Below are 70,631 nucleotides of genomic sequence, written 5' to 3'. Positions count from 1 at the left end.
AGAGAAACAGAGATAGAGAATGGAGGCAAAGGGAGAATAGAGTCAGAGAAATAGAGGAAAAGAGAGACAGAGAGAGAAAGAGAGAGAAGAAAGAGGAGAGAAGAGAGATAAGAAAGAGGAGGAGAGAGACAGACAGACAGAGTGACAGAGAGAGAGACTGAGAGAGACAGAGAGAGATAGAGACAGAGACAGACAGACAGAGACAGAGAGAGAAAGAGAGAGACAAAAAAGAGGAGAGAGGAAAGGAGAGAGAGAGAGAGAGAGAAGAAAGAGAGAAGTATCAAAAGACCTGAGTTCAGATCCTGCCTCAAACACTTAGTAACTGTGCTACCCTGGGCAAGTCACTGAACTTTCTCAGCCTCAATTTCTCCATGTGTAAAAATGAGAATAATAATAGCACCTACCTCCCATGGCTATCATGAGGATTCATGAGATGATATATGTAAAGTGCTTTGCAAACTATAAAGTATTATATAAATGCTACCTGATGACGATGATGATGATGATGAGGATGGGGATGGGGATGGTGGGGGTGGGGGTGGGGGTGGGGGTGGTAGAGCACCCATCAACTCAGGAATAGCTGAAAAAAAATTATGATATATAGATGTAATGGACCTTAACTGCATAGTAAGAAATGATAAAAGGGATGATTTCAGACAAGAAAAAACTAGCCTAACTGCAAGGGAATAGGTGTTGGGGTATTGCTCCTACCACACTCATCTTATATCATATTGTTAAGTTCAGGATTTTTTAAAGATTTTTAATAAATTAAGTGAAAGATTTGCATAAGATGAACTCCACAGTCTCTTTTAAGACTGTGATTCTGTTACATCTTATAGAAGGAAGACACTCTCTCTACACAAAAATCTCAGGACAGTGGCTTGCCTGAAAAGATTTTGATATGTGCCAGATGAGTCACTGAAAATAGAACTTTTTGTGTGCAGTTCCTCATTGGACTACCTAGAACCACCATATCACAGATTTCAAGTTTAAGGGAGCCTTAGAGGTCGTCTCTATTCCAACCTCACCATTTTACACATGCAGCCAAGAAAAATGAAATGACTTTCCCCAACTCGCGCAGATAGCAGATGGCAGAAATGAGATTGGGGTCTTTCCACTGTTCTGCCTTTAGTCAGATTGTCATCATCAAAACGACACATTAGTATCAATAGCAAGGGATAGGCTTTCAACATCACTATATTCTATACCTAGAAAAACAGAATAGAATAGAAACACACAGCAGTTTTCAATGACAACAGTTTGAAGGCATTCTGTGGAAGTCTTATACCACACCCCAATACCCTCTTTGGTTGCCGATATCACAGAATTTAGGAGTATCAACATCTCTATTCCCCTTCCCCCACCAAAACATTCAACAAATAATTTTTAAGTAATTACCAAATAAGTTAAAAAAGTTGTTATTCTTGCACTCTCTCAACTAGTGACTGTGGGATCCCAAGGGTTTAATTAACATCTCTCTGCAGAAGATAATAACTAAAATGCCCATACCCCTTGACCCGGAGAGCTCAATGCTAATCTTATACCCCAAGGAGGTCGATAACAAACAGAAAGATCTCATTTACTCAACAATATCTATAGCGAGAATTTTGAGGGTAGGAAAAAACTGGCAACAAAATTGATGCCCATGAATCGGACAATGAATAAACAAGATATTTCACACGAATGTAATGGAATATTACTGTTCTGTAAGAAATGAACTTGAAAAACACAGAGAAACATGAAAAGACTTGTGTGAACTGTTGCAAAGTTAAGTAAGTGTAGCCAAGGAAACAATAGACCCCATGATTACAAACACATAAATGGAATAAGCAACAATAACAAAACAACTAAAACTAAATGGTGTGAGATTATAACGCCCAAGCATGGCCCTAAGAGAAGAGCTATGAGAAAGCATTTCCCCACTTCCCTCCCTCACCCCACTTCTTTGTAAAAATGGAAGACTACAAGGATGGAGCACTGCATAAAATGTCAGATTTTTTTTTTTCCAACATGTTGGTTAGTTTTACTGAACTAGGTTTTTTTTTTCCTTTTTTTATCTTTATTATAAGGGATGTCTCTTTGGGAGTAGGAAGAGAGATACATTGGGAAATGTAAGTGATGTAAAAACAAAAGATAAGAGTAGAAAAAAATTTCAAGTGTTAGGCAAGGTGGCATCTGTGAACTATTTTTTAAATATACTAACAATTGTATTTCAACATAATGAACTTTGTTTAGCAGGTAATCCTATGCATTTTATCTGATTCATTTAAATATATTATTCTGAGAAAGGATCCACAGGCTTTACCAGAGTTCCCAAGAGGTCTATAACACACAGAAAAGTTGAAGGATCTCTGGGGTAGGGCAAGAAGAAAGTAGCTGCTCCTGGAATGGTCAAGGAAAGCTTTTTCCTGGAGATGAGACTTAAGCTGGACCTTGAAGGGTGGGGAAGACTTGGATGGACAGAGTGAAAGAGGGAGATCATGCCAGGCAGACATCAGATGGAGAAGAGACAATGAGGATGACACTCTAGCTGAAGGGAGTGTCCTTGTTGGGGGTTAACGAAAAAAAAGAGTAAGGAAGAGGAACTGAGGCAGCAGAGTGGAATGGAAAATGTCCTGAACTTGGTCAGCTGTTTGCTTTCTGTGGAAACTCAGACTAGAGCCTTCCCCTCTCTGATCTGCTTTCTTTGGATACTTCCTTGGATACTTGTTAGTTGTGGGACTCTGGAAAAATCATTTCCTTCTGAACCTCAGTTTCTTAAGAAGTCCAAGGTCAAGGGCAAGACTAACATCAAGCCCAAGGCTGAGTCTCCTCATTTAAAAAAATAAAGGCATAGGGCTAGATTATAAGGAACCTTCCTCCTGGAACAATCTATGATTCTCCGACCTCCCAACAGATGGAAGAGGAATTGGAAGAAGGTGTGTCTACAAAGCTGACAATTATTCAGTGGGGGGCTGGCAAGGAGGGAAGGAGTTAAGGGTAGGCTGGCTCGCCTTTGGGCTGACGCTGATAAATTATAGTGTGTATTTGGGTATTAAGAGCAGAGCAGCTTCCTCCGCCTTTCCTTTGCTGGCTATATCTCCCACCGATCAATACTAAGAAACTCTCATTAAAATTCCTCTGCCAACTCCTTGTGAGTCTTGGTCATTTATTCAAGGCTTTCTCTGATCCCCTCTCCTCCAGCCTGCTCCAGGCACATCCCCTCTCCCTATTCAACGATTTTCTTTCCTCTCCAAATATGTACAAAATAAGGCAACCTGCCCACTTGGTCCTCCCAGAATGCTAAGCCTAGACTACCATCAGTTCCCAAAATCCCTGCTCCTGCTCAAGAGGAGCGGCAGCACCAAACTTGTAGTCAGGAAGACCAAGCTTGGTTACTTCCTTGGATAGTTGTTAGTTGTAGGACTCTGGGCAAATCACTTCCTTCTAAACCTGTTTCTTAAGAAGTCCAAGGTCAAGGGCAAGACTAACATCAAGCCCAAAGCTGAGTCTCCAGGCTCTTGCTGCCTTCCTCCAGGGGCAGGTCCAGCACCAAAGGCAAGCCCCAAGTACCAAAAATCAGCCTCCCCAGCAGACCCAGGGCAACTAAGGGGCCAGACTTCTCGATTTTATCTTTGTGTGCTCAGAACTTGGCACCATGCTTGGCACATAGTAAGCTGCCAATAGATGCTTTTCATTCCTTCATTCAGTCAAAATATCTGGAGGATACTTGATGAGGGATTCGATTTATTCTGTTTGACACCAAAAGTCAAAACCATAAGCAATGGATAGGAACCACCAACTCAGGCTTGATGTTTAGCTGAAACTTTTGAGCTCTTAGGGCCATCCCCAAATGGAACCCAAAGCCTGGGGAGAAGACAGAGTCCCCTTTGTTGGAGGTCTTCAGGAAAAAGTCACCCACTTGCTGGGTGGCCTATAGTCAGGATACTTTTGGGGGGGTAAGTTGGACTTGAAGGTGGCTAAGGTCCCTTCCAAATCAGAAGGTTGGTGAAATCTGTCACTTGATGGTCCCCTCAGATGCATTTTGTCCCCAAAACCAGGCCAACTTAGCTTAACATTTACCATACCATCTTAGACCCAGCGAATGGCTTTACTTGGGGGAGGCAGGGAAGAAAGACCCCACAAGAGCATTCTACCCTTGACCTGAAAATAGCACCATGCACAAGCCCTGCACTCTTTTGAATTGTTTCTTCACTAGTGAGAATAGGTTGGCACTGGACCATCCACACTCCCTTGACTCCATCCCATTAGGATAATTAATTAATTAATAGCTATCATTTATATAGCACCTACTATGTGCCAGGCACCATGCTAAGCACTTTAGAAATATCTCATTTGTTTCTTCTTTCTCATGATTCATTGCATTGGTTATAATTCTTCTTTACAACTTGACTGTTGTGTAAATAAGTTTAATGTGAAGGTATATGTAGAACTTATATAGGATTACATACCATGGAGGGGAGGGGGGAGGAGAGGGAGGGGAAAAAAATTTGGAACTCAAGAACTTGTGAAACTGAATGTTGTAAACTAAAAATACAAAATAAATTTCAAAAAAAAAAACAAATATCATCTCAATTGTTGTTTGTCTTTTGTTCTCAAAGAAGACCATGACATCTTTTTTTTCTTTCTTTTTCTTTCTTTCTTTCTATCATCTCATTTGAGCTTTACAACAACCCTATTCCTGAAATGTCCTCCTTATCCCACCTTCACTTGCTGAATTTTTACCCATCCTATGTGGAATGTTACACATGCTCACAGATACAATTGATGCATTCAATTACTTTGCTGATCTGTTTTTTTTCTTCTCTTTTTAAACAATTTTTTTATTACAAGGGATATTGCGCTGAAGAGGGAAGGGGGAGGGCATATTTGGAAGTGAAGATATTATTTTAAATGAAATTAATGAATGTTTTTAAAAGAAATCCTAGCCCTCCTTTAAAACAAAATTTACCTCCTTCTGAAAGCAGTCTCTGTTTTCCTATCACTACAGAATTCAGAATTCCTACCCCTCCCCCTCAGACTTGTTCCCTCTCTAAGGCATTTAGTATGTAATACTGGGTGTTAGTTACCTCTATTGCTATCCTCCTCGTGCTAAGACTTCAAGCCCTATGAGGGGCAGGGACTGGATTTAAGATGGTATGGTAAATATTAATATCCTAGCACCTCGGACAGAGAGGGTTTTTCAATATATTTTACATATTTTGAACTTATTTCTCCTAAACATATTGCTCCTCTCTGTCCCCACCATAGAATGTAGGCTCCATGAGGGCAGGGACGGTTTTATCTTTAGTCCCAGTACCTAGCACAGTGACTGGCTTATTGATTACTTGATCATTTGCATGAATAGATGCATAAGTGTTTGATGAGTGAGCAAATGAATGCTAGCTAGGGTGACTTCCTAGATGTTGACTGATGAATAAGAACCCTCCATTTTCTGCAGGTAGTGTGGGCCTGGATGAAGGAAAGAAATGTACTCTATGTAACCTATGATGGAAAGAAAATGTACCCTAAAGTCACAGAACCTGGATTCAAATCCTGTCCCTGATTCTTCCTATGTATGTGACCTTGGGCAAGTCACAGCCTTCATTTCCTTATCAGCAAAATGAGGGACTTATACTATTGGCCTTCAGGATCCCCACCCCCACCCCCCACCCCTCCCACCCCACCCCCATCTAAATCTCTGCTTCTGTGATTGGGGGGAGGAGAGACTCCAAAGGCATCCTCTTGTCCCTGACCTGAAGCATAGTCACTTCCTACAATCCGTCCCTAATGGCTCTTCACTCCCAAAAGAGTGTCTGTGCTTTATGCAAACCGGAAGATGTTGTCGGCCCCTCCCAGCCTGCTGGTCATTTGTTAGCAATGTTCCAGAGGACCAGGTCTCAACCAGGCCATTGCTGAAAGAAGGAACGCAGCCTCTCCCGCTGCCTCATCCCCAAAAGCAGCCATTTACCCTGAACTTTTGTTTCTTCTCTCTAAATCAATCCCATGCCCTAATTTTGTAGCTTCCCCAATTTCCCTGGGCGTTTCTATCTCAGTCTCACCATCCAGGTCAGATAGTCAAGAGAACATTCCTGCTGTTCACTGTCCATGCAGGGATCAAGCCCAGAGCCTCAGGGGCACAGGGCTAACAAGTGAGCTAACCAGCCCCAGATTTAATGGGGGAGGGGGGAAGGAACATGTCACACCAGGGAGGCTGTGATGTGAGCTTTACTCAGCGAATGCTCCCATTTTTCTAGTATGAAGCTATACTCAGACTCCTCTTGGGGGCTGGGAAATCACTTCTCCCCTCTGTCCTTGTCTTGTCCTTTTTAGGCAGTCTCCACTCTCCACTCCGATATCTCCAGCTCTGCTTCCCCTCCCATCTTTCTAGTGGTCTTTGCCTCAGCCTTTGTATTCATATTCTAACTGGGCTAAAAGACCCTGAGCAGAAATGGAATCAGGTCTAGGGCCTACATAAACCCCACTGGAGTTTTTCTTTCCTTTTCTATTCTATACTAGTCTTTCCTGGCTGTCATCCCCAAAGCTACTGAGAGATTCCTTCAGCCATCTCTGTCTCTTCTGGTAGACTGCACCTGGTGTTAGGGGCCCACCACCTCTCATTGCCAGGGACCTGTGATATCTGATACCAGTTTGCTCAAGAGAAGAAAGAGGGCTCAGCAGACATGGTCAATGATACAATGATCATGAACCTTGCACCACAGGGTCACTATTATCCAGAATAGAGATTCTTTACCACTTTGGGGGTACATGAATAGAGTAGAATATTACAGACACACACAAACAGGAAAAAACCATGGGAAGATCTAAATACACAAAACTCAAAGTGCCCCACCACCAAGAGCTCTTACCTGTCTCTCCATCTCTCTTCCCTGGTACAATGGACCATCCCAGAGTTTCAGACTCCTCCTGCTCTCATATATTGCCCTCAGGAGGCCTGTCATAGTAAAACAGAACCTAGTGGTCTCCTTGACACTACTGACAGCAGCAGCTGCTGCCCTCATTCCTCCCCAAAGTTCAACTGTCCTGCCTGCCTGATTGGGCTAATACCTGGTCTCCCCATGGATGCCTTCCTTTCCTTTTCTCAACCACCTACGACAGAGCGTGGGGTTTTCAGAGGGATCTTTACTAGCATTTAAGGGGAAGAAGGTAAAATGAAATACATTTACAGATCCCAGAATCAATAGGTTCTATGGCCTAGAACCATCAGTCTAGCATAGCCCTGATTTGGCCATAAAGGCCAACATATCTTCCTGGGCTAACCAGGCCCCATCTCACCTCACTGATCCCTTCCCTTAGCCACAGACAGGTGAAATAGAGAGACTCTGTTCATATATTTTGTGGGCTTTATGTCTGAAACATATTATCAAGAACATTTTACAGGCACCTAAACCCAGACCAGAGAGGAAAGAAAAACCAGTTATTTTATTAACTTTATGATATAATTTTGGAAAGATCAATTATACTGTGCCACTTGAGGCCAGAAAAGTAATTTCTAATCCAGGCATATCCTGCTAAATGTCTTTAATTGCTCTTGTTAAAACAGGGCTTTAGATGAAGCAGTAGCACCAAGGGTTGTTTAGCTTCTATTCTCACTGACCATCTGATTGACATTTGGTCGCCCATTTGCTTGCTGTGTGACTATTGGCCAATCTGAGCCACATCATAGAGAAAATGAACAACATCGGCATCGGGGCATTTTCTACCTCAAGGAGTTATTATGAGGAAGGTGCTTCATAAACTTGGGAAGTGAAACATAAATCTGGGCTCTATTGGTCTGGACCTGTGATTTCAATGGTGTGGGGAGTAAATACAGACAGGCAACTCAGTAAGCCTTTAAAAATTGCATCATTTAATGAGTATTTATTAAGCACCTATCATGTGTCAGAGACTATAAGAGGATACGGTGGGACATTAGAGAGATTTTGAAACAGTTGGTATCCAAAATGACAAAAAAATGACAAATGGAGGAGCTATGGGGAAATGGCCACATTAATATACTGTTGGTGGAGCTGTGAACTGGCCCATCCATTCTGGAAAACAATTTTGAGTTATGGACCAAAAGTTACTAATCTGCGCATGCCCTGTGTCACAGAAATACCACTATTAGATCTATCTATATTTCAAAGAGTTCAAAGAAAAAGGAAATGGACCTATATATACCAAAATATGCAAAGCACCTCTTTTTTTGTGGCTGTAATGGGGCCACTAAGTGGCACAATGGATAGAGTGCTGGGCTTGGAATCAGGAAGACTCATCTTCCTGAGTTCAAATCTGCCCTCAGACACTAGCTTTGTGACCTTAGGCAAGTCACTTAACCCAAATTGCTTCAGTTTCCTCATCGTAAAATGAGTTAGAGAAAGAAATGACAAAGAAACAGCCAAGAAAATCCCAAACGGGATCACGAAGAGTTGAACGTGACTGAAATGACTGAACAACAAAAAAGAATTGAAAACTGAGGTGTCCATCCATTGTGGCAACCGTGGGCAACTGTAACAGAAAACTATAGCGCTATTTTTGTTATTATTCAGTCATTCCGGTTGTGTCTGAGTTTCCACGACCCCATTTTGGGGTTTTCTTAGCAAAGATACTGGAGTAGATAAGAAACGATCCAAAAGAGGGTTTCAGAGAAATTTGAGAAGACTAGTATTAACTGATGCAGTGGGAAGTGAGCAGGACCAAGAAAACACAACTCACACAATCACATCGCAATCAAGAGGGACGAGTTTGAAAGAGAACTCTGGTCAATACACAATGACCAATCTCACTTTCAGAGGACTGAAGATGAAGCTTCTTGCTCCTCCTCCGTTCCCTCGACCTTCATCTTGATAAATAATCACTGTTGTTGTGGTTGGTTTTCTGGACCGGTGATTTCATTGATCTGGGGAACTCCCAAAGGAGAAACTTCCTCTCCTGAGGCAGGCAACTCTATTCTGCAACTTTAGAGCTTGCAAGGGTTACCCAAGGCACTGACAAGGGAAGTGACTTGCCCAGGGTCACCCAGCCAACACACAATGGGATTTGAACCCAGGTCTTTCTCACTTCAGGCCAGTTTTGATTGTATACTGTCTTTTGCCCTTTGGCAAGTTTTTCCTAGGTGCTTTGTCTTCCTACCCAGATTGCAAACCTCTGGGATTGTAGTAAGTGTTACACTTCGAGATTATGAAGAAATTTTGTATATATGATCTAGCCTCTAAAGGCTACAGTTTCCCAGGTTCAAACCTGGCTCTGTCACTCACCAACTGTCTGATCTTGGCCTAGCACTTTGCCTCTAAAGGCTACAGTTTCCCCATGAATATCATGAGGATCCTGGGACCACAGACTTGTGGCTGGAAGGGATCTTGGAGGCCATCTAAACCAACCCCGTCACTGTACAGATGAGGGAACTGAGGCTCTAGAAAGTCGATCAACCTGTGCAAAGTCACATGAGCAGTAAGTGGAAGAATCAAAATTTGAACCCAGGTCGTCTGTCTCCAAATCCAGAACCTGCACCCCTGCACTTTCATTAAACATTTCCTAACCCCTGAGGGCTGTCCACAGAGCCCTCACAGAGATTAGAAAGAGGAGGGAAAGATACCAGCATGGACGTGGAAACCCTGCTGATTTCCGAGTCCAAGGGGCTGGGTTCTGACTCGGGCTCTGCCACTCCGTACCTGAGGGATGGGGGCAAATCACTTCACTTTTTAAAGACTTGGTTCCCTCAACTAGAAATGAAGGGATTGGATTACAGGACCTGAGATCCTTCCAGCTCCAGATCGAGGATCCTGTGAGTGATAAGATCAGTAAGCTGCCCAAGATTACATGGTAAATTCATTGGAGTTAGGTAAATATAGGGGTGTGTAGGGACCTGAGGAATCACAGCAGGCTTCCTGGAGGAGGTGGCATGTGTTTTAAAGGATGGGGGGGGGGGGGGATTGAACGGGGAATAGGGAATAGAGGACATTGCATTCAAAGAAATCAACCCAAGCAAAGGGGCTTGGGAGGGAAGAGAGGGAGAGAGTCACGTTATTCAGTGTGACCTGAGCTGAGTGTGTGTGTGTGTGTGTCTATGTCTGTGTGTGTGTCTGCGTGTGCGCTCGTGTATGTGTGTGCGTGTGGAATAGGAGAGATGGGACATAAGCAAGGCTAGAAAGGCAAGCTAGAACCACATTGCGGAAAGCCTTGAATGTCAATGAAGGAGCGCTCTGCGGCACGTGGGTCCTGCTATGCGGTGGATGTCTAGGAGGGGGTGGGAAGGGGGCCCTGGGGGCTCATCCTGGAAGGCTTCGGCCACGGGAACTCTGGATGCCTGTCCCTGGCCCTGACCCACGGAGACCCCAGCTGGCAGCCCCAGAGGGCTGGGAGGACGGCGGGGCCAGGGGGACTTGCCGCAGTCCAGCCCCCAACCTGCGGCACATTTCAGCAGAGGAGGGAGGGGGAGTCTTGAGGTCCCAGTCCCAAGCCGCTGTCCACCCATGACTTAGGAAACATCGCCACCCTGTGGTGGTCGAGCAGCGCTGGGCAGGCGAGTCCCGGTGGGAGGGGGGGGCAACCTGTCCAGCTTCCCCAAAGTGCGGTGTGGTAAAAGCGACCCGCCTCCCAGAGAGGAGGTAGAAAAATTATGGCATTCAATGCCCCCATGCTCTCTCTACTCTCAAAGTGGCTAGCATGGGATTTGGAGTCCAAGGACCTAAGTGTGGAGCCCCAGCTCAGCCACCTGCCTGACCTGGAACAAGCCAATTAACCATTTCTGCCTCACTCTCCTCTGTAAAACAAGGCAGCTGGACTAGGTCAGTGGTCTCAGGATCCCTTCACTTCCAAAAGAGGGCTGAGGACCCCAACGGGCTTTTGTTCACATGAGTTATATCCAATGATATTTACCATTAGAAATAAAACTATCTTCATATTTTTATGAAAATAGTTGGAAGCTCTCAGATCCACCAAAAAGGTCTCTGATGCCCCCAGGGGTCCCTGGTCCCCTGGACTGGGAATTTGGAATCAAAGGAACTGGATTTGTCTGCTTTCTGACTGTGCTCCCTTACATTCATGACCTTGAGCAATCAACCAGTGAGCATTTATTAAGGGCCTACTATGTGCCAGACACTGTTCTAAGCACTGGAGATACAAAGACAAAAGCAAGTCACTTTGTCCCCCTGGGCCTCAGTTTACCTTTCTGTTAAAGGAGAGGATTGGGCTAAGTGATCTTTAGAATTCTCTCAGGCTTGAAATCTACAGTGCTATGAATAGTGATGCCTTCTGGTTCTCAACCTGTGGCCAGCCCATGTGGTATTCAGCCAGGAGGACACATGATACCTGTGATGAGGGGCACAATGTCAATCAGCCAGCTGCATTTATTAAGTGACTACTAGATGCTTGGTACTGAGCTGCGGATAGAAGTGCATACAAAGAAAACCAAAGCTAGTTCCTGCCCTCAAGGAGCTTACAGTCTAACGATGGCAGAGACAGCTTGCAAACACATATGTTCAAAGAAGCTCTAGACAAGGTCGATCGGAGATGATGTGAGAGGGAAGGCATTAGAATTAAGGGGGAATCAGGAAAGGCTTCTTGCCAAAAGGTAGGGCTTTAGCTGAGACTTAAGGAAGCCACAGAAGCCAGGAAGTAGAGATTATGGGGACGAGAAAGAACAAACCAATCCTGGCTCCCAGGGAGCAGCCGCCCTAATGAGGGAGACAACAAGCACACATGTAAGTACAGAGAGCATAAATATTGAATTAATCGATACAAATAGAATATACAGAGTAGGTAAATCCAAGATAACATGGGAGGGAGGTCGCTGGCACTTGGGGGGACCAGGGAAGGCTTATTCTGGTCTAAGGCCCCTCCAGCTTTGACATTTCCTATTGTAAAAACCCTCCTAGTTCTGACATCCTCTGGTCTAAGGGCCCTCTCAGCTCTGAAATAACCTATACTAAGGTTCCTTGGTGAATGCTCTGGCATTCAACGTTCTAAGTCTCTTTTCATTCTAATATTCTATATTCTAAAGGGCCTCCCAGCTCTGACCTTCCCTGCTCTAAGACCCCCTCCCAGCTCTCACATTCCCTTGTTCTAAGGCCCCTCCCAGCTCTGACCTTCCCTGTTCTAGGATCCCTCTCAATCTGATGTTCTGTGTTCTAAGGACTTTCCTACCTCTAATAATCTAAAGTTTCCTTTACTTTCAACAGTCTGTTCTAAGGCCCCTCCCAGCTCTGACCTTCCCTGTTCTAAGGCCCCTTCCACCTCTGACCTTCCCTGTTCTAGGATCCCTCTCAACCTGACGTTCCATGTTCTAAGGACTTTCCTACCTCTAATAATCTATGTTTTAAAGTTTCCTTCACTTTCAACTGTCTATGTTCTAAGGTTTCTCCCTCGCTCTGACATTCTATGAGTCATCAATCAACCAGTACAGTGCCTAGCACAGTGCTAGGTAATAGGAAGAGTACAAGAAAGATGTTGAAGGCAAAGCTCCTCTTGTCTGTGCCTTCCTCCTGACTCTCTTGTTGTCTCCAAGGAGATTCATCTGTCTCGTACCCCATGTTGATGGCTTCCTTTCACCTCCAGCATCAATTTTGACCTTGGGAGCAACCCAGGCTGGAAGCTGACTACAAGCAAAGGCAGGATGTCTACTTCTCAGGGATGGTTTAGCTCCAGGGGTAAATGGCCTCCAGGGTCCCTCCCAAGCCTGAGAGCCTATGACTCTATGGTTCCAGGTCTAGCTAGGCAGCAGCCTAAGTACCACTGCTCAGCTGAGCCTGCCCTCAGGCATCTTCTCTGTCCAGAAACCTCATGGGCAGGAGTAGCAAGGGACAAGAAGCTTCTCAGATGCCTTCTACATGTGAGAGACACAGCCCCCGTTCCCCATCAGCCCAAGGTGACATCTCCAAGGTCAGAGCTGAGCAGATGGTCCTGAAATCTGTCAGTGGAGGGAAAGAACAGCCCCAAGGCCCCAGAGCTGTGGGGCCCTTCTCCAAGCCTTGCAAGGCTCCATAAGGGCATGGAAAGAGCCCTTGGCCAACAATCCAGAACTCAGGTTCAAATCTCAGCTCAGATGCTCATCAGTTCTGTGATCACAAGCACGTCACAACCTCTGGGAGCCTGTTTCTCTTCCATAGAGGAAATCCCTTTGCAAAACTTGAATCTTTCCTAACTATATCATGGCTCTAAGGAGCAGAGCCTTCACATGCTGGAATGAGATGGAATGTCCAAATTCCAATCCCCTCTCAAATGCCTCTCTTTACCTCTGTTGTTTACAAGATAAAGAGTTCTCCTGGGGAAAGGAATGTGAGTAGATCTTTTCTTGAACACCAACCTGGGATGCTCAGGGTTGTTTTTGTAGGGAGGATGAGACATGAAGACACTTGGATTCGACTCCTTACTCTGACACCAACTTGCTTTGTAAGTTCCACCAAGTTACATTACTTCTCTGAGTTTCACCTTCCTTCTCTGTAGAACAAAAGCCCCTTGAAGGCAGCAATAGTTGTATTTTTGTCTTTATATCCCTAATGCCTAGAGCAGCACCTGGCCCATAGTAGAATGGAAACTCCATGATGGCAAGGTGGTTTCATTTGTATATTTATAGCCTGGTGCCTAGCTCAGTCACTGGGACAGAGCAGGTGTTTAAGGAGGGTTTGTCGATTGATTGATTGGTATGGTTTAAACTTAAATAGGAGGTGGGTAGCATAAGCATGATTGACTCCATGTTGCAACCAACAAGCCATGATTAAATGCCTATCTACTACATACCAGGCACTGTGCTGGGTGCTAGGGATGCGAAAACAAAAATAAAGCCATCCCTGCCTTGAAAGAGTTCACATTCTATCAGGAAACATGACATGAATATATAAGTACATTCAACATACACACAACATACATTCTATCAGGAAATACAATGTTAATAATATAAGTATATGCAGCATACATACAAGATACATATAAGGTCATTTCAGGAAGGAGGTCTAGCAGTCATGGGTCAGGGAAGACACTGAAAGAAACTAGGAATACATGTTCAGCTTTTTCAGTCATGTCTGACTCTCTATGACCCCTTTTGGGGTTTTCCTGGCACAGATACTGGAATGGTTTGCCATTTCCTTCTCCAGCTGATTTGACAGATGAGGAAACTGAGGCAAACAGGTGAAGTGACTTGCCCAGGGTCACATAGCTGGGCTGGATTTGAACTCAGATCTTCCTGACTCTAGTTCAGCATTTTATCCACTTAGCCACCTAGGAGTCTAAATGCATTCCAGGCATAGGGGGCAGCCTATGCAAAGGTCTGGAGATAAAAGATGGGATGTCACATGGGAGTAACAGAGAGAAAGCCAGTTGGAATGCAGGAAGGGGAGCAATGCATACTAAGGTTTGGAAGGTTGTCAGGACCCTGCTCGTAATGACCTTGAAATGCCAGAGAGAGGGGCAACTAGGTGGCACAGTGAGTAGAGCACTGCCCCTGGAGTCAGGAAGACCTGAGTTCAAGTCTGGCCTCAGACACTTGACACACTTACTAGTGACCTTGGGCAAGTCAGTTAACCCCAATTGCCCTGCCTTCTCCCCTCCAAAAAAAAAATGCCAGAGAGAAAAGTTTATGTGAGTACCAAAGGAAAAAGTGGGTCCCTGGCATTTCCTGATCATAGAAAACTAGTACTTGATGAGCCCAATGGTCTTTGTTTTCCCGATGAGGAAGCCAGGCCAGAGAGGGGATGAGGTTCCTCCCCGCTCCAGAAGTCTGTGACCTTTTTCTTTCTCTTTGTCCCCTCGGCCTCCTACATGGTGCCTTGCCCCATTTGTGAACTAGAAGCACAGTAGGTGCCCCTTGATTAGGAAAGGCCTAAACAAACCATACCACATGAATGTCAGAGTATGACAGTACAATGAGAAATGTGGAGAATTCAGAAATCTCTGGGAAGACTCATAGGAAATGATACAGAGTGAAATAAGTAGGCCCAAGAAAAAAATACAAACAGCTCACCTACAATGATGTCTATGGGGAGGTCACTAAAAGTACAACAAACTTTGAATAAAGAAATCAAATAAAGAAACGAGCATTTATTAAGTCCCTACTGTGTGCAGGGTGCTGGGCTAGGCTCTGGGGATACAGGCCCGAGGAATGAAATGATCCTTACTTATCTAGAAGCTTCTGTCCCAGAATCTTCCAGCTTCAAGGGACCTCAGAGATCATCTACTAACTCCACTTCCACAGTTTACAGACAGGAAAGGTAAGGTCACCCAGATAGAATGTGACTGACCCCAGGTCCTCTGACAAGGAATCCAACCAGCCCTCCAAGGACAGTGTTTAGAGAGGGTTCGCCTGAGAGAAAACAACAAGCTTGTTCCAAACCAGCAAAGTGATTTGGTGCTAAGGGCAGCAGGAAAAGATGGAAAATGGAAAACTGTTTTGCCTCTTATAGCCAGGGCCATGAATCTCAATTTATCTCGGGCTCCAGCAGAAAGTAGATGATGCCTCAGCACTTGGAGAGATGCCTGAGGGTGGCAGGAAGTGGGCTGGCTGATTCAACAGGTCCCTACCTCTCTATTCTGAGAACCGGTCCTGTGATGACTGAGTCTACATTCAATTGAAATAAAAAATGATTATGAATACCGGAGACTCTGAATGGATGGCATGCCTTTCATCCCGAGACTCTTAAAGGCCCGAATCCTCCCAGGTTTTCTATTTTAGAACCTGCTGGGGCGACAACAGCCTGGGAGGCAGGGGGAGAGCGGTGAGTCAAAGGCTTCCCTTCCTCTCCCTGTTTGGCCCCCTCCCCATCCCCCAACCGCAGCAGGATGATGCAATGCCCTCCTTTCCATGTTCCCTCTCCATATTTCCCTACAACATCTGAGCATCCACCTGGGCTCTCTGAGCACCCCGAAAGGGGGGCAGTGTGGTTCAGTGCCAGGAGCCCAGGGTCTGCAGTCAGAGGGGCCAGGTCTCCTTCCATCAATCACTCAAGCAATATACTATGTGCCAAGCACTGTGCTGGGCATTAGGTTTGAATCCAGACTCACTGTATTCTGCCGGTATGGACTTGCACAAACCATTGCCTCTCTGGGCCTCAGTTTCCTCATCTGTAACATGAAGGGAAGAGACCAAATGAGCAGCCTCTGAACTATGGCCTCTGAGCCTCAGTTTCTTCAGCTTTAAAATGGACACAAAAATCTCTTGTCTGCTCTTCACCTCACAAGGTAGTCATGACTCTATAAAGATGCTAAATCATATCATATGTTCCAAAGTTCCCCACACATTGTAAAGTCTCAGGTCTGGGTAAGATAGATAATGTCAGGGATCTCTTTAAACAGCACAGCAGAGGTAAGCTCTGAAAACAATCCCCCTCCCTTACACACATACACATACACATACACACACACACACACACACACACACACACACACACACACTCCATTGGCCTTGCTAAGGTGCCTGAAATCTCCACCCATTTGGGTTGAAGGACTGGCATTAAGGAGTCCAGCCCTGATTAGCAGGAGAGAGGAGGGGCAGAGGGGAGAGGGTGTGTGTGTGGCCAGAGAATTGGCCTGCTCAGAAATGCCCCTTGCCCCTCCCCCAGGTCAGAAAAAGCTTCACCACTAGCCCTCCGCCTCCTCTCCTTTCTCCTTAGATCACTGGGCACTTGGTCAGCAAATCCTTGTCTTGATTCTGTCCAGACTCTCTCAGGCTTAAAGGCTGTACTGGGGAATTTCGGAAGAGGCTAAAATAAGGCAAAAGAAGACCAAAGTTTCAAGCTGTCAGCGTTGACAGAAGCCTCCCAGCGCCTTCTCTTTAACCCCTGCCAACCCTGTCTGTCTCTCTGAGTGCTAGGCTTGCCCCTGGCACACCTCTGTGTCTGTCTTCAGGCCTCTGGCCTTCCTGAGGCACAGGTACCATTGGCCCTCCCCTGAGATGCAGCTCGACATCCTTCTCCTCTAACAAGCTTGGCCCAGTCCACACCTGTCCACGTCTGTGTCACATGAAAGCTGATCTAAGTTGAGCAGCATCCCAGACCTGCTGTCCTCTGCCCTGGGCAGACCATATCTGCACTGTGATGCTCAATCCTAGTCATCTGCTCAGTTCTAGGAAGGACATTGGTATGGAGCATGTCCACAGGAGGGGGAACAGAGAAGAAGAGCCTTGAAATCCCACCCTATGAGGAGAGGCGAAAGGAAATGAGAAGGAAGGAAGGGGATGCCCGACAGTATGGTCAAGCATCCAAAAGGCCGTCCTGCAGAAGGGGTCAGAAATGCTCTGCTTGGCCCCAGAGGGCAGGGTGGGCATCAGTGGGGGACATTGCAAAGAGGCTGATCTCATCAACTTCCTAACAAATGGAATGACCCCCAAAGTAGACTCCCCCTCAGTCTATTACAAGGACCGGGCAACTCATCTAACTCTGACATTCGGTGATTCTGAGAAAGTTCCACCCCACTCCCAACCCCCCAAAATCAGCCATCAGCGGTCAACAAACTCCAGTCTTTTCCTAGATCAAAATTGAGCCCCCAGCCCCAAGCCTGCCACAAATTCCAGCTACAGAGCCATGGCCTACTTAAAGGACAGCCAGGGGGCACCACAGCACCTAGAGCTCCGGGCTTGGACTCAGGAAGGCTCATCTTCGTGAGTTCAAATCCAGCCTCAGACACTTGCTAGCTGTGTGACCCTGGGCAAGTCACTTCACCCTGTTTGGCTCAGTTTCCTCATCTGTAAAATGAGTTGGAGAAGGAAATGACAAACCACTCCAGTATCTCTGTGAGAAAACCCCAAATGGGGTCACATAGAGTTGGATACTACTGAAAAAAAAATACTGGACAACTAGTTGAAGTACATGATCTCTAGTAGGATCTTTGTGGTTCTATCTTATAGGAATAGCTTTAGAGCTGGAAGGGACACTAGCTAAGAAAGGCTGTGTGACTCGTCCAGGGTCACACAGCTAGGAAGGATCAGGCATAGGATTTGAACCCAGGGCATCCAACCCTCCCCCGTGGACTCCCACTCCTCCTCCAATACTACAGGAACAGGCGCTAGTTTATTTATCCCTGTCATTCCCTAAAGAGATTCATTTCATCCCCATTTTACGGAGGAGGACACTGAGGCAGGCTGAAGTTAAGTGACCTGCTCTGGGATCCACAGACAGTAACGTGCCCGTTCTGGGATTTGAACCCAGGATTTCCCGACCAGGTCGGTTGATGTGACGTCATACACTTGTCACGTGCTTCGCAAACCTCCAAGTGTCATATTAACGCTAAGTGCGGTTATAATTATCATAACATCCACAACAGTAGCAGAGGGACCGAGAAGGGGTGTACCGGGGGTCAACAGCTGACCAGGGGCAGCGAGAAGCGCAGCCCCTACAGCCCCCGCCCGCCCCAAGCCGGCCTTGATAACGCCCGGGGTCAGGGAACTGAGGCAGCCGCGGGACATTGCGGGATACAGAGGGGCATGAGAAAGGAACCGCGCACCGCGCGAGGCACTATGGGATACAGAGGGGCAGACGAGCCGTAATTTTCCGCGAGGCATTATGGGATACTGGGAGGGAGGGTTGTAATCCTCACCACCTCCACGCCACGTTCCAAGCGTAAACGTGATCCCGCCCCCTCGCCGGATGTGGAGTTACGTAGCGTGGGCCCGCCTCGGTCCGATCCTTTTTTCTACCTCTAAGGCTGAGACGTTTTTCCGGGCTTCGCTTCCCTTTACGACTCTGCGGCTTCGCCCCGCCCTCCACCTCCCCCACCCGGAGGAAGTGAGACAGCGAGTTTCCCCGCTGTTTTACGACAGGGCAGGCCGCGCTGCGGCGCTTTACGGCGCCAGGAGCTGCGCGCGCACCCCACGTTCCTTCCCGGTCAGCCACCGTAGAGTGGCTGGCGGCCCCGGCACTGCACCTGGAACGATCCGTCTCCATCAGGACCGGCCACGACCTGATCAGGTGAGCGGCGCCGGCCTCGAGGGCGGGGGGCCCGGGAGAGCCCCGCGGCGCGTGCGGAGCCCGACGCCCGTGCTCTCCGGAGCCCGCGGCCCCAGCCGGGCCTCGCCCCGGTCTGCCGGGTCTTCTGTCTGCTGGCCTCAGTTTCCCCGTCTGTATGGTGGGGCCGGAAAGGTCTTGGTCTGCTTACCCTGGGAGCTGTCTCCGGGCCCGGCCCAAACCGCGGGAGTTAATCTTGCAGTGCTTTGAGATCCCAGGCTGCCAGTGTGTTAAATCCGGGGGCGCGGTGCCCCCCAGCCCCACTCTTCAGCGGGAGAGACTGAGGCTACACAGGCGGGCAGTGACGCGCCCCTCCCCCGCTCGGGCTTCCCTCCTTGTACCCGGATCCACCCTGCGGGAGTCCTGAGAACTAAACGCCCCTTCCCCCGCCCGAGGGAAAGTTCCGTGTAAATAGCGAAGCCACTACCGGGTTTCCAGGGAAATTGAGGCGGTGGGCGCCCCCGATTTTGAGGACGGGTTGGGGCTTGGTGCAGCCCTTTACTCTGGACCCCCGCAGTAGCTGCAGAGAGAGCTGGCTCCTGCACCAGGACAGTGGCGTGGGACCCACTCGTGTTGGGGGGGGGGCCTTCCTCCTCTTTGGGGTCCGTCACGCAGGGTGAAAACAAAGGGCGAGGGTCAGGGTCGAAGGGTTGTACAGTTTTACAATTGCGCTTGTCACGTTGTGGCGCGTGATTACAACAGTGTTACAATGTATCAGCAATGCAACTTTAGCTGGGAAACGTCCGAATCTAGGTTTGCATGCGGACTCTGAACATGCTAAGACCCTCCAGTTTCAGACTGCCTGCCCACATGAAAATGCACCTCCAAGATACCTTGTCATTTGTAAGCAAAGTTAAAACTAGAATCAGGAAGACTTGAGTTCAGATTTGACCTCAGACACTTACTAGCTGTGTGACCCTGGCTGGGCAAGTCATTTCACCCTGTTTGCCTCAGTTTCATCATCTGTAAAATGAGCTGTAGAAGGACATGGCAAACCACTCCAGTATCTCTGACAGGTCACAGAGTCAGACACGACAGAACAACAACAAATGTCAGGAAAGTATGTGCTCATACCGTGGTTTGCACCTTAGAAGTCATTTCTCTAAGCTTGGCTTCATTGGCTGTAAAATTGGATGATAATAATCCTTGTGCTGCCTGCTTCATGGTTGCAGAAATCAGAAAATACAAGGGAGGTGATTCCCTGTAGGAGTAGGTGATGAATGCATGGGTGGCTGGGTTTGTTCAGCCAGGCTTGGGGTGGGGGAAGCTCTTTTCCCTTTGACTATCTCCATGTTCTGCAATAAGGCTCTGCTTGTCTTTTCAAGGTTTTAGAAGATGGCGAAATTCATGACTCCAGTGATCCAGGACAACCCCTCAGGTTGGGGTCCCTGTGCAGTCCCTGAACAATTTCGGGACATGCCCTATCAGCCCTTCAGTAAAGGAGATCGGCTGGGAAAGGTAATTGCCAGGTAGCAGGGATTGTGATCTGTGAAGCCATGCTGGGGCTAGCCAGGCGTGTGCTGGAGTTTTCATTCTCTCAAAAGCCCAACTTCCTCGTATTCCTTGTGACGGTGCCTGCTGAGACAGGCCGTGACCTTCTGAAAGTTGCTCTGACAGACGAGAAGTTTCCCAAGGCTCTGGGCCAGTCTTTTGTTAGCCAGACTGCTCCATCTGTCACTGACTGGGGATTTCTGAGGCATCAGTCACTTGGCCCACTGACCTGTGCATTCTCTCTCTCTCTTTCTCTCTCCTTGTCATCCTGGTTAGGTTGCAGACTGGACAGGGGCCACCTACCAGGATAAGAGGTACACGAGTAAGTGTTGCTGAACTGACTTTCTGAAGTGGAGACTGGGGAAAATGTCATTTGAAAAGGATTTGTTCCATTGTGTGACCCCTCATGCTCCCCTACCTGGACTTGTCTCTTCATCAGAAGGCGTTAGACTAGGGGCCCCCAAGATCTCTGGCAGCTCTGAGTCAATGTTTGGTTTGTTGTCTCATCAGATAAGTATTCCTCCCAGTTTGGTGGTGGAAGTCAGTATGCTTATTTCCACGAGGAGGATGAGACCAGCTTCCAACTAGTGGACACAGCCCGGACCCAGAAGACAGCTTACCAAAGGAATAGGATGAGGTTTGCCCAGGTGAGAACCAGGCCATCTTGGGGGTCCTGCCATTGGGGTTCAGGCATTGCTGAAGATACTTGCTTATGGGGTTTGGGATCCATTCATCCACTGAAGTGGCCTGTTGGCAGTTGCTCACCATGCCAGGGCTTTCTCGGGCTCTTTACAGGTAGAGCTATTCTGGAGTCTATAAGCATTTGATTTGCTTAGTGGCCTGTGTGACTCTGGGCAAGCTGAGTTGTGAGACAGGTGCCAGCCTGCCCTGGTGGAGGGAGTGTCTTCGCCTGGGAACTCCTCCACCCCTGAAGTCACAGGTTCAGTCCAAACCCAGAATGGTGGGTAGCAAGAGCATCCTGTCACGGATGGGCCAAACGAACATGTTAGATAATAAGAAATAGCACAGCCTGGTGAGATGGCTTAGCCACATTCCCATAAAATGGTGTTCCAGGGGTGGGGCTGCCTAGACCTGCCGTGGGTGGGGAGGGGCTGCAGCAATCTCATCCACTTTCAGCATGCTTCTCCTAAGAAAGCTGGAGATAATTTTAATGGTTTTAAAATAAAAGCATTTTAACACTTTCAGCCGTACTTTGCCCCTTTTCTGTAAACAATTTGACTTATGTATGGGGGTTGATGAAGCTGCCATTGAGTCTTCAATCATTGGAACAGCTTTCAGTTCCTGTATTCTCCAAGAATAGCCATGCATTAGGGTAAATAACATGGGGAAGGCCTTGAAAACTCCCAAGCGCTTTTCTGCCCAGCCTTCCTTTTGCTCATGCCTGCTCTTGAGGCTATGCCGCATTTGTCCCTGTTCACCCAGTTAATTACTCTTGGTGGCTTTTATTGACCAGATGGTCCAAGCGCACAGCGTAAGCTTTTTTAAAGTTGCCAAAGAAGAGACTCAGATAAGGCCCAGTAGAGTGGCTCGGGGTGCAGAGGGAGGTGGGGATGTCAACTCCTAACTCCCGATGTCTCCCCACTGCACACCGCCCGCCCCTCCCCCACCCCGGGCCAGGCTTGCTGTTAGTGCTGTGGCATTTGTACATGGAGGTGGCAGCCCTGGGCCTTCACGGTATTGTCCCCTTTTGGACCCTGTCTGATGTGACCATCCTCTCTTGCCTGGGGCTCAGAGGAATCTTCGGAGGGACAAGGACCGTCGGAACATGTTGCAGTTCAGCCTGCAGACTTTGCCCAAGAGCGCCAAGCAGAAAGAGAGGTGAGGGCCCTGTTGTCCCCGTGGTGGACTGTGCTGTCCAGTGACCAGAGCAAAAGCCAGAGGGAGCCTGCTCCCCTGGGCCGGGCCTTCCTTATGTTCTGGGCTGGCCGTGTCACAATTGCCCCTGCGGTCATCCCAGGGTTTGCTCCCCTCTAGTCACACTAAAGAGGCAGGGAAGAAACCGTGGGTGTGATGCCCCCAGGAAGAAGAGGTTGGGCACTGCTGCGCCTCCCTCCTCCCCAGGGCAGCTTTACCCTCAGCTTTCTAATGATGGTCCCATTGACAGAGATGCAGGGGAAGCATCGGAGCTCTTAGAGCTTTTCCAGAGAGAGTGGTCATCCATTCATCATGAGGTGTAGGCTGGCCCCAGGGACACCTCCTCCTGCTACTAAAGCCACATTTTCCTTGGCTTTTCAGAGACCGCATCCGCCTCCAAAAGAAGTTCCAGAAGCAGTTTGGAGTAAGGCAGAAATGGGACCAAAAGTCCCAGGTAGGAGCCATCCCTCAGCGAGCTTGGGGTGGGCGCCCATTTCCCATCTCACTGCAGGGTCCCCTCTCACTGCCCGTGGACAGAGGCCTTGGCCTAGCAGGGACTCGAGTTTCAGTGATCCACCCGTGGTGTGTGCACACTCCTTTTTCTTTTGCATGACTTGCCTCCACAGAAGCCCCGAGACTCTTCTGTCGAGGTTAGGAGTGACTGGGAAGTGAAGGAAGAAATGGATTTTCCTCAGTTAATGAAGATGCGTTACTTGGAGGTGTCGGAGCCACAGGACATGTGAGTGGCCCCTTCCTTAGCTTTTCTCCCTCCGTGGTAGGTGTGCTCCCCAGGGCCCAGGCCTGAGTGGGCAGCTCTCATGTGGGCTGCTCTTTGACCGGTGGGGGAGAAGAGGGGCTGACCCGGCCCGTTTACTGCCCATGTCCAACTGCTTTGTCACACCTGTAGTGAGTGCTGTGGGGCCCTGGAATATTATGACAAAGCCTTTGACCGGATCACCACAAGGAACGAGAAGCCCCTGCGGAGCATCAAGCGCATTTTCCACACTGTCACCACAACCGATGACCCTGTCATCCGAAAGGTGCTTCCCTGTGGTCCTGCCCCTCGGCCTCTTCTCCCCTTCCGTCCTGTCTCGAGATCCCCGGGCAGAGGAAGGACACGCGGGTCTGGGCTTAGTCCGTATTGGAGCAGGGTGTCCAGGCACCAGCCAGTTCTGACCCTATGCATGTAGGAGGGACAAGGTTTAAAGCAGAGGCTCCACTGCTACAGCCGGGTCAGATTTGTGTACCACTCATGTCATGGCTCCTCGGATGCGCTCCCCGGAGCGATCAGGCCACAGCACCAGCTGGGGAGCCGCGTGGCTGTGAATCAGCCTCTGTATCTCAACGGACCCCCTGGGCGATGGCACCACCTGAGCGCTCAGACAGCTCCTGCCCTGGTGAGTGGTTGATTCATTTCTGTTTTCTCGGCAGCTGGCAAAGACTCAGGGCAATGTCTTCGCCACAGACGCCATCCTGGCCACACTGATGAGCTGCACGCGCTCGGTCTATTCCTGGGATATTGTCGTCCAGAGGGTCGGGTCCAAGCTCTTTTTTGACAAAAGGGACAACTCAGACTTTGGTGAGTTTTCCTGGTGGACGTTGGTACAGAAGGATCGTTTGGTTAGTTCAGGCCTGTCATCTGTCACCCTGCTCCTGTGTTACCTGCAGTGACCTCTGTACCCTTGGAGGGTGTGGGAAAGGGCTTGTGCAGTGCCCTGCATGGCTGGGGCTTCTGGTTCTGGTGCCCTGTGGAGAAGGGCCCATTCAGATCCTCTCGCCTTCCTGATTCCTTATAGACCTCCTGACTGTGAGCGAAACTGCCAATGAGCCCCCTCAGGATGAAGGCAACTCCTTCAACTCTCCACGTAACCTTGCCATGGAGGCTACCTACATCAACCACAACTTCTCCCAGCAGTGCCTGAGGATGGTGAGAAAGCCAGAAAAATCATCCCAGCTGAGCCCTTTATAAAGATGGCCAGGCACTGCTGTGGGTGCCCTGGGCTTCACTGGAAGGTGCCAGGCCAGGTCTAGCCTCCGTGCCACGGGGTGGGGCGGGGCATGCCAAGCTCTTTTCTCTCCTCGCCTCTCTGCCACCATTCTTAGGACACATTCACCACCTCTTCTGAATTCTGTGCAGGGAAAGGAAAGATACAAGTTTCCCAACCCAAATCCCTTTGTAGAGGATGACATGGACAAGAATGAGATTGCCTCCGTGGCGTACCGGTAGGTTGTTCCAGGGCGGGCAGGATCCGCTGGGGCTTGGGCAGGAGGCTCTGTCTAGGCTGGGCTGCTGAGTCTTCTTTCTTGCTCCTCCTCCCAGGTACCGCAGGTGGAAGCTCGGTGACGACATCGACCTCATCGTCCGCTGTGAGCACGACGGCGTGATGACGGGGGCCAATGGAGAGGTGTCCTTCATCAACATCAAGACCCTCAATGAGTGGGATTCCAGGGTGAGTGCTCCCCCGGCCCCACACCACCCACAACTCCCTTTTCCCTCTTCAGTCCCTGCAGAGTGACCTGGAGTTCTCTGCCAGCCTTGGCCTTTCTCTCCACGGCCCCACACTTTATATCCATGTTGTGGAACATTAGGGACGAGTAGTGGCCACTCTGAATCCCCGCCACCCACGCTCTGCTTTATTCTTACCTCCCACGGGCTTCTCACCATCATCTGGAGAGCGCTGGTGTCTTTGAGCTTCAGTCTTTATTTTTCTTCCATGGTAGCTTGGTCTGAAAGCCTTACATCTGTGGCCTGGCAGCCTCCCCTTCCATCCCTTGGTTGTTCCTCCCCGTCTTGGACCCAGGCAGTGGCTGCCACCATCCATAGCAGCCGCCTTGGCTTCTCCGCTTGGTTCTAGGTTACAGGATGGGTGGGTGGGGGCATTTATCCACCGCCAGACCTCACTGGGCTCCTCTGCCACCCACTCACTTGTTGCTTGGAGGGACATAACAAAAGCTGATGCAAAAACTGGTTTCCTTCCCTGAAACACCTTCTGGAACTGGCCTAGAACACCCCAGGGAGACCAGGATAAGAAACAGAATATAGCAACCCCCTCGCTTGTCAGTGCCCCCAGGCAGTTCTCTGTCCATCCCTTGCTAAGGCTGATGACCATGTTGAGCTCTGAGGATATTAAAAAGGCAATCCTGCCTCATGCCCTTGAGGAGCTCACATTCTAACAGAGACCACACGAGACCATACAGATAGATTGGAGCAGACAAGCTGAATCCAGAGTGGGGGGAGGTGACCTTGGGGAGGCCAGGGCCAGGGACACGTGGAAAGGCCTCCTGAGAGGCAGGGCAGGCAGATCAGGACATGTGACGGCTGGCTTGTGGCCGGCCTGCAGAGATGGGACAAGCCAGGCTGGGAAGAGCGGATGGAGCCAGAAGAATCCAGGGGAGCGTTATTGAGGGCTCAACCAGGAGCATTTGTATGAGACAAGTGTAGGAAAAGAGACCCCAGGAGTTAGTGGCTGATGGGATACGCAGGAAGAGGAGATGAGAAGAACCACCAGGCAGCCTCTTGGGGGGTCTGGAAGAACAGCTGCCCTCAGCAGTAAAGAGAGAAAGAGCTGAGCTTGATGTGGCCCCTCCCATGTGCCAGGCCCTGTGTGCTGTCCCTATTTTATAGTTGAGGAAACGGAGGTCACAGGACTTGCCCAGGGTCACAGAGCTGGAGTCTGAGGCCTGATTTGAACTCTGCCAGCTGCCGGCTGTTTTGAGAGGAAAAATGAGGGGTTCTGCTTTGGGGGTGTTGGATTCAGATGCCCACAGGACATCCAGTTTGAAGTGTCCACCAGACAGCTGGTCCTGTGGGACTGGATCAGTAGATCTGAGAATCTGAAAAGATGATCATTAAACCTGGGGGGTCCGATGAAATTCCCCAGGTAAGAGAACAGAGAGAGGAGGAAGCCCAAGACAGCCTTGAGCACCTCCACAGTCAGACGAGAGCAAGGCCAAGATTCCTCCCCAGAGGTGGAGGGGTGATGGGGCCACATCCGGCTGAACAGGCAAAGCTGAATAGGCATTTAGGGTTAGGATTGAGATGGGACTGGGTTTGGGTGGAAAGATGAGATTGGGAGCCAGGCTGGGGAGGAGGGAGCAGGGCCAACCTGATCAGAGGGCAACTAATAAGGGCAGGACAAGAGTTACCCACCTGGTGGATGGGAATTTGGGCACATCTGTGATCAAATGAGGTCACATTTATTAAGCCCTTAGCAAAGTGCCTGTCACAGTCTGTGAAAACTGTCAGTGCTTCTAACGTCCCTTCCCCTCGTGTATAGGGAGCAGAGGTGTGGGTAGGGAGAGACTGAGGCCTTTAGTTGGGAGTTTGCGGAGTGGAGGAAGTTTCTTCTCCAGAAGGACCTTCTCTCCCAGTGGTCTCGCTGCTTTGGAGCTGCCCCTGACCTTGTCTGGCAGAGGTGGAGGACCTTGTCCATCATCCCAGCACCATATTGTTCATTGAGGTCACTGCCCCAGACTTATTTGGGGTCAGCCCAGGTGGTTTGCCTCATAGCTCCCTCCACTCGCCCATCTGCTCTATTGCCATGGGTGGTAGGGGGAGTGTCACCTTTCCTAATTCCATCTCGCCCTTCCCCCACTTATCAGTGCCCCTCCCTCAGCATTTCCTCAGTCCTCCTACCATCCACTGGCCCCATGCTGTGTCCCTCCAGCTCTATCTTGTCTCCCTCCATCGCTGTGGATGGAGCACACTAACCTTATGCTTTATGTCAATGAGACCAGAGGCCACTAGAGGCCTGGATTGTGGTCGTCCTAACAGATTCTGTGGTCCTTGGCTTCACGGCTCTGCCCAGCTCTCCAGCCATCAGCTTAGGTCAGCCCTGTGCCACCCACAGGACTGTACCCAGTCCTCTCATCTTGGCATTCTGGGCCTCCCAGAAAGTAACCCCAAGCTCCCCCTTCAGGGTTTCATCGCCTCCTCTGGAGGAAAGTCTGCTAACCAGCACTGATCCTCTGAGTACCCCTTCCATTGCCCTGCACATGAGGATTTCCTCCTGTTGCCTAGCTTCTCCCCCATTTAGGTGGTACTGTGTATGCCCACAGCACATGCACTGTAGCTTTTGTAATCCATCTCGGTGGGCAGGAGGAAGCCTACCTTCTGCCCTGCCCAGGTTGTACACATGGCAAGTACTTGGTCATTGGTGGGTGATTGCCTGGGCTGGTGTCAGTGTGCCTGATTTCCCTTTTCCTTGCTGGGACTCTGGGCCCTTGTGGGTTCCTCACACCCACCCGTTCTCTCTGGGGCAGTGAGCACGGTGTGGATGGGAGGGAGCCCCAGGACACTGCCCATCAGTGGCTCTGCTTTCTTTCGGCAGCACTGCAATGGCGTGGACTGGCGTCAGAAGCTGGACTCTCAGCGCGGGGCGGTCATCGCCACAGAGCTGAAGAACAACAGCTACAAGCTGGCACGCTGGACCTGCTGTGCACTGCTGGCCGGATCTGAGTACCTCAAGCTTGGGTGAGATTGATGCCCATCCACACTGGAACCGTAGGGTGCTGGTTCCTGTGGCTGGCATCCTTTTGGGCTCCCTTAGCGAAGGCCACCGCGGAGCTCCTCATTGTCCTAATGGTGACACCCCCATCTGTCCGCAGGTATGTGTCCCGCTACCACGTCAAAGACTCAGCTCGTCACGTCATCCTGGGCACCCAGCAGTTCAAGCCCAATGAGTTTGCCAGCCAGATCAACCTGAGTGTGGAGAATGCCTGGGGCATCCTGCGCTGCGTGATCGACATCTGCATGAAGCTGGAAGAGGGCAAGTACCTCATCCTCAAGGACCCCAACAAGCAAGTGATCCGCGTCTACAGCCTGCCCGACGGCACCTTCAGCTCTGACGAGGACGATGACAATGAGGATGAGGAGGAGGAGGAGGAAGGTGCGTAGCCTTGGTCCCTCATCAGGCTTCCCCAGACCTTGTGGGTTGGGCTGCCTCTGCTACCAAGGAATTGTGAGACAGGTTGGGAGGGGCCATCTAGGGCAAGGACACCTTTGCTTATAACAGCTCCCATCTCATAGAGACCCTCTTGGCAGGGGAAGAGGGGGTGCAGTGCACTGAGGGTGTCTTTGGGACTAATTAGTGGCAGAGCTGGGTCTCCGACTCTGGGCCCTTGAGAGGAATAGTGGAGCTAAGAGGCCCCTGGGGCTGATCCCAGGCCTTAGACTGCTGCCTGCGTGGCCACGGGCTAGCTGCCTAGACAGGACGTGTGCTCAAGGTCTTCTGACAGTCCCTGGCATGGTTGGGGTAGCTCTGGGCCAGTGGGGAGGAAGACCTGGGTTCCAATCCCACTTCAGACCTTGGCTAGCTGGGGGGGCCTGGGCAGGCAAACCTTGAGTGTGGGGAGGCTAAGATTGGTACCTCTTGAAACAAAAGCGGGTGTCAACTGTCAGTGGCTGACCTCCTAACTGGTGACTAAAAGGAAATGTGCTGGCCCCAGGGAGAGAGGACCCAGTGGCGTTGCTTGGGATTTTCAGGAAGTGGGGAAAAAGGCTGACCTTTGCCGGGCATTTACGGCCCTGGTCTTTCTCTTTCAGAGGAAGAAGCATGAGTGGATGCACACACCCCCGGCAAATCTTCCTCCTCTTTGCCTGCAAGGGACTGGAGGACACCTTGAGGATTGGCCTTGTCTACACACAGTGAGGTTTAATAGGTGAAATAAAAGAAGCCTAGTTAATCTGTTTACTCTGGGTGCTTGGCATAGTCACTGACCATTGGACTGCCCCAAAGGCAGTTTTTGGAAGTCAGCAGGGAGTGGTGGGGTGGGAGGAGGGGGGGGGGGCTTCAAAGGCAAATAAGGGAAAGATGAAGAGAACTCATCGCCCTGCAGCCCCTCCCTCCCCACCTTAACCCCTATATAAGCCAGGCTGGTTCTCAGCACCCGCAGGCTAGCAATGCGTGAAGGCTCCCCAGCCTGTTCTCAGAGGGAAGCCTTTAGTGCTCAATCCCTCCCTGCTCGCACAAGGCCTCTAGGGGAGGCAGGGACTCCACCCAGCCCTGACACTGCCATGTTGGGAGGAAAAAGCCACACATGCCCTGTGCACCTGAGCTGGGGCGGGGAGGAGTTGTCCATCATGGGCCGTAGGCAGGTCCAATGTGGAGCAAGGGAGTGAATATGTTCACTGGGCACGGAACAATGAGGCCTAAGTGTGAATCTACTCCTGCTGCTCCCTATGACTGTGGGGCTTTGAAGCATTCATTGGGTCTGTTGGGCCAAGCCTCGGTTTCCTTCTCTGTGGAATGGGTGACCTTCATTTGGTTCTTTTAGGCATATAAAGTATTCAACTCCTGACTAACCATGAGTGTAAGCATTTCTCAGAGGAGGAATTCCAGATGGGGTGCAGCTTCCCCGACCACCCCCTTCCCCCCCTGGCCCTGGAGTTCTTGTCAGCTAAAGCACTCAGGACAGACATCGCAGCAGATGATATGGCCTGGGGTGGGGGGTCTGTTCTGTGGTCAGAAGTGGAGGAGGAGACTGCATATTGCCTGGAAACAAGCCTACCTGTAGGGTCTAAAATTGTCCAGTTTGCTGAGTTCATGGCTCTCGAATGAAGCAGATTCCAGATCTTCCTTGCCATCTGAGAAGCTCTCTTCCTCCAGGGCCTTAGTTTTATGGTGCCTGATACCCAGACAGCACAGGTGGGGCAGACCTTGCCCTTGACCCACCAGCAAGGTCTACACAAAATACAGAATTCCATGTTTTGATAAAGAAGCTAAGGAGCAGACCTGGACAGACCTAGCTTGACCTTTCAGGAGCTCCTGATGAGCACATGCCTGGGCCAGTGGAAAGGGCTGGCCACTGGCATCACCCATTGGCCAAGTGCTCACAGTCATCTCCAGCACTGGGCAGTAGAGGGATGACAGGAACAGAGGGGCAACAAAGATGCTGGGCGGGGGGAGCTTTCCATGTTATTGAGTCACCTCCTCCAGGCTGGGCTTGATCACCCTGATAAGGTGGAGGTCTGGTCTAGTTAACTTCCTATGATAAAGCAGGTGCACTTAGACCCTGGAGTTCACAGCTCTGGGCCCTAGATCTGAACTCCTAATCACTGCTCTGATGGCATCCTATCAAACTGATTACTATGGATTGGAATCTAATAGGGGCCCAGCCAAGCAGCTGTCACAGGCCGGGGCCCAGTGCGGTTGGGGCCATTAGGAGGTGTTCTTCTGACCCTCAGCCCAAGGCTTCCTTTCACCTTTTCAGCTTTCTCCTAATTCCACCCTCACGCACCCTGTGCCACAGCTGACAATCCCTCTTCCAGTGCTGGGGGCAGCTCTCCTTCCACCGGCCCCCAGGGCTCTGAAGCACGGCTGGACCTCTACACTTCTTCCAACACTGGTCATCTTTACCCAGAGCATCCTCATCCTTGTCCTTTCACATGGCACCCAGAACTGACTGCTATTGAGGGAAAGGGGGTGACCAGGCCTCCCCTCCATTCACCTTGTGTTGCCCTTAAGAACTAAGAGTCTGTGACTAGAATGCTCTGATCTTGGCTGGTTTTTCTCCAGCCTCCGAGGGTCTGCAAGCCTACCTGCCTTAGGGAAAAGTCAAGGCAGACCCTCTGCACCTACTGTGACTTCTTTGCTTTGTATTCTGTTGGCCCAGAAAACCTGAAACAGCCATCAGGAGGTTCCCCCCAGCACGTCATCTGCTGCCTCGTCCAGGTGGGAAGGTGACCTTACTTTCTCGGGCCATGTCTGAGGAAAGTGAGTTCTGCCTGGCACGCTTGGCTTCCAAGCCCTGGTGTACCTCTTACCTGCAGAGTAGGCCACAGTCAAAGAGTCTGTCTGCTAACCATCAACTCACAGATCCCTGAAAGGCAGAACTCAGACTTCAAAGAAGCAACCGTGAGCTCCTGGAGGCTGAGCTAGCAGGGCCCCACTTCTCTGTGGTAGGTCCAGCCATGCTGGAAAGATGGCCAGACCCAGTGCCAGATGGCACAGTGCCAATCTGAGCGACAGCCTTGGTTCAGAGGTTCCTCACCAGATTGGGACCCTGCCATGAAAAAGGAGCCACGGGCTGTGGCCAGGGAGGGAAGACAAGACCTTGCCGTGGGCCGGGGCCAGGGAGGGAGGACACAAGACGTAGGACCCTGCCCCGTGATGTGGGCAGTGGCAGAGGAAGGACACCACCAGCCGTCTGAGTGATGCAGTGGCCTGATTCTCCCGCTTGTTTCCATCCCCATCTTTGCCTCATCCAGGCCCTGGGCCTGGCTCTGCCACTTACTGAGCCTGGTTTATTTTCCTGGGTAAAATACTCGAAGTTATCTGCTCCCTCCCAGCGCTGACCCATGCTGGCCACACAAGAGCAGGTGCCCGTGAGCAAAGGCTGGTGGGACAGACGGCTCTGCGTGGGCTCTGCCTCTGATCCTGAGTTCAAATTCTGCCTCCGCTGTTTCTAACCCTGGGGGTCTCAGCCAGTGTCTGTTGGGGTCCTCTGACCCCGGCAAGACCTTTCTCAAAATCAGGTGTTTAAACGCCTGAAATAAAAGTTACAAAGGAAACCAAATGTGCTCAAAGACCGTGACAAACACTTTCACCAGATAAGGTCAAGATCCATGTTAGAAGCTTCCAATTCTCATGTAAAATCAGACGGGGGGGGGAGGGGAGGGAGGGCTTCCAGTCTTATTTTGAAAGGGAGGCAGGGGAGATCACTTTCATCAATAGGACTTCTCATCTGTCCTCCCCTGCTCAAGAACCACAGATGGCTCCCATCGCCTCCGCCCCCCTCCCAACTGCTCTGCTTTGTCACAAACACCCTGGCTGGTCATTGCCTCCGGCCAGGCTTCCCCTGATGATCATCTGCGCACCGTGAATTATCCCCTGGGCACAGTGAAATCAATATCCCCACTGCCCTGCGGGGGGCGGGGAGGTGTGCTGGACTTATCCCCGCTTTACAGATGGGCAGGCAGGTGCAGAAAGGCCGCTGGTCCAGCCTCACCCAGGGGATGGAGGCGGAGGCTGGAACCCAGGGCCCTTATTGGTCAACGCCGTTGCTTACAGATGAGGAAACAGGCCAGGGAGGGTCGTGAGCTAGAAAGCGCCCCTAGAGATCAGCTAGTCCAACCCCTCGTTTGAGAAAAGGGGGAAACTGAGGTTCAGTGACTTGCCCAGGGTGACACAACTAATGAATGTATCGGGTGGAATTTGAACTCAAGTCCGAGGCACTGTCCACTGCCCTTCGCTGCTGGATTTGAACCCAAGTCCTCTGGACTCTTAACTATTTTTACCCTGCTGCCCTTCACAATTAACCGCACCAGCGGACCACGCAGCTTCTTGAAGACCCCTGGTGAAGGAGAGCTCACTATCTGGCCTTAGCCCATTCGGATGCCTCTAGTGATCAGGCTGCTTCCAAAGCCCCCCATGGGGGTGAGGGAAGGGAAGGAAAAACCATCTCATTCTCTGCCCCTTTAAATCTCGGCGGGTTCCCTGACACGTGACTCTGGACGCTCAGGGACCGGCATGTGCGCGCAGCCGCAGCACAGTCCCAGCGTGCCTCGCAGTCACGTGATGACACGCCCCTCCCCGCCCCCTGCTTCTGGGGGCGGAGCCCGGGGCTCCGCTCCTCCCCCCGCCCGCACCAGCCTCGCTCTCATTGACTGCGCGGCGGCCTCGCGAGCTGCCGCTCCTCGAGCTTGCTCTGGGACCTGGGAAGGCGAGGGCAGGGAAGGGTGGGACACGTGACCGAGAAGGGCCCTCCGTAGGCCACGCCCCCTGTGGTGGGCCACGCCCTGCCCCCACCCCGACCCCTCTCTGCACTGGGGAGGAGTGACAGCCCTTCCCACCAGGTGCAGCCCAGGAGGGCACCATGACCCCCCTCCAGCCTGGGGTGGGCTGAAGGCTTCCCGCCCCTCTGCCCAGGGAAGCAGCATCCCTAGCAGTTGCCATGGCAACAAGGAGGCGGTGATGGAGAGGCTGGTCCCTTCAGGTGACAGCTGACCTCCCCATCAGGACAGGGCAGAGAGGCTGTGGGACCCCCCCCTTAGCTTTCCCCCCTCCTCTGCCATGGCCCCGCACAAAGGCTCCCAAGGGCTGCTCCTGACCTTGACCTTGCACTCAGCCCTGACCCTGAGCCCCGTTCCTGGGGCATCCCTCTTCCCTCAATGGGACTACTGCATCCTGGGCGCTGGCCCCGCAGGTCTGCAGATGGCATACCTCCTGAGGCAGGCTGGCAGGGACTACGTGGTGTTTGAGCGGGCAGGGGCGCCGGGCAGCTTCTTCACCCGCTACCCACGCCACCGAAAGCTCATCAGCATCAACAAGCGGTACACGGGCAAGGTCAACAGCGAGTTCAACCTTCGCCACGACTGGAACTCCCTGCTGAGCCACGACCAGCGCCTGCTCTTCCGACACTACTCCAAAGCCTACTTCCCCCATGCCGATGACATGGTGCGCTACCTGGGCGACTTTGCCGACCGACTGAGGCTCCAGGTGCACTACAACACAGCCATCGTCCACGTCACGCTCAGCAAGAACCGGCGCGCCTGGAACGGCCACTTCTTCATCCTCACTGACCAGAGGGGCCAAGGCTACCAGTGCAGGTAACTACAACCGGGCCTTGGGCATGGAGCACCGGGCCCTGTCCAGCCATGTAACCAGAGCATGGCATCCTGAAGAAAGCCTACCTTCCACTATGGCTAGGTCCTGGACATGCCTAAGTGACCAGGGCACTCTGGCCTTCTGCTGTGCTGGAGGAGTGAGGCATTCCATGGAATGCTTGAGACACACACAAGGTGGGAAGATGTTTACGCTGCTGTCATTGGTGGCGAAATTCAGTCTAGAGGTGGTATCCTTAGTATTCCTGCTGCAGATCAGTAGTATTGGGGGTCCTGTGGGGGCTTGGCAGGAGCTGTGGGGTCAGAAACTAGGCGATTGGGAGAACCTCGGACTGGAGCCCAGTTCAGGAAAAGCAGAAAGTGGCCCAGATGTCAGATTTGACTCATCCCTTCTAGGTAAGGTCACTGGTAGAGTAGGGAAGGTTTCCAAATAAACAAGAGCCCTACCTTCATGAATGAGATGATCCTTGTGGTGACTACCAATAGTGTTGGAATGATGGGGCTTCCTAACAAGCTGGGCAGTCCAGAGGTAAAATTGGCTGGCTCTGGAGTTAGTGGACCCCCTTTTTCTTATAGGAGATTCTCAAGTGTATGCAGGATGCCCACTTGTTGGGCGTGTTAGAGCAGAGATTCCTTTCAAGCTTGGCTGGAGGGGTGCAGGAGAAAGCTCCATCCTCATAGAAGCCCAACATGCAGATGTGACAAGTTCCAACTCTGCTTTGTGTGACCTCAGGGCCAGGACCCCAAGAAGCCTGGGGTCTAGTCTGGGTTCTGCTGTATATCCACTTTTTAACCCTAGACGGGTCACTTAACCTGCCTGGGCCTCAACATGAAGGGCTAGACTTGGTCCTCTCTTCATCTCCCTCCAGATCTAAAGTTGATTCTCTATTTGCATAAGTATTTGCTGTCTCATTCATTGAAGACAGTTGTTGAGTTGTTTTTGTTTTTCAGTTGCCCCTGACTCTTTGTGACCCCATTGGAGGTTTTCTTGGCAAAGATACTTAGGTTTGCCATTTCCTTCTCCAGCCTATTTTACAGATGAGGAAACGAGGCAAACTGGGTTAAGTGACTTGCGCAGAGTCACAAAGCTAGTAAGTGTCTGAGGCTGGATTTGAACTCAGGGAGATGAGTCTTCCTGACTCCAGGCCTGGTGCTCTGTGCACTGTGGCTCCCCCTGGCTACAGACACCTCCTGATTAGGGATTGTTCAGTTCTTTGTACTTGTAACCCCATCCACCTGGCATACACTGAGCATTTAACAAAGATTAATTGGTGATTGACAGAAGCAGGCAAACCAGCAAACCGTGTAGATGAGAGACTAATTTGGTGTAATAGCCTCAGTACCCCGTGACTAACCAAGGCATCCTTCACTTTTCTCCCTGCAGCGTGCTGTTTGTGGCTACAGGTGTGTCGGTCCCCAATGAAATCGACTTCCCGGGATCAGAACATGTGGAGGGCTATGAGTCAGTGTCTGTCGACCCAGAGGACTTTGTGGGCCAAAATGTCCTGATCCTGGGCCGTGGGAACTCGGCCTTCGAGACAGCAGAAAACATCCTAGGTTATACCAACTTCATCCACATGGTGGGCCGCTCCCGCATCCGCCTCTCCTGGGCCACCCACTATGTTGGAGACCTGAGGTAGGGTACCTGGTGGGGCTGGGGGATGGGAATAGCAAAGAAAGCCAAAAGACTGGATGCAGGGGCTTCATAAAGAACTCTAGTGTTCATTCTCTCTCTCTCTCTCTCTCTCTCTCTCTCTCTCTCTCTCTCTCTCTCTCTCTCTCTCCCCCCTTCTCCCTCTCCCCCTCCCACCTCTCCACCTCTCTCTTCCTCCCTTTCCCTCCCTCCCTCTTTCTCTATCTCTGTCTTTCAATCTCTATCTCTCTCTCTCTCTTTCTCTCTCTGTCTTTCCTCTTTTTCATCTCCCTCCCTCTCTCTCTCCCTCCCCTCTCCCCCTCTCTCAGCCTCCCTCCCTCTCCCTCCCTCTCTCTTCCTCTCTCTTCCTCCCTCTCTCTTCTCTCTCCTATCTCTCTCTTTCTCTCTCTCTCCTCTTTTTCCTCTCCTCTCCCTCCCTCTCTCTATCTCTGTCTCTCTCTCCTCTCCCTCCCTCTCTCTATCTCTGTCTCTCTCTCCTCTCCTCTCCTCATCTCCCCCAGAGGACACATAGCTATGTGATATCATGGGGTAGGGGGAAGGCTTTCAAAGTGATCACTCCTTACACATTGGTGTGCTCTGGATTCTGTACTGTGGGCTACAGATGCATGCATGAATCCAGAAAGGAAGTGGCCATTGGTTAAAAAGATTTGGGGATTTCAGCTTTCTTTATTCAGTCCTCTGATGGTGTCCCAGTGCCTGGATGTGGCCATGGGTGTTTGAAAGCTATGCCTGTAGAGCATAGGTTGTACCGTCCTGGACCATGGCATGTCCAACACACAGACTAGCCTAGATAAGGTTGGAGAGGCTCACCTGGTTTCAGGATGGTGAATTTCTTAGCCCCAGCTCTCGGAAATCCTCTACTATGTCAGAGAGGAATTGCAATCAGAGTTAGTGGAAAGGGTCCCCAATTCTAGTGAAATCACAAGCCAACTAAGTCTTGAAGGACCCAGGAGAAGGTGTGGATGGGCTGTCAGACCTCCACAGGGGACCCTGGGTCAGGGTCCCAATTAGAATGAGTCAGGGCAGGACCTAGATCTTTCTTATCTGCATGACTGAGCTCTCACAGTCTCTCTCTGGGCCCCAGAGCCATCAACAACGGGCTCCTAGACACATACCAGCTGAAGTCCTTGGATGGCCTGCTAGAAACCGACTTGAAGGACCTGGCCATCGTGAAGGACAGTAAGGGAAGACTTCGCATCACCCTGCCAGTCTTCATGGCCAAAGCCAACAAGAATGCCACCGCCGAGGCCGTCTCCCTCCCCCAGGATGAAGTGGACAACTTTGCCATGCGTGTTCCCTACGACCGTGTGATCCGCTGTCTGGGCTTCACCTTCAACTTCTCGATCTTCAGCAGGTGAGGCCGAGCCAGGGGCCCACCCCCCTGGAGATTCTCTGGGAGAGGAAGGCCAGTCCTAGCACAGCCCCGGGTAGGAAGGCCTGTGCCCAGCTCACAGGGGTTCATCTGTATGCTCTAGGAAGAGCTTTGGGTCAGGACATTCTCACTGCTTCCCCCAAACAGAAGCCTTCCAGAGACAGCTTTGAGGTTTCACAAGCCCTGGATCCATGATGCCACTCTCCATTTTACAGATAGGGCATTCAGGCCCGGAGAGGTCTAGAATTCATTCCCAGCTTGGGGTCCCAAAGCCAGGCTGCCCTCCCAGTTTGGGGGAAGCTTGATCTTCCCAAACCCAAGTAATCTTCTGTCCTTTCTTTTTCCAGCACTCTTGGACTGGCCCCAGGGAAAGGGCAGAAAAAAAAGTACCCACTGATCAAAGCCAGTTACGAGTCCAAAAGAACCCGTGGGCTCTTTGTTCTAGGCACCGCCAGCCACTCTGTGGACTACAGGAAATCTGCTGGAGGCTTCATCCATGGATTCCGATACACAGGTGAGCACTGGCAAGTCACCGGGTAAAGAAGTAATCCTAGGCCGACGAGCTCAGACTTCTAGAGTAGATGTCACAGGGCTGGGGGGTGGCTGGCGCTAGAGATGGCAGGCCCGGGCTCAGTTCTTTATCCTCCCTCCCTGCTGGATGGGGACAGGGCAGAATCCTTCCCTGGCCTTTCCTATACTTTCCTGGGGAGTGGTTAGAGCTTTTCTGTAGTCCTCTGTCCTCCCTCCACCTTTCTAGCTGAAGATTTTATCAGCCACAACTTATTATAACAGTTAGCTCCATTTTTAACCCCAGAACAACAGATGTCCTGAGCTCAGGTCCATGTGGCCCCTTTCTCTATTAGTGGAGATAACACATTGGCCTTGGAGTCAGGAAGGACCTAGTTTCCAATCCTGCCTCTGACATTTAGACCTTGGGTAAGTCACTAACCCTGTTTCCTCATCTGTAAAATGAGAGGGTTGAACAGTTCCTTCCGGCTCTAAATCAATGATTATCTGATATTCCTGCTCATAATTTCTCTACATGAGGTTAAGAAAGCTATTTTGTGTTTAGGAGGTGAGTCAGAGGAGCTGATGAATAGGCACATTCTGGATCTTTCCTTGCTTGGCATCATGGCCATCTGATTTCCCAGTTTTATTACTGCCAGTTCTCAAGTAGAGAATCTGAATGTCCAGGTTGTGCAATATCTGAGCAGCATCTAGGCTTGTTTAGTAATTTCGGTGACGTCCAACTCTTCATAAAGCCATTTGGGGCTTTCTTGGCAGAGATACTAGAGTGGTTTGCCATTTCCTTCTCCAGCTCATTTTACAGATGAGGAAACTGAGGCAGACAGGGTGAAGTGACTTGCCCAGGGTCACACAGCTAGTAAGTGCCTGAGGCCAGATTTGAACTCAGGAAGATGAGTCTTCCTGACTCCATGCGCTATGGCATCCCCTAGGTGCCCCCATCTAGTCTATCCATATCTTAAAGGAATTCGCTTCCCCCCCTCATAACCCTAACAAGGGGGAGTCCACCACCTCCTGAAGCAGCCCCTTCCATTCTGGGAAGGCAAGGACTGTCAAGAAACCTTTGCTGACCTCAAGCCTGACTTGGCATCCTTGTGATTTCCCTCCCTCGCTCCTGGCGGGCCTTCTAGAACCCAAATCTTGTCTCTGTCCACAGACAGCACTTTGACCACTACTTGTCACCTCCGAGTCCTCCCCCCGGCATTTTAACAAGCCCCAGTTTTTTCTACTGATGTCCACTGATGTGGACCCCAGGCCCATTGCTCTCTTTGGTTGCTTCCCTCTGTGTCCTTCCCAGTTGTCCCCAGAACCGAGCACCATGTTTCAGACATGGTCTGAGAAGAGCAGAGGCCAGATGGGCTCTCACCTCCTTACTCCTGGAAGGTGCAGCCTTAATGCAGCCTAACATCACACTCACTTTCTTGGCTGCCAAGTCACACACGCTGCTGACTCAAATTGAGATGTGGGGTTTCTTTCTTAGACAGAAGTATCTGACCTTATCAGAGACATTCACCAGGCCTAGGACAGGATCCTTATCTGAGAACTGGGGACCCTGGCACCATCAGTGTGCCAGAAATGTCTCACATGCTCTGATAGCCGGACATCCCCATCCCAAGGGAGTGACCAGAGTCCCTGACTATAAGCGTGATACATGAAGCTCACACATCAGGGGAAGAAGGAACAAGTCATTTACACCAAATGGTCTCTATGAACCCCTCCATCCCACTGAGGTCCATTACCCCAGACAGAAGGGGAGGGCAGAGGAGCAATGACCCAACCGAAGGAGAAAGGCCTTGACCAGCTGGGAATCACAGGCTGCTCCGAGCTGGAAAACACTGGAGATCAAGGCAGGTAGAGGAGGCAGCACCTGGACACCATCCAATGCAGCTTCTCATTTTGCAGGTGAGAAAACTGAGACCCAGAAAGTCACTTGCATGGGGATGTAAGTGGCCAAGCCAGGATCTGAAGCCAGGTCCTCCAACATCAGGTGGACGTATCCTGCTCCCTCCTACTGTGTCCAGTGCTTCCCATTCACCAATCCATAAACGTTCCACCTTCTTAGAAACCTAAAAACTTGAAAAAACAATCTCCTCTTTCTCCTTGCTGCCTCTCCCTGGCTCCTGCGCCCACCCTGGCATTCACATCTAGCCAACAGATACCCCATCAGTCTGCCATTTTGGGGGGTTTGGAGCACCCTAATTTTATAACTGAAAACCGCAAGGCCCAGAGAAAGAAACTAAGGTAGAGAGTTATCAAACTCAAATTATCAAAAAAAAAAAAAAAAGCCTGAGAGAATCCAGCCCTCTGTTCTGAAGAATACCCATCCTGGTGTAACTGAGTTCTAAGTGTCACATTGGAAAACTGTCCGTTCCATGGTGCCTTATCGCATTGTAGTTCTTTTAAACTATTTTAAATACCTCCTGGAAGTCAAACGTGAAAACGTACCTCAATGGAAGACTGAGCAAAAGCACACCAGCCAGGGGAGGGGAAATTTAAGGCTCTCATTAGCGATGGTGGCAGACACAGTCCTCATATCTGGCCGTGCTATGGATCTCTCGTTCAGCTGTGGAATGCATGGTTTATTGCACAGCAGGGTTCTGTGTGGACCAATTCATTTTGCCCTAAAAGTCATAAGGACTTTACATCCTGACATCTCTGTATTTAAATCCAGAGCCCAATGTCGCCTAAATGCTAACTTTTACATTTTGTTATTCCTCCAACTTGGCGAGGAAGGTTCATCATTTTCTCTATTGATTTCCAGACCATATATTTTACATCCGAATGCATGTTGTCAGGGAAATAGTCTGGAGAGGATTTGTCAGCATCCCTCCCAACCCCACATCCACTCCCGGCCCCACCCCCGCCCCCATGCACACACCACCTAACTTCCCTAGTAGGTTTTGGGAAAAGATAAGTTTCTGTAAAACCATGTTCGATGAGTGTGTGGTTAACAGAGAAAGTATTTTAAATGAGTGATGAGCCAGAAAGCATTATAGTGGGATTTCATGGTTCTCCAGTCCCATTATAATGTATGCACGATATAATTGTGAGGCACCCGGGTATAGGAAATGCTTGTGTGCATGTAAATGGCGCAGCAGTTGTCTGCCCATCCTTACAGGGCTTTGTGCTAAAGAAGGCTTCCTGGAGCCTTGCATTATTTTCAAGAAGTATATAGATTAATGCCTGCCTCCCTCGCTTCTCTGTCTCTTTGGTTCCACCCTTTTCCTTTCCCTACTACCTCCTGAGGCAGACCATGCCACTTGGGGCAGCTGCTCCTAACCCCCTTGCTCCTGGTCTGTGCTCTCTCCAAAAAGGCTTCTCTTCCTAAGGATAATCCCACCCTCAGATCCTCCATCCTCAAGTAGCATTATTTGGAGGCCATTCTGGTCACCCTCTCAGGATGCTCTCCAGGTTTTCAATGATGTTCCTAAAATGAGGTGCCCAATACTGCTTCAAAAGAGAGATTTAGGAAGTCAACAACTTCTTCAGGAGTTGGGATCTGTGAACACTGTTTAGATTTCTAGTCCTCAGTTTAAGGGGTAAGAACGATAGGTTTCTTGAACAGGAATGGAGTATATCTAATGAGACCTTGTGAAAGCAAATTTGCCTGGAGATGTGTGGATCTGATCAAAAGGAAGACCAAAAACAGAGGAGGAAGAAAACTGCCTTTATATGGCCAATCACCAAGCCAGATAATGCAGAGAGGGGCAGATATAATGAAACAAGAAGACTGTTACTGGAGATACTAGTAATTCTCTGGAATATCCAGGAAGGAGGGCAGAAAGAAAGAAGAAGAAAAAAATCATGGCTGCATAGGTCAATATACGCAGGAGCAAGATTATGGGTAATGAAAAAGATAAGCCAGCAATCTTAATGAATGGAGGGAAATTTGAGTTCATCCCTGAGAATTGGTGGGATGCGACTCATGACAACCATATGGTTTTAGAAACAGAAAATGTATCAAAAGGAACAGATGAGATGAAAGGAGTGGATGGGTAGAGTTACATTATACACCATATTAAGAACAAAGAGATCTGTGTCCCAGACGGGGAGAGCAAGAATGAAGAGCTCATAAGTAAAGGCCAGTGAAGGCAGAAGGAACAGAAGGAATGGGATGGTGGGAGGATAGTACAGATTGCCCAACCAGAACCAGGACATGAGGAGCTGGTCACAAACCTGGCCCAAAGGCAGAATATTCTCTATCCTATGGTCTCAGCCCAATCTTTCTAGTCTTATCTTCCACTATTACAAGTGACAGGGGATAGAAACTCTCCATATGGCTGCTAGAGTGTTCTCTCTTGGACATGGAAAGTGGAAGGTGGATTCTTGAATTAACCTTAATGATAACTTCATGCTTAGAGAAGCACCACGTTGGAACTGATTTTGACCAATAAGAAAGAATCGGTTGCCAAAACAGAAATGAAGAGAACCTTTAAGGAAGCAGCTCCTTCACCTTATAATATGTAATGGCTAAAGAGAATAAAATTCTGCCCTTCTTTGAGCCATCCTAGGTAATCATTTAAAATGGTGAGGCACTCTCTTGATCCAGAGAACTCCACAAAATCATGCAAGTCAAGGGGTTCAAATCTCCAGGTCCACTCCAAGAACACCCATGAAACAGCCCAAGCTATCAAGGGCATGCATATCCAAAAAGCTACCAAGTATTTGAAAGATGTCACATTGAAGAAACAATGTGTTCCCTTCCATCAATATAATGGTGGAGTTGGCAGGTGTGCCCAGGCTAAGCAGTGGGGTTGGACACAGGGTTGTTGGCCTAAAAAGAGTGCTGAATTCTTGCTGCATATGCTTAAAATGCAGAGAGTAATGTAGAAATGAAGGGTTTGGATGTCATTAAGCATATCCAGGTTAACAAGGCTTCCAAAATGCAATGGCATATTTATAGGGTTCATGGTCGAATTAACCCATACATGAGTTCTCCTTGCCATACTGAGATGATACTCACTGAAAAGGAACAAATTGTTCCCAAGCCAGAAGAGGAGGTTGCTCAAAAAAAAAAAGATATCCTGGAAGAAACTGAAGAATCAAAAGATTATGGCATGACATGAGTACAAATAAAAGTGAAATGAAAAAAAAAAGAATAAAATTCTGATGGCACAAAGACAGACTATTCAAAGGACACGGGCAGGAGAAGAAGCAATATGTCTGAAAGAGGTAGGGGGCTCATGGAACAACTTCAATTTTGAGAAGACCTGAGCAGAAGGAAACAAGACCAGATCATCAAACAGTAGCATGAGTCTAGAAAATCAGCGTCACAAGAACTAAAGTCCGGCTGAAGCCAAAGCTGGCACTAATTGCTAAAGAAAACAAGAAGCTGGCACTGGATGCAGAAGGTAGTAAGAGTCCGACAGTGAATGCAGAATGAAGGCTTTTTTAAAGTATGCCGAGATGGAATAGATAGGAGGACAATAAGAGATGATGGGGAGGGGAGTGGGAATCAACGCTCAGATTTTATTTTACTTCTTTCTTCTCCACCAAGAATATCTCTAGACTGGCAAAAATAAACCAAAACTGATCAACAGGAAATTGAAACCAAAAATAAGTAACGATTTGACAATAGGGCACCTCCCTAGCCTTCATGAATTCAAGTTGTCAGGCCCAGACAAAGTCTATCCAGGATAACAAAAGAACTAGCAGACATGCTTGTTGAGTCATTTTTGGCAATCATTGGGAAATCATGGTGAAAGGGGGAGGCGCCATATGGCTTAGAGATGGACAGATATGATCTTGTTTTTCAAAAAAGAAAGAAGGTAGCATCATCAGAGTATAAACAAGCGATCTGGTCTCCAGTTCCTGGCAGAATTCTAGAATGCACCATTAAAGGAATGATTTGCAAGTGTTTGGAAAAGGAATCCATGGTCAGTAAGAACCACCTGGGTTCATCAAGACTAGGTTGTGCTAGATAACCTCATTACATTTTTATCATGTTTCGTAGACTGATAGAAGAGGAGAATTTCACATCAGATTTCATCTTCCTGGCAAGGTCTCATGATGTCCTTGCGGACAAGACAGAGAAATGTGAAACAGATGATTGTACAGTTAGGTCAGTTCAGAAGTGGTCAACTGATCCCAAAGAGTAATAATTAATGGGTTGTGTCATCTTGGGTTGAGTTCTAGAGTAGAGAGCTGCTGGCACTCCGATGGCCTTGGCCTTGCACTATTTAACATTCTTAGCAATGACTTGAGTAAAGACACAGATGGCTTGGCTAGCATTTTCTTTTCTCTTCTCACCAGCACCTTAGCTTAGGGCCTTATCACTTGATGTCTGTGTGTAGGACTGAGATGCCTCCAGAAGCTATAAAGTTCCCTGCAGCTAGAGATATCGGCATGAAGGCTGGATGACAGCTTACTGGGGATGCTGAAGGAGCTCCTGCTGTTTCGATTCCTACCAAAGTTGAGATTGTGGCTTACTGAGGACCTGCTCTGCCTAATGCCCTTTATGTGCTCTGGAGGAGCCTTAAGAAATAGGAGTTTACAGTTTAGCTGGAAAGAAGATAATTAACAACAACATATGACGATGTAAAAGAAGTGCCCAGAGCAGAGCATCACTGACATCCAGGAGACCATCCTGGCCATGTGTGACCAGAAGAGGAGGCGGGGTACTCACAGAAGAAGGGCCAACAGGAGTGGAAGAACAGGCCCTCCACATACTGGACAGACCTCCTGGGAAGAATTTGTGAGAGCACGTGGAAGGAGTCACAGGCTGAGGATGCCTGCAGGGGCCATCATCTGGAGAACTGGATGGAGTGTCCTCCTCCAGGAGAGCGCACATCCAGGGAGGTATAGGAGTTTCTTTGAGAGAAAGAACAAGAATAAAGGGACCAGGCTCCTCAGAGGGGAGAGGGTTTTTTGAGCAGCACCTTTGAGATGAGTAGGTGTCTTATGACAGGATTGGGGGAAAGGGTATTTCAGGTGAGAAGCGTATGAACAAAAGTATAGAGATAGACATTCACGTGGTATTTTTAAGGCACATAGTGACTATGGACTAGGCTCTCAAGAAACGTTTCCCATAGGGGACCAGCGGGAAACAAAGTTGGCAAAGTTGACTAAGATTAGACTGTTAGGAGCCTTGAATGCCAGAGGGAGAACATTTGAACTTTATCTTGTAGGCAATAGGAGGGTTATTGAGTACAGAGGTGACTGGTGAAAGCGTGCTCGCTTTGTTTTAAGCAAGATCGATGTGGTTGCAGCATTGGGCTAGCAGTGAGCAAAGGCAGGAGGCAGAGAGGCCAGTTAGCAGGCTCTTACAGTCACACATACAGACATCAAGTGCTAAGGCCCTGAGCTAAGGTGGTGGGGAGAAGAGAAGAGAAAATGAGATGCAAAAAACCAGCCCTATTAAGGAAGAAGCAACAGGGTTTGATGACTGATCAAATATGTGGTAGCAGACAAAAATACAGTCCCGGCAAAGGAACAATGGTGACAGCTGTGTAGCCAGCAATGCTCCAATGCCGCCCACACTGCATGGGTAAGCAAACAAAACAGCTTTTTCATATAAATGTCAAAAAACTTCCCTCCCCCCATCTCAGCCTTCCCACAAGAAAGTGATTTATAAACTGCCGAATGTTACCTAAATGTGAAGCTCTGATTAGCCCCCATCTCTGTCCCCAGCAAGTGCACAGACGTTACAATTAATCAGCATGTTTTCGGGTTTTTGCCTGGCATAAGCTGTTGTTCTCCAAAGGCAAACAGGAGAGTGACTCCCAAGTCTGGAGAGTGTGTGTGTGTCTGTGAGTGTGTGTTTCAATGTAATCTAATCAATTTAATTCAACAGCTGTTTATTGGATGGCTACCACGTGTTCAGCCAATGTCGAGCGAGATACAAAATGGAGCAGGCAGCAGCATGCTTAGCAGAAAGCACACTGAACCCGGAGTTTGGAGGAGCTGGGTTCAGATCCTGCCCTTAGACCCTCACTAGCCTTGCCACTATGTGCAACTCTCTTCCCTTCTCTGGACCTTAGCTTCCCCATTTGTAAAATGAAGAGGTTGGACTCTGGGGTCTCTGAAGTTGCCTTTCATCTCTAAAATCTGTGATCCCGTGACCCTTTTCACAAGGAGCTTCTTCATCTACTGGGGGCGATGATGAAACACATAGTGAAGAAACATACACCAACATGTGAATTCCTGATGCAGAGGGCTGTGACAGGTGGGAGGTGTCCTATTTGAGAAAATCAAGTAGCCTATTTTCATTTATAGTAGGGTTACATGTAACCTGCAGTACTGACATTTTCTCCATCGATCGCTTTACTTCTAAACAGTCAACAAAACAACAAACCCAACCCTGACTGGTAATGTTTGCTCATTTCCAAGGAGTAACTGATTACATGGAACATTCAACCATCAGCTCTCTGGAGCCCATTCAAGCTGGTTCCCTCCCACCCCTGATTTACAGGGTTCCTTTCTGTCTCCATTGCAGCCCGAGCAGTTCACCGATTACTAGAACATCGCCATCACGGCATCCCCTGGCCTTCCCCTGTGTATCCCATCACACAGCTCACCAACACCATCATCCGCCGGGTGAATGAAGCCTCAGGCTTGTACCAGATGTTCAGTGTACTGGCAGACATCATCCTTCTGAAGGAGTAAGTCATCAGTGCCCACCCTTCTCAAAACCTGCTTCAGCCTTTGTTTCTCATTTCACTTTTGCCCACATCCCTTTCACTCAGAAAACCTGTCCTGGTATTTTAAAACTTCCTTCACTCTGTAACAGCAACAGTGCCAGTCATAGTGCCTGGCAGGCATTTAGTAATGTAGAGTTCTTTCCATGGGATAACCCAATACCCTGGTACTGTCCCAGTGCAGCCCAAAGAGGGCTGACTTCCTGCTCAGTCTGGCAGTATTGATTGAACCTCAGAGGAGGCAGCACCAGAGGTCACTCCACTAGGCGTCCAGACACTGCTTATCTTTGCCTTCCTACTCTGACCGGTTCCGCACCACCACCCCCTGGCTCCCCATGGTACCCTCTTTTGTAGATAAGTCCATGTTTTAACTCAGCTATTAATTCTATCACATGACTCATGCATAACAGCACTAAGATTGTAACTTTCTGGTCACTGGTCCTACCCCCCAACTTTCCATAGCCTTAACAGCCCTGGTTGTGCAATTTTACATTTTGGCGATGGTTCTTTCAGACTCTATCCCCGGTGTAACCTGGGATTTGGCTTCAATCATGACACAGAATATAAGGTTTAGGCCCTCTGGACGCCCCACTGCCCTGGTAGAGTCAGGTCTCACCCTGTTGCCATTTCCCTAGGAAGGCCACAGGCTTTGAGTACCTGGAGGAATACCCCATCAAGATGCTGGCCGAGCTGGAGACCCTCACCGGGCGGGAAGCCCAGCAAGGGCTCTTTGTTGTCACAATGGAGTATGGCAAGAACTTCTCTGGACCAGACAAGGATGTCTTCTATTACGACCGGGCTGTGGGGGACGTGGAGGATGCCTGGCAGTCCAACTTCCTTCACCCTGTCATCTACTACTATCACTGCCTCCCCACAGGTGAGTCGGGCCCTGCCCCATTCCCATCCCAGGCAGCAGGGGCTCCTAAGGGGAAGTCAGGATAGCCAGACCCTTTATAGAACCACCGCCATGCAGACCCCCAGGGACACATGGCCATTAGGGGGCTAGACCAAGACCTTTAGACCAGGGCACCAACAGAATATTATTTCTTAATAATTCCTAAAAGAAGAGGAATCCTGTGTGGGCATACTCCCACATGCATGAGCTGCCTGACATTGGACATGTCCGAGCAGAGGTAGGAAGAATGCACTTCCCACACTTTGTTTCACTGGATTCTCCCTTCCCAAACAGCCCTGTGGAGCAGTTACTGCTAGTCTCACTGTATCGATATCATCCCCCTTTCACGGATGAGCAAACTGAGATCTAGAGGAGGTGCCATGACTTGCCCAGAGTCACACAGCTAGAAAGCATCAGGTCTTCCTGACTCCAAGCCCACCCCTCTGTGCACTCAGCGAGGCAGCCTCAGTGGTTGAGTGACAGACCAGGGAATTCCCAAGATCCCCGCAACACCAAGGTTCTGGGATTGGGGAAGTAGATGATGGCTCAGAGAAAGGTCATGATGGGTTACCTTGGTTCCTGCATCTGTCAGGAGAGCGCTGATGTGATACTGGCCTAGTAACACAGCTGGCTGGCCACTGGAATTGCAGCAGGCAGGAACAGAGGGGCCCTGGTCAAGCCTCTCGTGCTGCCCAGTAGTGCTGCTGGCCCTCAGCTCCCCTCCCAGGCTGCAGTGGGCAACTCCTGGACTCAGCCTATAACAGGCTCTATTTCTTCCCCCCACCCCCCCAGAGAAGGAGATGGCATCCCGGGCCCCAGGCTGGCCCCTGCCTCGGCCAGTGGCCATCCACCACATCGTGGAAGATTTCCTTACAGACTGGACTGCGCCTGTAGCCCACATCCTCCCCTTGAGGCGCTTCTTGGAGAACTGCCTGAATAATGACCTTCGAAGTTTCTATGCAGGTAACCAGGGGGATATGAGGCCCTAGGAAAGACATGTGGGGCATCCCGCAGCTCAGAAGGGTTCTGACATGCAGTCTGACCTCTTCCCTGCTTACTCCTCCTCCCCTGCTTCCTTCATTCCTGCCTGCTCCAGCTTCCACACAACAGGGCCTTGGGGCCAAACATCGAACTCTGTAGTGGCTGCCACCTGAGCTCAGACTGGGATGTGGCCCCCACCCACTGCTCCAAGCCAGGCTTGGGAAGGCCAAGGGGTCCCTTCATACTGCCAAGCTCTTCCATCATGTTTGGTGCTATGCAAAACACACAGCATGGCCCCCATGTTTTAAGAGCTGAGCTGTTTTTATAGTGAATTTTAGCTCATGGGATTTTTTCCCCCAGAATGCTTTGGTTAGACTTTTGATTCTTTAAGCCCAAGTGGTTGAGAAACCTGGTGGTCTAATTAGGCCATTAATAGGGTGACCCTAGATTTCAGCTTCCTACACACTAAAATACTGATACTTAATATATGCAGTCAAGGCATCTGGCTTTCCTTACCTGTGTGCGTGTTAGCTGCTGCTAAAGTGGGCTTTCACCAGTTCATAAGACATTAACCCATGGAAATCCTTTCTCACTGTTATTTTTGGACAGAGTCCTGTTTCCTGTTCGCTCTAACACGCCAGAAGCTGCCCCCCTTCTGCCAACATGGGTACATGAACATGCAAGGGCTCGTGGGAAATGAGAGACTTAGGCGCCACGGAATCGAAAGTGGTCTCATGGAGGACTATACCGCCATCAATGAACAGCCAGTTGACCAGAAGCAGGGAGACCCCAGGATTCCAGTTCACCTAACCCAGCATGCCACCAGCATTAAGGAAGAACTCTGACCTCTAAGAGACTTGGGCTGGGGCCCTTCCCCAGATCCTTCTAAACCTGGGGGACCCAGCCCCTTCCACAGGCTTCCAACTGCCAAAGACCCACTCAGACCATTGTGAGTGATAGGACCAAAGCAGGATGAGGAAAGGCAGAGAGTGGGCCCTGGTGCCCTCTCTGTCCAGATCCAGGACCTGGCATGTCCCTATTGGGGGCAGCGTGCCCAAACACTGGGTCCTCCTCAGGCTTGGAGCCATCGTCCCACCTTGTGCCTGTCTCCCATCCAACAATCACTGAGCCACAATTTGACCTAATCTTGACACCTTTGACTCTGCTGTTCATTCTTCTTCTTTGAGGAGGTGGGGTTCTCTCCAGAGGCCTCCTCTGAGAATCCATGTTGCAGGTGACATGCCATCACCAGGGGCACCTTCCGCACTGTGTCCCACCAAATTAGACATTAGGTCTCAGAGCTCAGGGTGGGTCAGCTGATCTTCCCCTCCAGGGACCAATGGAGGCCAGTTCCCTGCACGGTACCATCTCCTCCTCCTGGCCCTGCATCCAGTTGGTGTCTGTCTCAGTTTGTTCCCGGTATGAGATGCCTTTCCAGTAAACCCTGCCTGAACCACACGCAAGTGTTTTTCATTTTACTCCTGTGATCCCAGCTCTGCCCTCCTGGCACTGAGCATGGCGCCTCCCTGGCCCACCCACTCATATAAGGATAGACTGTGATCATGTTGTCTCCTTTAGCAAAATACTATGTAATTAGCTCGTTGGTCCCATCTCCATCATTTTTTGCACAGAGCCTAGCGCAGCTCTGCTTCGTCAGCCCAGAATGTTTTCTGACAATGAGGTGGAAAACTTTGCTTCTCTTTTCGCTGATGTCGAGAGGTTTCTCTTCTCTCTCCATCTTCCGTTCTGGTTCCCGTTGTTTTTGCCACACTTCCTCAACAAGTCTGTGCATGGGTCCCCTCCCCTTCTTCTCCAGGCACCATAGATCCCATATTGCTTTATAGTCTGCAGAGACTGAGAGTGTGGGAGTCAGCATCCCCATTTCACAGAAAGGGAACCTGAAGCCCAAGGGATCAAGTGACTTGACAAGATTCACATAGGGATTTGGTCCCAGAACCAGGATTTGCACCCAGATTTTCTGATTCACAGTACTCTGGTTCCTCTTTCATACCAGAACCCTTAACCCTTACGTAAATAAAGAAAAAAGCTTTTCTATTTTGTCTGGATCACAAGTGAACAATTAGGAAGCATTTGTGAATTAGGGAGTACTCCAGCTGGAGTATGGAGGTAACCTTCTACAGGTTGGCTGGTAGAGGACAGAGCGATTCTTTTGGCCACGGCAACATATAAACAGTAATTTTCTCCTCCCTCAATATTAGACAGATGGCATTCAGTTTTCTTCCTGGTTCTTCATTGTACCCCACCACAGGATAGCTCTTTCCTTAGAACCAGATGCCTCCTCGAGTCCCATGTCCTGGGGCTCCCATCCACACCTGTCTGCCCTGTTCTCCAGACCCATGATTCTTTAGCACTCTCTAAGCAGAGGCCCGTCTGCATTGGACACAGCAAAACCCTCAAAGCTCCCGTCATGGAGGAGTCATCGGCAGCAAAAGTTAAAGATGACCCCAAGACCGCAGATGCTTTTCAGGCTGATCACTAGCAGGGGTGTTTCCTTGTTGCCGGGGAACAGAATCAATGCCATCCTGCGAGAATTCCAAGTTAAAGCAAGATATGCATTTGCTGACCACACGGCTTCTTCTGGTTCTTCTGTAAATATATGAGGCTGAGCTGGATCCTCAATCCTACTGTATCCATACCCACTCAGCTGAGTGCGAGTATATACTCTCATCAAAAGCGGTTTGAAATCAGCTTGGTTGATAAGAATCCAAGCTGCTGTCATCACCACTGATTTACTGTTGTCTAAGTACAACATCTGCTGTTTTCTTCATCTGCTAATCCAATCAGCATTCCCACCAGATTGATTCACTTTTAATAAAACCATGATTCCATTGTCTGCAGTCACTAGCTGTCTTTTAACATTCTGCTTTATTCATTTTTAAATTTCACACATAGAACTGCCTTCATCACCACCAGATTCACTTTGTCTAGTCTTAATTTTTGTCCTCCTTGCCTGTTTCTCCATAATTTTTCAAAAATAAATGCAATTAACTTGAAGACTGTATGTGCCGTTACGTACAGCGACGTCTCTACGATCCTCAGCCATCTACACCCTTGCTTTTCTGTTACAAATTTCCATCATTCAATTTGGGGCCCAAGATACTTCTTTCCAGGTTCTCTGTTTTTGACTGGACCGAGCTCCACTACTTCACTGGATTTTTTTTGAAGTCAACCAGTGATGAGAATCAAATTATACTGAGTAGACCCTGGTGTCTTTCTAGGGAGCTCATAAAAAATGATTGGTCCATCTGGGGAGAAAAGTAATTAGGTCTGTGAGGAGGAAGCAAGCTTAGAACAGAGTGTGCGTATGGGGGTGGGGGGTGAGCACTACATAGTGAAACATTGAGCCTGCATTCATGCCACGGGATTATGGGGAGAAAATTGGTGTGCCAGCACCTTCCCTAGTCATCCATACGTATCCTGGAAGCACAATCCCTTTTTAAAATATTTTTAATTACACGTAAAAACATTTTTCGACATCCATTCTTCCAAATTCTCTCCCTCCTTCCCTCCTCTCCTTCCTCATTGAGAAGGCAATCAATTTTTGATACTGGTTATACATGTCTGGTCATGCAAAACATGTTTCCATATTAGTCATGTTGTAAAGAAAAATGCAGACCAAAACAAAACCAAGCAAAATAAAGTTTAAAAAAGTATACGTTGGTCTGCATTCAGACTCCAGTTCTTTCTCTGGAGGTGGTTAGCATTTTTCATCATGAGCCCTTCAGAGTTGTCTTGGATCATCGTATTGCTGAGAATAGCTAAGTCATTCACAGTTGATTGTCATACAATATTGCTGTTGCTGTGTATGATGTTCCCCTGGCATCACCATTCTGTAAATAAAACCTGTCTCCAAAGCCTTCCTATGGATAAACTCACAGGAAATAAGAGTGCCTACTTACAGGCACATGTCCAAAACCCACTACATTTGGACTCTGCTTCCAGAAAAGGAAATTTCCTCTAGAAGAATCTGGTCAGTTCATCACTCTCCACCAGGCCTTCAAAGGGACAAGGAGCTCACTCAGATCCTTCCACACCACTGTGGGCTGTGTCTCCCTTTCTGTAAGCACAAAGTGATGGAAATGAAGGAGTGGTTGGATCCTCCAAACGAGGAAAGAGTGTGGTCCCAAAAAGAGGTCAAAGAAAATGCCAAAGTACAAAGCTCTGATAAGATAAAAGGTGCTCTAGAGAAGAGGGATTAGCCCACTCCATCAGCTGATGCACATGCCCATCCTGTGGCACAGGAGACCCAGGACGCTAGGCTCCTTCTGAGTTTGCAGTATTCTGAGTAGTCATTCAGCATTGTCCTCACTTAAAGCATAATATATTATCTGACCAATTATGACATCATCCCCAAAAGCCAAATTGGATTCCTTTCTAGAAAATAAACCACAGACCACACCATTATTCTGCAGATGCTCATTAAAAAAAGAGGCTAAAAGAGCTGACGAGGGAAAGATTTTTGTCAGATTTCAGGCTTTAAAAAAGCATTTAATTCAATCTGGCATCCCAGACTGAAACTAAATCTGCTGCATCGTGAAGCTGATGGGGAAATATATGAGACACTTCAATCCAAGTATTTAATCTAAGTAAATCACAGCACCAATCCATTTACCCAGAAACAAAAATAATGCGCAACAGATGTCCACGAGCACGGAAGGGAGAGAATTGCGTATAGCATTTACTCTAGTCCCACTCCTTCCCCATCTCAATGTATACATCACCGATGTGCCTTTTGCTGGAGGCAGCTCCAAAATTAAGGTGTACGGTAGTGCCTGCTTCATCATGCGTTTGGAGAGGTCATCTGCTAGATGGCTCATCACACCAACCCCATGCTATTTCAAAACCGACTACAATGCCTGTGAATCAACCCAGAGAAGACCCCCATCCTCACTGCAGGGGAAGGAGAGCCCTCAATCACATCCACTTCAGATTTCATTTTGCCAACTTAGTAAAATAGGCCAGAGCTCCAGAAACTGGCTCTATCTTGGCTCCACAGTGAGAGGTCCAAAATGTAACTTAATTGAATGTTCGTTAAGTCCCCAATATGTTCTAGGTAATGGAGGAGAAACAAAGATGGACAAGATATGGTTCCCGACTTCAAAGAAACCCTCGGAGTTTGCCATGCAGTGGGGGTGAGACATGACCTTGAATAAAATAGAATACTTATGCTTGAAGTTTATCTATGGGCATGTATCATATATAATGCAACTTCACATATGACAAGTTTTTGAGATGACCAAGCACAAAGGTGAGGGTGAGAACTGTGGAAATCTGGGAAAACTTCATAGAAGTGGCAGCTAACCAAAACCTTGAAAGATGTGTAGAATTTCAGCAGGCAGAGATATTGAGAAGCGGTGGGAAAGGGGGATGATGGTAAATGTTTAACAACCAGATCTACATACTTTTAATTTTCATTATAACCTTTTTCTTCATCCCTCTCAAATCTAAACGATCAACAAAACAAGCAAGTCCTGATTCACAGCCTTTGCCAGTTTCCAAGATACAAATACTCACACCGAAATTTTAATAATCCATTCTCATAAGCTGTTAGAACTGGCTCCGACATACCTCTGGAGTGGGATGACATTCCTACTAGAAGGTGTGACACCAGCAAGGCCCAGAGGACAGACAGCATAGGAAACTCTGAGTAAGTAGCAAAGAGTATGAGGGAAAATAGCATGAAATATGTTATGTTATGTTGTGCTATGTGGTTATGTTATATTATGTTATACTGTGTTGTGTAGTGTTGTGTTGTGTTGTGCTGTTATGTTAGCTATTAAAAAGGTCTGGAGAGGTCAAATGGAATCCAATTGCAAAGAGCCAGGAATTCCAGACTAAAGAATTTGAATTTTTATTCAGACAATAGGGAGATATTAACAGTTTTCAAGAATGGGAGTAACATGATCAGAATTTTTGGTTTTGAGTCATTTCAGTTGTGTCTGACTCTTCATGACCAAATTTGAGGTTTTCTTGGCAGAGATACTGGAGTGGTTTGCCATTTTCTTCTCTGGCTCATTTTGCAGATGAGGAAACTGAGGCAAACAGGGTAAAGTGACTTGTCCAGGGTTACACAACTAGTAAGTGTCTAAGATTAGATTTGAACTCAGATTTTGAATCAGATGAGTCTTCCTGATTCCAAACCCAGTGCTCCCCCAAAATGATCAGAATACAGTACCCCACAAGTATGACAACAAAGTTTAGCAAGCTGTTGTGTTACGAAAACCTCACTTGATGATAGAGTTCCTTACGAAAGCAATTGCTAAAATAATTTACTAGTGTAAGGTTCCCCGTTTCAAATGGACCATGTCTAAGTTTTAGATCAGCCTACTTGGAAAAGATGACTTTGGTCATTTCGGAATGCACTTAACCCAAGTATGCCCTTGATCATGCCACCTCCTCAGCAGAGTCCTCTGTGACCTCAGCACTACTCATGACACAAGCTTCCTGTCCACACTGCAGTAGCCAGGCTAGATTTGGAAGGGTGAGCCTCAGAGACCAACTAGCCCCACCCCATCATTTTACAGTTGAGGAAATTAAGGCCCAGAGAAGGGAAATTACTCTCCCAGGGTTTCCCAGGGAGTAAGAACAGAGCTGAGATTTGATCTTGAGTCTTGTGATGTCAAATTCAGGACTCTTCCCAATGTACCCCACTGTTCCCAAACCCGTCTGCTGTTCTCCATCAGCTGGGCTATAGGAGACGCTAGTTCCACAGTGGAGAGTAAAGCAGCCAAAATGGAGCCTGGGGAAATCCCAGGTCTAGTTCAGTCAGGAAGTAGGAATGCACCTTGATACAATGTTAGCTATAGCTCATCACAGGGACCACGCGTCCCTGAGTCATGGGGACCAGCAGCCATCCTCCCCTGAACAACAGCTGATCTTACTGACTTAATCTCTGTGTCAGTGTGTTCTCATTAAGAGCACTGGGTTGGTATTCTGAGCTTCCTCCTATGATTACCACAGTGGAGACAATGTGGAAAAACGGTAAACAGGTTGGCCTCGGTGCCACTATTGTATTTACCAGCTGTATGACCTTCAGCATCTCTATGTTGGTTTTCAAGCAGGGAGATGGCCTAATTAGAGCTATGCCCTATTAACATTCCTGTGGCTTCAAAAGGGAGGCTGGACTGTCCTGAGAAGATTCAATATCCATTCTCACTTGTAAAATGGAAATAATGCCCTATGTACCTCACAGGCTGCTAGGAGCATCACATGAGACATCGTGTGTACATCTCTCTGGAGCTGAGGAAAGTGCTGTTCCAAATGTGAGCTTTTTTTAAAAAAAATCAGAGCTTTTAATTCATCGGTATTGGGAACTCCTAGCTGGAAGAGATTTCAAAGGCCATCCAGTCCAGAGCTACACCTGAATATAAATCTCTTCTACAACACACACCTGAAAAGCGGTCATTCCTCCCTCCTCAAAAACTGCAGGGAAGCCCCCTCCCCAAAGAGTCCACACTACCTCTGGATACCCCTAAAGCATCCAGGAAGCCCTCTCCATATTAAACCTAGAGCTGGCCCCCTGCATCTCCTACCCATCATTCCCCATTCTGAGGAGCCTTCTCAAAGCTTGTAGCAACACCCAAATAAGCTTTTCAAACATTGCCTTTCACTCAAGTCTTGGTACAATTCGTGCCCTGCTTAGGAAATGGCCTTATTCAAGCAACACTGGTTCCTCAGTAGAGTGAGCAAAATGCACCCATTCATTTTGAGTGAACACCAACCAAAACATCTATTTTTAAGCAGTGTTTTCTAAACACAAAGGAGACACTTTGCCAAACTCCCAGGAATAAAACGCTTTCCATTTTGATAATTGGGTAATTTGTGGGAGGTAAGACAGAGGTGTTAGAAGCCTTTGTGTGTGAGACTGAGATGCAGACATAATGGAAATAATCAAATACTTTCCTAGATTCTATTTCTTACCACACTGACTTTTGCATTTATTGTCTAATATGATAACTGAATGATCATGCATTCCCAACTCTGCTCTTTTCACCTCTTAAAATCCTATCCATCCTTCAAGACAAGAATCAAATGCCACCTGGAAGCCTTTCCTGCCTGCCTCCATGTGGAAGTGATTTCTCTGTGCTCAGAATACCTTCAGCACATTCTTCAGTCCAGACAGTAGCACTTACTGCCTGACATGGTACTGTGGCTACTTCATAGGATCACAGAATTTGAGAACTGAAATGGACCCCAGCAGTTATCCACTGCAACCTACACATGAAAGGAATGCATGTCCACCATAACATAACCAAAGAGTATTTGTCTAGTCTCTTTTTTTAATTTTTTTTGGAGGGGGGGGAAGGCAGAGCAATTGGGGTTAAGTGAAGTCACTTAACCCCAAGGTCACACAGCTAGGCAACATGTCAAGTGTCTGAGGCTAAATTTGAACTCAGGTCCTCCTGACTCCAAGGCTGGTGCTCTACTCACTGTGCCACCTAGCTGCCCTCCAGTCTCCTCTTGAAGAGGCAGAGCCCACCACCTCCAGAGGAAGCCCATTCATTTTCAGGCACCAATCAGTGCTAGAAGTTTTTCTTGACACTAAGCCTAAATCTGTCTTTGCAATTTCTAAAGAGGCAATGATACTTGCCTACATTCATATTTCCTCTGTATTACAGTGTGAACTTCTAGAGGGCAGGAATCATTTTATTTATTTTTTTATCCCCAATAGACTCCAACCAAAGTCTTTGCATATAAAATTAGATTTAGTAAACGTAAATGTTTAATGACCTGAACTATAAACAAAATTAATTAAAGTATTTAAAACAGAGCCTCAAAACGTACTGTAGGTATGGATCAACACCTACTCAAACCCTTAGCTTGTGAGCCCCCACCAATGTGTTTCTTTTTTACCAGTCAATCTAAGGACATATTAGTGCAAAACAAAAGACATTTAATTAAACGACATATTAAAATACATGAACAGAAAGATTTCCCTCATAGACAAAGTGCTTTCCTCTCCCACACCACCAGGGTAGGGAGTTGAGAAAGAATTATATACAGGATACACATATGAAGGTGCAAATATACAGGAAAACATGCATGATCTGTCCTTTATTGCAGAGTTGCTGGTGTCTTCTAATGAAGTCATGGGGAAACTTCACAGCACTGATGAGCTGGCGGCCTCTGCTGCTCTGTCCGCTGAACTGCACTGTTACTCTCAGCTAGGTTTCTCTGCTGATGCTGCTGATGCTGCTTCTGCTCTTTCCTTCCATCTGCTGGCTTTTATCTGGGGTGCAGCTGCTTTTCCCCTGGGGGAGGAGTCATAGCTTCAGGGGTGATCTGTTTGCTGATACAGACTCGGCACTAGTACCCAATTGCCTCCTCTGCTATGCTTCCTTCAGACCTGTCGTTTTAGCCATCTGAAAAATTGTCACGAAATTCTTTTTAATTCTTACCGTAACTCTAGTCCAAGCAAACATTCTCCAGCAATCTACTTAGCTAAACTACAAAGCTGGGTGAAGCTATGGTGAGGAATTAGTTTTCAACCTCTCCACCTCCCTTTAACACCTTGTGTGTTCTGTGCAAGGGCCAGAGGCCCAGCAGGTTCAGGGAGAAGGGAGAGAACTGGAGCATGCCCCCCTCCTTATGTATGTATGTGTAATACACACACACATATATGTATATACCTCTCCAGCTCCCCAGCTTTAATGAGTACCTACACACACACACACACACACACACACACACACACACACACACACACGAAAAATGCTTCTCTATCTCCACTACAAAATAGTTACGTGAACCATGGGACAGCAAAGGGACATGAGAATGGATTCATCTAGCTACTAAACCGACTCCACCCTGTCCTTCTGTTTCATTTAGATAATCACTCAGTTATTGAGTAGATGAACCTTGACATTTTCTTTATTTCAAAATCATTTGGGTTGCAACAGTCATGGGGGGTGGGGAGAAGGGCAGTTCTTGGAACTGGTCCTGAGTGTGTACTTAGGTACAGTGGAGTTAGACTATCTTGATGCAAAAGCTTTCCCTCACATTTCCAGTGTAGGTCATTTTCCAAGATGGGAGACTTTCCAGGCAAATCCAAGCACAACAATTCTTCCTTCTGGGCCACATCTCACAGGTATATAGTTATGGTGAGGATTAGATGGGCTAGCATAGTGATACCTTATATTAACAGAGTTCTCAATACTTTTCCACAAACATTGCCCTTCCTTCCCTTGCATTCAGGCCTTTCCACTTTTTTACTTCAGCCTACCTTTCTCACCTTACCTCCTATCTACTCCCCTTCACAGACTCTGCTCCAACCAAACTTGCTGCTTCAAGAACAATATGCCTTGTGGTTTCCCACTTCCATGTCTTTGGTTACTGTGTTATTTCTACCCAAAAAGACCTCTCCAGCTCCCCAGCTGCGCCCATACAATCCCTAGCCATTCACTGAGGCTCAGGTCAAATGCCACCTCCTCCATGGAGCTGTCCCTGATCAACCTTCCCACCTCCTCCATGGAACTGCTTAGCTAAACAATTTTTGGATTTTATATCTCTCTTATTACATATTCATATTATACTTTGTGTAATACCGATTTGCATGTGTCTTACATATCCTAATAAATTACAAGCTTCATCAATAATAGAATTATTGCCTTACTCTAATTTGTAATATATTCTCCTTCCTCCTCCCTCAACCCCACCACACACATACACACATACAGTATGGACTCCACTCCATTCAATAAACGTTTAAGTTCCCACTATGAGCAATACATATTTGTTGAATGAAATGAAATAAATGTGGTCTTCCTAACAAGCTTGGAAGGTAAGTAAAACAATCAATTTACAGATTAAGAAAACAAGAGAAGTGAAGTGACTCGGCAAAAGTAATACCTTATTCAACAGAAAAACTGGTTCTAAAACTCATGTCTCCAGAGCCCCATAGATCAGTAAACCTTCCAGACAATGACAGTGAAGGAATTTCATAGTTTATAGAGAATGGCATCTCACCTGTTCTTTACTTGGCCCTGGGGTTCTATGGTGAACCAACCTAAGAGTAGAGTTTGAATATAGTAAACCAACCCTGGGACTGCCCTCCAGAGATAGGGAGACAGGGCTTCAGACCAATTTTGGCAAATATTCCTTTTTATCTTGGGATTTTGCTCACATGTGGATTGCAACTGAAGCAGAGTGGCTACTACACCCACTCCACCCATTGATAAGAAATTTTACTAATATCAAAATAAACTTCTTATTCTGCTCATAACTCATTTAAGAATAAGGCATTACAAGAAACTGTCCTTATTCATGGAAAATAGGCTCTAAAGATCCCTTGAAAAAAGGAAGCTTAAAAAAATGAAAGAAAAGAAGAGAGAGAGACGGGGAGAGAAATGGAAGCTAACAAGTTTCTAACCCTACAGACAATTGGCCGTGTTGTGTCTCCCTCTTCCTCTCTTTACTCCTTGTCAATCTCTGCGAAAGAAAGGTGTACCCATTGCAGAGTCTATTTACAGTCAATAGCGGCTGTCGAAGTCTTTGATACAGGACTAGATCCCCAACCAGGAGCACAAGTTCCAAGGATCCCCAACTGGATGGGACCTTGGAGGTCATCTTATTCAAGGCTTTAGGGATAGGACTTATGACTTCATACAGGGAATTCCTGGGAGAGGAAATTTTCTCTATCAAAGGAGGTTACCACCTACCCTGCAGCCTCTAGCCTTAGAGAGCTGACTACAGAACAAAGAGGAGAATTTGTCCAGTCACTCATTTGTGACCTGTGTGACATGCTGAGAGGTGCACAATCAGTATGGGGCAGAGGCAGAACTCAAGTCTTCCTGATCTAAGACTCTAATTCTCTAGTTACTGTTGCCCTGCTGCTTCTCCTTTTGTCCAAACTCCTAATCTTAGAGATGAGGAAACTGACATCAAAGTCATTAGCAAGCTCATACAGATAGTGAGTAGAATTCATTCATTCATTCAACACATCTTCATTAAGTGCCTACTACGGGCCAAGCAAGGTACAGATGCAGGATTTGAAACCTGGTCCTTTACTCCAAATTCAATGAGCTAATTTATACTATGTCATACCAAAGCAAGTGGTAGTTGAATTAATGGTATTCTCAAGGTACACATGGAATATTCAAAACTTCAAATCCAAGACATTGTGGATTTTTGTCTTGAAGACAATAGTACTAAATGGAAGGAAGCCTCTACAGAGCCAAGGAACTGAAGAAATCCACGTTCCCAACATAAAATATGGCTGTGCCCCTACCTTTCATTTCCACATTTGTCTGGCTGCCTCGGGGGATCCTAAGAAGAAGAAAGAGAAAAAAGTGTGATCCCTTCCCATCTACAAATGAAAGAATAAGGGTATTAGGAATCATGGCAAAGGTGAAGTAGAGAGACCTTCCCAATTTTAACAGACTAGATCAAACCAACTTGAGATGACTTCTTGCCAAAAATTCTGCTGCAGGACATTTTTGAGCCAGCATACTGGATAAAAATACTAGATTAAAAACCTCATAATATGGCCAACTGACCAGAGCCTTGTTGTTTTATTTTGGGGGAGTTTTAAGGTTATTGTGGTACTGAACTGTGACATTGAATACACACAGAGACCTACAAATACACACACACAGGCTCAGAGATTTGTTGTTATTTGTCCTTCCTTCTCAAAGAGGACCATGACATCAGGGAGGTGATGCCATGACAGGCAAATGAATTGGATTTAAGTGAGGGAGGGCTGTGCAAAGTCACCAGCCTTACTTTCGAGATTTAGAGCTGGAAAAGACCTTAGAAGTCATGTAAGGTCCAATTCCTTCATTTTCCAAGTTGAAAAATGGAACCATGTTCACAGAGGTAAGGTGATGTCCCCAAAGTCACATAGGCAGTAAGGGGCAGAGTCAAGATTTGAATCCAGGGCCTCTTACTCCAAATCAGTGTCTCCCCTGCCCTCATCAACACCCCTGCACCATTATTCCTTTAACTAAGGCATTCTGGGGAAAAAATGTCAACTGATCCTATTTTTCACATATCCAACTTTCCTAAGTCCAAATCAATTTCATTCAAGCTTAAAGGACACTTTTTTGTCATCTTTTTGAAAACTCATGCCTTTTAGAGGCCCAGCTTAGATTCCACCTCTTCCATGAAGCCTTCCCCATTCCCTTCTCTATTCACCCTCTACCCTAACGATCTCATCTTTATCATATTTCTCATGTACTTCGTATTTCTCCTTTGCACTTATTACCTATCATAGCTCTGTTTGTCTCATTTCTACAGATGAGTAACCTTTTTGCAGGCAAATTTCACCTTTGTCTAAGGGTTGGGGTGTTCATCCTTATTCACACAAAAAACCCAGATTTATTCACTCAGTCTAAGTTGTGAACAAATATTTCAGCAATTTGGGAGAAATGTAATGCTTTGACCATTAGATAAATATATTCTCTCTCTCTCCCCCCACCACACACCCCTTGTAATTAGCTAAATCAAATGCAATGAGCCTATGTTTAACACAGAAAGTCAGTTTGGAATAATGCAATCCAGCAGCAGGTCAGTCTAGTAATGGGCCAAAACAAGGTGAAGGACTAATAAGAGGGAAATGCTTTGGGGGAAGGGAAGGATCAAGTTTTTCTCTCCTCCCCACTCATAGGCCTTGTGAACTTCCAAATGTAGTTGGAGTTCCTATTAGTAGCAGTGTCTTTCAAACAGCAATGTCTGATGGTAGTATCTATATCAAGGACTAAAAGATATAGTGAAGCCAGCCACAGAGGAATACCTATGGGGAAATTCATGAGGATTCCAGGAAGGGAGAAGAGGACTTCCAATAATCAAGAGCTGTGAATTTGTCATTTGGTTACATGTGCTAAGTTTGAACCTCTTGTACCCATAGACCTTAACTGTGCGCTGAGAGAGAATGCCCCAGGTTGGGAGATGTTTTTGTAAGAACAATCCTTGCTCTACCTTGCTATACCCAATATATAGTAAGCTATATAGCTTACTAAGCTACACCAGTTTAGCCAATATCCTTAACAAAAACCAACTAGGTATGGCTGATAAACAGAGGAGAGCACACTGATGGGGGCTCATTAACAACTGTATTAGAAACTCTAGCCCCTTAAGCTCATCCCTAGAACCCTGGGGTGGGGGGGGGGGGGGGGGGGGGGGGGGGGGGTTGGTAGTAGTTGGCCCCTGGGGACCCAAGCAGTGAGTCTGAGTGCCCACTTAGGGAACTGTGACCAGTAGCTAGTTCAATGCCATGCACAGGGTAGGAATTTAAGTGTTTGGTCATAGCTGGGACTTAGAGCTAGAAGAGACCTTATAGATCACAGATCCTCTAGTCCATAGGTTCCCAAAGTGGGTGATACCCCCCCAGCTAGGGGTGCTGAAATGATCCAGGGAGGTGGTAGTAGCCTTGGGGTTTGCAATGGTGGGGTGTTGAATAAAAATAAGGGTTAACCTAACCTAACCATTGAGGGGGGCTCTTTGAAAAGGGGGCAGTAGGCCAGATTAGTTTGGGAACCTCTTATTCTAGTCATCACTTTACAAAGAAACTGAGAGTGGTTTAAGTAAATATCTTGCATGTGAGATTTTTTCAAGCGACTTATGCACATCCCCCTTAACCAATCCTTGTGCCTTCTTGTAATAAAATTCTTGCATACGGCCGCCTTGCCACTCCAACACGCTGGGAACAGATTGTCCAATTAGATCTTATGAATTGTCTCCCACAGGGATGGCTATAGGTATGAGGCTGGGCTGGTTTGTTCCAGGGCAGTAAAAAGGATGAGAACAGGAAGATTAAATCTAAAATGCAGACAGGCCTTTTACTAAATTCTCAAACTAGTACTAAATACTGCTGGTAAACATCAGCGGGTAAATATTGGAGCAGAAGTCTCCACAGCACAGCTCCCTAGTGCCCTTGCCTTCACATGCACCCCAATCTCTCCACTCCCCCTGTTGTGAAATGAGAACAGCAATCCTGGCACAACTTTGACATTCTAAGGATGAAATGTAATTTGGCTCTGCAAAATTCTGCACAAATGCTGAATAAGACTAACGTGCGCTTCTTGAAGAGAACTTTGATTAAAACAAAGAAGCAGAAATGAAAGCAGGTGGGACTTGAGAACTCCTATTAGCCAGCGTCAGCTCTTTGGCGGCCACAGCTGCACTATAGAATGTGTTCATCAGAAGCTGTCTTGTCCTGTGGTGCCCCTGGAGCTCCTTGCCCCTTGGTGACCACTTTAGAGCATGAGTTGACTTTGGCATAAGAAGGAATCAAAGGCTCAAATGTGAGGTCAGTTGGGGAAACCAGGATTGCAGAGGGGATAGAAGTATAATCCTCCCCACTACCCACCCCCATCTTCATCCCGTCTGTGACAAGGAAGCTCATTGTGCTGAGAGCTTGGCACAGAGCACTGGCTGCCTAGTGAATGTGGATTCATTCCAAGCATTCCCCTCACCCAGTCCTGAGCCTGAGGATTTGTATATAGGCAGCTGCAGCCCTGCTGCTGGCATCTCAAAGGAGTTGGGCAATTGGTTTTGGGAGGGGCAGACAGTTGAGAGTAACAGAGGGTAACAGACAATGGCTCTATCTGAGAATAAAGAATAATGTGAAGTGGCCCAAATCAGAAGGACCCGAAGGTATTGCTCCTTCTTTACATTTTACAACTTTCACTCCATCAAAGGTCTGCAGTGGCCCAAAGACAGTGGGCAGTAGTGGTAAGATTCAAGCCCAAGTGTCCTACACCAAATCCAGAGGTTCCTTCTCACTTAAATCCAATTCACTCATGAGTCAAGACGTCATCCTCCTGATGTCATCGGTCCTCTTGGAGAAGGCCAAATGTTTCCTTCTACCCTACCAAGCACGTTCCTTGTCAGTCCAAAACCTTCTTTTAGCTGATGAGAAAGCAGAGATTCAGAAAGGGATGGTGAGACTTGCCTAAGATCACAATAATAATAACATCTCTGGGTGATTTAGATCAACCTTGAACAGGAAATCCCCTTCCAACATCAAAGTAAGGGATCATCCCACTTTTGCCTGAAATTCTCTCACCGATGGGAGAACTCATTATGTCCCAAGGCAGTGCATTCTCCTTCGGAACAACTCTACGTGTCAGGAAGCTTTTCCTTCCATCTGAACGTAACCCTAGACCCAAAGCTCATCAGTATGGGACTCGCCCCTCATTGATGGAGATCGATGCCACGCCTGAGTAAGGATGGGGCGGAGCCAATCTCCATGCCAAAGAAAGTCCCATACCAATGGGCTTTGGGACTAGAGTTGTATAACCAAAACTAGACTCTCTCCCCCATTTTACCTCCCCACTCCCATTACTCTCAGATCTACCCTCTGAGGTCAATCAGTTAAGTAGTTTGGGATAAAAAGACAAAGATTAGACAGTCTCTGCCCTCAAGGAGCATATCAAGGAGGCATCAAGCAGAACCCCTAATCCTTCTCACATGTGACAGCCCTCCAAATATTTGAAAACACATTGGGCTTGGGAAGTCAGAGAACCTGTGTTTAAATGCTAGCTCTGCTGCTGCTTAAACAGCAGTGGGACCTTTCACAATCTGGACTCTATTGCCTGATTGGCACAACTAAGAATTGGCACTAGATGACCTCTTATGTCCCTGCCAGCTGTAAGCCTGTGATCTCCTCTAACCCTATATCTATAATCCTTCGGGATGTAGGAGCCACCCCTTGGGCGCCAGAGATAACCCTTCAAATGTTAGAAAAGACACTGGGTTTTAAGAGTCAGAAAACACCAACTGCTTCTCTCCTTATCTCACTTGACCCTCACTACCAGCCTGTGAAGTAGGCATTACTAATAATTCTATCTCCACTTTACATATGAGGAGTACAGAGGGGGTGTGAGAGAAACAAACTGACGCCATCTTGTGAACAATCTCCATTTTGTTGTTTTCCTGTAAATCATTTGATTTCTGTGAATTCCACTCACTCTCTCTTTCTTTCTCCCTCCTAACTCAGAAAGTCCCTAATCTTTCCTCCAATAAGAAATCAGATTACCTAATCCGATGCCCTGTTCTGTATCCAATTTATCATTTTCTTTGAATACGTAAAAATCTGTGCAAGGTCTGTATTCAAGGTCCTTGTGCCTACTGAGGGGCCTTGGACCCAATTTGTTCTGCAACTAATGCCTTGCAAATAAATTGCATAGCTCAGAATCTATTTCCCTCAGTTATTCTAAATTCTCTCATGACAGTAGGGATGTGAAGCTAAGGTTCAATTAATCCCATACCTCAGGCATTTCTTAAACACTAGGGGCCAGACCTGGGACTATGAAGACAAAAGTATCTCTGCCATCAAAGAGTTAACATTTTAACAGGGGAGATACATAAGTAGATAGATAGATAGATAGATAGATAGATAGATAGATAGATATAGACATAGATAGACATAGATATAGATATATATATAAACATACAGATATCTATCAAATAACATAAACAGCTTATATAAAGTAACCATAGGCATTGCAGTTATTTGTGTGTGTGTGTGTGTGTGTGTGTGTGTGTGTGTGTGTGGTTTTACGAGGCAGCTAGGTGGCTTATTGGGTAGAATACTAGACATCAGAGTTCAAATCTGGCTTTAGACACTCAGTAGATGTATCTCTAGATAGGTCATTTAACTGCTGTCTGCCTCAATTTTGTCAACTATAAAATGTAGATGACGATAGCCCCTACCTCACTGGGTTGTGAGCATCAAACAAAATGATATTCATAAGTGTCCAGCACATGGTAGACACTCAATAAATGCTTGTGATTTTCCCTCTTTTTTATGTCAGGGACCCTTTTGATGGTTGGATAAAGCCTATAGACCCCCATCTTAGAATAATGGTTTTAAATGGATAAGACCTAGAATTTTAACATAATTATATTAAAAATATTTGACAGAATATCTTTTTAAAAACCAAGGTCACAGACCCCAGGTTGAAAAGCCTGCACTAGCCATCTACGGATTTCAAGAAAGGCCTCCTGAGACAGGTGGGATTGGAACTGAGTCTGGAAGGAGGCCAGAGATTCTAGGAGGCAGGCTGTTCCAGGTAGGAGTGACAGCCTGGGCAAAGGCTCAAAGAGGAGAGATGGGAGTATCCCATGTGACAATTGGCCCTTGATCTCTTGGCTCCTGACATTTTCTCTGGCTGTCCCGCAGGCCTGGAACTCTTCTTCCCTTCCTCCATTCCAACTACTGACCTCTCTGGCTTCCTTTAAGTCCCAAATAAAATCCTACCTGCTACAGGAACACTTCCTGACGCTTCTTAATTCCAGTGCTTTCCTTCTATTAATTATTCCATATTTATCATGTCCATAGCATGTTTACACATATTTATTTGCTTATCTCCCTATTAGACAGTGAGCTCCCCGAGGGCAGGGACTGTCTTCTGCCCCTTTTGGCTTCCCTGAGCTCAGCACCGGGCCGGGCACACAGGAAGCGCTTAATCAATGGCTATTGATTAATCGATTGACGTCAGCGGGGTGGCTGACGATCGCAGGGCGCTAATTGGAGGGGGGCAGGTTGGGAAGGGCTTTAATAGCCAAATCCTCCCCCAGCTCTAAGCTGCGGGTTCTCCCGGGCTTCTCTGGGGCGGGGGTAGCCGGATGCGCCTCCTAAGGTGCTCGAGACCAACCCTCCCATTTTGCAGATAGGGAAACTAAGGCTGATGGAGGACGAGGGTACCGCCAAGGTCGTACAGCCTGCTCTAACGTCGGGGTCGGCCTCCCGGCCCCACCCCCTCATGTGACAAATGGCGACACTGAGAGGACCAGGGCGCAGGCGGCTGCTCGTCACGCCTGCGGGGCGTTAACGTCCCCTCGCTGGCTCATCCCACCCACTTCCGGGCCTAACGGTAGCGACACTTCCTACGTTGTGCGCATGCAGCGCCAGGCCCCGCCCCCTCCGCTCGCGCTATCCTCCTTTCCCCTCCCCTCTGTGGGAGGCAGCTGCAGGAAGTGACGTCATTCCGACCCCCAGAACGGAAGTGACGATCGCCGTGCCCTTGACGGGCGGGCAGGGCCGGGCCGGGCCGCAGGGGGCGGAGGCGGAGGTGGAGGCGGCGGTAGAGGAGAGGGCAGGACGGCCCGGGTACCCCCGCTCGCTCGGGCTCGTGGTCGCGCTCGCGCCGCAGGGAGGTAGGAGGCGCGCGTGGGGAATCCCCGGGGCGGGCGGCGTCCGGCGTCCTCCCGTCTCCGCCCTCCCCGGCTGCCCCCTCGCAGGGCCCCGCGATCCCCCCCGGCCCCGAAACTCAGGTCCCCGAACTCTTGTTCTCCCGTCCCCAGGGTCACGCTCTCCCCTGCTCACGTATCTGTCGCGGCTTCCCCTTCTTCCCCGCGTCCGCTGGATGCAAATTCCTGAGCTCGGCATTCAAGGCTGTGCCTAGTGTGGCCCCTGCCTGCACTCCCCGTTACCCAACAAGCTTTGATCCTGCACGTGTTGGGCGCTGGAGGTGACAAACTAATCAATTCAGAAACATTTATTATTTACTAACTAGCCCCTGCCCTCCAGGACCTTCTGGACTTAAGTGACTCTCACCCGTTTTCATGCCCTACAATGTGGCCAAACTGCCCGTCTCCTCCCTCTGCGCTTTTGCCTACCTTGACTCCCCAAACCTGGAATGCTCTTCCTCCTGATCCCTTAGAATCCTCCCTTAGCTTCCTTCAGGGCCCAGGTCAGGTGCCCCCTTCCACCAGAAGGCCTTCCTAGCCTCCATCACTCTCGCCCTCCTCCAATTTCCTGCCTGTTGACCATGGTTTCTCCCTGGTAGAATGGAAGCTCCTTGAGGGTAGGAAATGTTTCATCTTTGTGATTCTCATCCCCAGGGTTTAATATGGTGATTTACACGTAGTAAGTGCCTTGTAAATGACTTCGATACTGTGTATCTTCAATCAAGTCATAGCTATTTGGGCCTCAGTTTCCACATCTGTGAAAAGAAAGGGTTGACCTAGATGACCTCTCAAGTTTCTTCTCGTTTTAAATCCCATAATAATTGATAAAGTACATAGGATTACAAAGGAAGCCCAATAAATCGAAATAGCTATAAAAATATTTTTTTAAAGACCAGTTCATGGATCCCAGGTTCAGATCACCTGCTACACGGGGATGCCTTCATGCATGTGGAGGTCAAGGGAGCTTAGAAACCGGATGGAATCTTCACTTTCAGCTTTCCTCCCTGAGCCCTCCATAAATGACTTGCCTCAGAAGGAAGAGCCAGGATTTACACATGGTTCTCAAGCTCTGTTACTTGACTTGGCAAAGGGGGAAGTGTCCTTGTGTTGGAGGCAGAACATCTGTGTTTAGATCTACAACCTGTATAACTGAGTGCTGTATCTTGCTATTTTAGCCTCTAAAGCGTCTCTCCCATCTGGCCCCTTCTCCCTACTCACACTGCTACCACCTTAGCTCAAGCCTTCATCCCTCTCTGGCCTGGATCATTGCAGCAGACTCCCAACTGGTCTCCCTGCCTCCAGTCTCACCCCTCCAGTTTATCCTACACACAGCTGCCAAAGTAACTTTTCTTAAGCATAAATCTGACCACGATTCTCTACTCAGCCTCTCTAGTGTCTTTTGATTGCCCCGAAGATAGACTATAAAAACCCTTTAGCTTCTAAATCCCAGGGTAGCTTGGTTCCAGCCTCATTTGTTATAGTGGGTAGGGCCAGACTTGGAGTTAGGAGAACACTTTCCAGCTCCGTGATCCTGGCCATCACTTATCTCTGTTTGCCTCAGTTTCCCTAACTGTAGAATGGGGGTGATAATTAGAGCACCTCCCTTCCAGGGTTACTGTGAGGATCAAACCTTAAAGTACTATAGCCATGCCGGCTAGATGGGCCCGGCCTTCTCTCTGTCCCATCTCCTCCCCCCATGCCTTCCTCATGGCCCCATGGGCCTTCCTCACCTCCCAACCTCACACACTCCTCCACTGGGGACAGAGCTCAAGCCTCATCTTCTGCATGAAGCCTTTCCTGCTCCTGGAGCTGCTGATGCCCTCCTCCCCCCACTGCTCTGTATTTAACAACTCTGTACATGCTTGGGTCTGTTAACTTTATGTTACTTGTATCCCCTTTAGAATGTAAATTCCCTTGCACTTCTTCCTGCTCTTCTCCTCTAACAGGGTCTGGCACATAGTACGTGCTACATAAATGCTGGTGGACAAGTTGATTATCTGACTCAGGTCAGGTATTTCTCAATCTGGCCTGCGGTGTCCTTGGCTGTACCAAAGGAGGTTGGACTAGATGATGCGAGCACTTTGTATGAATTTCTCCTTTGTCCATTTGTGAGGTTTGCCTTCCCTTGCACCCTTCCAGGAGACTAAGCTCCTCAAAGGAAGCTGCTGAGTATGTTGTCTCTAGGCCCAGCAGAGCTGATGCATAGGAGCCACCTGGCAAATCTCTGGATTTTTGGAGCTGAGCTCTCCCTCTCAGAGGGACCTCAGAATCCTAGTGGCCCCCTCATTCTACAGAGAAGCAAAGTTTGCCCAAGGTCGTGCAGCTAGGGCATGCTGAAGCTAGAACTTCAGCCCAGACCGCACCTTAGTTCTTCCTTACACCTTGTTTTCCTTTGCCTTCTGATTTCCGTCTTCCTTCTGCTTATCCCTTCATCTTCCCTTCTGTTATTCATCCTTTTTTCCCTTTCCCTCTTCTCTTTGGGCATCCCCCTGCCTTATATTTGGACCCCTCCAATAGGTTTCCCCTCTGTTTCCCTTTGTTGTTCTTGGCAGCCTTGTTTTGCCTCACTTGACTGCCTTCACAAATTCCCATTCTCTCCATTTTTCATCCATGTAGATGGCTCAGCGTATGGTCCTCAGGAGATTCCTGGCCCCCGTCTTCTCCAGGAAGCTCCCTCAGTGTCACCGGGCACCTCTTCCTCCTGAGCTTCTAGCCCAGGGCAGCCCTCGTAGACCCGCTGCTGCACCCAGTCTGGCCCGGACATTCTCTACCACCAAGATCTCCAACGTTACCTTTAACGTCCAGGATGGGCCTGACTTTCAGGACAGAGTTGTCAACAGTGAGACACCAGTAGTTGTGGATTTCCATGCACAGTGAGTATCGGGCATATGCACAGGGTAGGGTCTGTAAGTGCTAAGTTCATTGTCCCATGAATTCTGCCATGTTTCCAGGGCCCCACCTCTGGAATAGTTTTTAGAATTATGCTCAGTTTGAATAAATGTGGTTTAAAAAGTGTGTCCAAAGTACCATTAGAGGGCAGTATTTGGCCTCCTGGCAGTTTAATAACCTCACAGATAAGCTTTCCACATTTTTAAGTTGTTGCTTTCCAAAACTGGGAAAGGCCTCTGAAAATTTATCATGCCTTCCCAGTGGTTTGACTCTAAATGGAAAAGTTCTCAGCAAGATATTGGTTACCAGTGCTGTTGTTGTGTGTTCGATTGTTGCTTTTTGAGTTTAAAGCACCCCCCAGCCTCCCTTTGAAGCCTGGCCTAATTTCTTTATGATCCTTGGGGCCACGTAAATTGACCTGGCTACAGTCAACTGAGGGGGGGTTTATTAGACCCCTCTTAGTGAGGAAAGTGTTAGAATTGGAGGTGCTCATGATTTAGAACCTGGGAGGCCTCCTGAGTTCTTCATCTCTGCCAGACACTTGGCTTGTTCTTGTTATGTTTTATTTTCTGCCTCTTTTCCTCATTTGTCCAAGGAGACAGTATTTTCTGGATTGGGCTCTAATGGTTCTTTGATTGAAATCCCTGAATCCAAGGGCTTGATGAGTGCTTGGTGATGGGGCAGTGGTTT

At 48.3% G+C, this 70,631-nt stretch overlaps 3 protein-coding genes across 4 annotated transcripts in view; all 3 read left to right on the top strand.

Annotated features, from left to right (window-relative positions):
• The first annotated feature begins 18,209 nt into the window (after nt 1-18,209).
• On the top strand, nt 18,210-28,966 carry EIF3D (eukaryotic translation initiation factor 3 subunit D). Its single transcript, XM_036760906.1, has 15 exons — nt 18,210-18,872; nt 20,234-20,366; nt 20,676-20,721; nt 20,910-21,046; nt 22,153-22,238; nt 22,656-22,728; nt 22,901-23,013; nt 23,182-23,314; nt 23,706-23,853; nt 24,071-24,201; nt 24,412-24,497; nt 24,595-24,724; nt 27,605-27,747; nt 27,882-28,162; nt 28,819-28,966. The coding sequence occupies exons 2-15, from the start codon at nt 20,244-20,246 to the stop codon at nt 28,830-28,832; spliced, it is 1,644 nt and encodes a 547-aa protein (XP_036616801.1). The 5' UTR covers nt 18,210-18,872; nt 20,234-20,243; the 3' UTR covers nt 28,833-28,966.
• Nucleotides 28,967-32,815: 3,849 nt separating this feature from the next.
• FOXRED2 (FAD dependent oxidoreductase domain containing 2) lies at nt 32,816-50,758 on the top strand. The gene is made up of 8 exons (XM_036760907.1): nt 32,816-33,822; nt 35,222-35,473; nt 36,576-36,845; nt 37,211-37,377; nt 45,823-45,988; nt 46,660-46,901; nt 47,712-47,882; nt 48,510-50,758. The coding sequence occupies exons 1-8, from the start codon at nt 33,287-33,289 to the stop codon at nt 48,743-48,745; spliced, it is 2,040 nt and encodes a 679-aa protein (XP_036616802.1). The 5' UTR covers nt 32,816-33,286; the 3' UTR covers nt 48,746-50,758.
• Nucleotides 50,759-66,864: 16,106 nt separating this feature from the next.
• The window catches only part of TXN2 (thioredoxin 2), an 11,309-nt gene continuing 7,542 nt past the window's right edge, over nt 66,865-70,631 (top strand). Inside the window, exons 1-2 of one of the 2 annotated variants that reach the window (XM_036761577.1) lie at nt 66,865-67,019; nt 69,669-69,925. In XM_036761577.1, the coding sequence (XP_036617472.1) occupies nt 69,669-69,925 (257 nt within the window). In that variant the 5' untranslated portion in view covers nt 66,865-67,019. Of the gene's footprint in view, nt 67,137-69,668; nt 69,926-70,631 lie in introns of both variants that reach the window. The other variant, XM_036761578.1, reaches the window with a different exon arrangement.

The sequence above is a fragment of the Trichosurus vulpecula genome, chromosome 5 (assembly GCF_011100635.1).
Source record: "Trichosurus vulpecula isolate mTriVul1 chromosome 5, mTriVul1.pri, whole genome shotgun sequence".
Lineage (NCBI taxonomy): Eukaryota > Metazoa > Chordata > Mammalia > Diprotodontia > Phalangeridae > Trichosurus > Trichosurus vulpecula.
This window is presented reverse-complemented; position numbering and strand designations above follow the sequence as displayed.

Excerpts from the sequence above, each read along its gene's own strand:
- EIF3D (XM_036760906.1), top strand. The coding sequence starts at position 20,244 with ATGGCGAAATTCATGACTCCAGTGATCCAGGACAACCCCTCAGGTTGG. Across the intron at positions 20,722-20,909 it reads CCAGGATAAGAGGTACACGA|ATAAGTATTCCTCCCAGTTT; the intron begins GTAAGTGTTGCT and ends TTGTCTCATCAG. Across the intron at positions 23,854-24,070 it reads AAGGGACAACTCAGACTTTG|ACCTCCTGACTGTGAGCGAA; the intron begins GTGAGTTTTCCT and ends GATTCCTTATAG.
- FOXRED2 (XM_036760907.1), top strand. The coding sequence starts at position 33,287 with ATGGCCCCGCACAAAGGCTCCCAAGGGCTGCTCCTGACCTTGACCTTG. Across the intron at positions 33,823-35,221 it reads GGCCAAGGCTACCAGTGCAG|CGTGCTGTTTGTGGCTACAG; the intron begins GTAACTACAACC and ends TTCTCCCTGCAG. Across the intron at positions 46,902-47,711 it reads CTATCACTGCCTCCCCACAG|AGAAGGAGATGGCATCCCGG; the intron begins GTGAGTCGGGCC and ends CCACCCCCCCAG.